The sequence below is a fragment of the Spinacia oleracea genome, chromosome 1 (genome assembly GCF_020520425.1).
Source record: "Spinacia oleracea cultivar Varoflay chromosome 1, BTI_SOV_V1, whole genome shotgun sequence".
Taxonomy (NCBI): domain Eukaryota; kingdom Viridiplantae; phylum Streptophyta; class Magnoliopsida; order Caryophyllales; family Amaranthaceae; genus Spinacia; species Spinacia oleracea.
Window position 1 is genome coordinate 114,699,169 of NC_079487.1, and position 59,114 is coordinate 114,758,282.

At 34.8% G+C, this 59,114-nt stretch overlaps 5 protein-coding genes and 2 pseudogenes across 11 annotated transcripts; 6 read left to right on the top strand and 1 right to left on the bottom strand.

Annotated features, from left to right (window-relative positions):
- Window positions 1–9,792: 9,792 nt before the first annotated feature.
- On the top strand, window positions 9,793–10,701 carry LOC110786804 (transcription factor SRM1-like). Its single transcript, XM_021991385.2, has one exon. The coding sequence runs from the start codon at window positions 9,793–9,795 to the stop codon at window positions 10,525–10,527; it is 735 nt and encodes a 244-aa protein (XP_021847077.2). The 3' UTR covers window positions 10,528–10,701.
- Window positions 10,702–11,945: 1,244 nt separating this feature from the next.
- On the bottom strand, window positions 11,946–18,519 carry LOC110786872 (uncharacterized). Of its 2 annotated transcripts, none has more exons than XM_021991452.2 (13): window positions 18,156–18,519; window positions 17,105–17,202; window positions 16,903–16,989; window positions 16,562–16,736; window positions 15,870–16,448; window positions 15,286–15,443; window positions 15,007–15,204; window positions 14,840–14,930; window positions 14,599–14,767; window positions 13,661–13,768; window positions 13,411–13,507; window positions 12,694–12,857; window positions 11,946–12,261 (listed from the first exon to the last, which is right to left on the bottom strand). In XM_021991452.2, exons 1-12 carry the CDS (start codon window positions 18,333–18,335, stop codon window positions 12,740–12,742), a joined length of 2,058 nt encoding a protein of 685 aa, XP_021847144.1. In that variant the 5' UTR covers window positions 18,336–18,519; the 3' UTR covers window positions 11,946–12,261; window positions 12,694–12,739. The 2 variants fall into 2 exon arrangements, with proteins under 2 accessions (XP_021847144.1, XP_021847143.1); XM_021991451.2 differs by having other exon boundaries at window positions 11,946–12,258; window positions 18,156–18,476.
- A 4,980-nt stretch (window positions 18,520–23,499) lies between these two features.
- LOC110786873 (RHOMBOID-like protein 9, chloroplastic) lies at window positions 23,500–26,448 on the top strand. The gene is made up of 7 exons (XM_021991453.2): window positions 23,500–23,653; window positions 24,034–24,516; window positions 24,589–24,769; window positions 24,868–25,033; window positions 25,131–25,301; window positions 25,392–25,546; window positions 26,071–26,448. Exons 2-7 carry the CDS (start codon window positions 24,066–24,068, stop codon window positions 26,339–26,341), a joined length of 1,395 nt encoding a protein of 464 aa, XP_021847145.1. The 5' UTR covers window positions 23,500–23,653; window positions 24,034–24,065; the 3' UTR covers window positions 26,342–26,448.
- Window positions 26,449–26,950: 502 nt separating this feature from the next.
- On the top strand, window positions 26,951–28,293 carry LOC110786821 (membrane protein PM19L-like; annotated as a pseudogene).
- Window positions 28,294–36,432: 8,139 nt separating this feature from the next.
- Window positions 36,433–39,635, top strand: LOC110786823 (protein PLANT CADMIUM RESISTANCE 7). Its single transcript, XM_021991399.2, has 4 exons — window positions 36,433–36,677; window positions 37,183–37,254; window positions 37,917–38,129; window positions 39,336–39,635. The coding sequence occupies exons 1-4, from the start codon at window positions 36,551–36,553 to the stop codon at window positions 39,416–39,418; spliced, it is 495 nt and encodes a 164-aa protein (XP_021847091.1). The 5' UTR covers window positions 36,433–36,550; the 3' UTR covers window positions 39,419–39,635.
- Window positions 39,636–46,704: 7,069 nt separating this feature from the next.
- Window positions 46,705–48,194, top strand: LOC130465624 (protein ARV 2-like; annotated as a pseudogene).
- A 549-nt stretch (window positions 48,195–48,743) lies between these two features.
- LOC130470483 (uncharacterized) lies at window positions 48,744–52,879 on the top strand. Of its 6 annotated transcripts, none has more exons than XM_056840693.1 (5): window positions 48,749–48,896; window positions 49,879–50,311; window positions 51,807–52,011; window positions 52,108–52,461; window positions 52,546–52,877. In XM_056840693.1, the coding sequence occupies exons 2-4, from the start codon at window positions 50,211–50,213 to the stop codon at window positions 52,186–52,188; spliced, it is 387 nt and encodes a 128-aa protein (XP_056696671.1). In that variant the 5' UTR covers window positions 48,749–48,896; window positions 49,879–50,210; the 3' UTR covers window positions 52,189–52,461; window positions 52,546–52,877. The 6 variants fall into 6 exon arrangements, 3 of the variants coding, with proteins under 3 accessions (XP_056696679.1, XP_056696671.1, XP_056696674.1); XM_056840696.1 differs by lacking the exon at window positions 48,749–48,896 and having other exon boundaries at window positions 49,879–49,934; window positions 50,089–50,311; XR_008930931.1 differs by lacking the exon at window positions 49,879–50,311 and having other exon boundaries at window positions 48,744–48,896; window positions 51,881–52,011; window positions 52,546–52,875.
- The last annotated feature ends 6,235 nt before the right edge of the window (window positions 52,880–59,114 follow it).

Below are 59,114 nucleotides of genomic sequence, written 5' to 3' on the forward strand. Positions count from 1 at the left end.
TTTATTTTTGATATTTTATTACAAGCATATATTGTTGTAATGGGCTAATGGCTACTTAAACTAAAGCCAACTTTGTAAAGTATATAGGTAAACAGAAATTTTGGCTAATTGGATGGTACATGCGTTTGCATCATGAACATTGCGCACCGGGAATAAAACGACATATATAAGAAATAAACAAAACACGCGTGTTTTTGTTAAATCTCGATAACAAAAAGTACAATATCCTTGAACAAAAGAACAATTCCCATGAACAAAAGAACATTGAAGGCTCTGTTCTTTTCAGCTTTGTTTTTCACGTTTTTATTTGATCCGTTGCTCTTTTCACTCTTTCTTGCGAGTATATATTCTTCTGAATTTTATGTTTTTGAATTCAAACTGTAAAGAGGAGAGAGGAACTGTGAACTAGGTTTTCTAAATTGATTTTTAGAGAAAAGATAAACGATGAATTAAAGATCAAATCAAGACAAGCAAACATCATGACTGAATTATCTAGTCCTTATGGTCGCACATCAACCTATATAAAGTTCACACAAGGCTCACATGCAAGGCATACGCATAAAATCAAATATTGGATCTCACCATGTGAATCACTCCTCTCGTTATGTGGCGGGCTAAGCAAACCAAATATGGCTCGTTCACTCACCTCCCAATTATGGACATGTATACTATCAAATAAGTAGTAACCCCTCCCAACTCACAACACTCGTATGTTTGAAGGATTTCCCTAAACACTCAACCTACGCCGGAGTCGACTCGAAATGCACACATACTCTTTAAGCTTTGATAAATGATTACTTTCAACCTATTTTGTATACACATTGCACGATAATAAAAAATAAAAAATGACTTTAAATAAACTTGTAATGTTGGTCGAGTATAAATAAGGGGTAAGGAACATTTTGGATATGTGAGAGCATAGCCAAACTTGGCTAGCAAATATAACAAAAAATGACATTAGCCAAGAATGGCAATCATCATCCCCCACATAATTACATAGTCAACAATTTCCAACTTTCAACCATAAGGGGAGAACTACCAAATAATATGAAATAAGAAATCACTTCTACCCTTTTCTTGCTTTTCTAATATGAAAATAATTAAATAACATATTTTTTAAAAAAATTTCTTTCTTTTTCTGGTTTTTTTTGTCCTCTTTGTTTTTTTTCTCCTTTTTTATATGAATAAAAACTAGGCATATACAAAATAAACTATAATACCCGCAATAACAAGCTTTGTTGCCAATTTAAAATTACACATCTTGTATAACCAACTTTCATAATTACAACCTTGAACAACTAATGGCCCAGAATGTCAAATATCCAACACAAAGTAACCACAACCAACAAGAGATAGCTCCTTAAAGATAACCTTGGGACAAGTAACCAACGGGGCTAATTGGGTTATTTTTGTGGAGTTAACAAGAAAAGTGGTCAAGGCTAAGCATGGGAATCTAAAGGCATGAACAAATGCATATATATATATTCGTCTGGAGGCTTCCTAAATAATAACCTTTTATCATGCGCAAAATACAAGTGTGTTAAGCATACTAATAGTAAAAAATCAAGGACTCGGATCGATTAAACACCAAGAAATAAGCATTCAAAAGAAATTTAGGTTCAAAACGTTACATCTAATCACAATCTAGCATCATGCATATGACAAGTGGGACAAAGTTGACATTCAACGAGGGTCAATGCAACCATAATTCATGTCAAAGATAGTCAATCCATAATGCTCGATCACCTGTCTTATCACCTTGAAACATCAAAATATTTGTAACCAAAGGGGCACAGGGAATTAACTGTCTCAATACCTATGTACACACAAAGAGTGAACATCCCCCCCCCCCCCCTCCCCAAGCTAAATCAGATAATATCCTCATTGGCTTAAAGGGGTATGGAACCATCTCTTCCTTGGTGGGCCGGGGAAAGCCACCATACTTAGCATCACTAGAAAGCCCCGACTAAAGAGGACCAGAAAGCGCTGAAGCCCGGTCGGGCACCTTGCCCGGTGCGACCAGGCGAGAATATTATTCGCCTCTTTTGCTCGTTTTCTTCGCTCTACGCACTTGATTTAGGAAAATGTGCACAATATTAAATATCCAAGTGGTAAAATTCAACTCTCCTCACCTCTCTAATGATATAAAATCAAATTATGATACATAAAATAGTACAAAACATTTAACTATTCTAAAAAGAAGAAAATGGATAGTGAAGTACTCCCCTCCCAAGCTAGAAAAATGAAATTTCCCTATTACACAACACAAGCTAATAAGCACATATAAAAATAAAGGGGAGGAGTATGATGATGAATCATCGTACGGGGGCACCAAAGATGGTGCCATCAATTACCGAACAAGTAGCTCCAGATAAGTTATGTAAAGGGAACATATGAGGGGGAAAACCGCGACCATCGTCGTGAATGTGGTGTCCTACATTGAAAAACTTTTTTGCTTTATGACTTGCAGCCTTGCAGGATTGCTTAATTTTGCCATTTTAGGAGTCCCCACCAAGGAGTCGATGCTATGGTCACCACCTGCAAAACAATTCAATCATTCTCTAGAGAGTCGCTAAAGATAGTGTGAGGTAGAATATCATTGACACAAACATCAGACATAACTATACTACAACAACACTCCTCGATAATTGAACCCTTAAAGGCATGGGTTAAGTTGAATGTAACCTTGTCATCCCCAACATTTAAGGCCAATTTCTCATTCTTAACATCGATGACCGCGCCTACAGTATGGAGGAAAGGTCTATCCAAAATAATGGGGATATGTCTGTCCTACTAATAGGCTAAAGTCGTATCACCTAATCAAAGATGAACCTAAATTCACTAACCAAATAGCAAGGGAAGTCAGGATCGAATCCACAGGGAAACAACATTCTTTCTACTAGTAATGAGGAAGTCTAGACTATTGATAACAAGTAAAAGGGTTAATTTTTGTAATTACACTACGACAACAATTAACAACGAGAATATAAATATTAAAGGAATCTAGGGTAACAATTCACCACAAATGCATACTAGGATATTGGACGACGGATAATAGTAATCAATTAACAACCATAACTAAGAAAACATGCATCTCTCGAATCTTATGGATTTTTTAGGAACAACATCTAGCAAGCTCTCGCAATTACTAGAAATAATCCTATCTAATAGCCACATATCATAAACATCATATTTAAACCTCTCGGCGCATAATCAAAGGTCAATCAAACTCAATCAAAATAGTCCGGGTGAACGGAATGGACGAACAATTAAAGCAGAATATAGAAATCACGATTATCAATCACCAATAAAACCAACACAATCCCAATCATATATTTATAGATCCCCTAAACCCTAGAAAACGGACTACTCACTCATAATAAAAACAATTAAAGTAATTAAAATTAGGGAAAACATGGAAAATATTATTATCAATAATATAAATTGAAAACATTATTAGTTCTCTCTCTTAGTGACACACTCTCACCAACCTTTAATGCTTTCTAGTTTAGTTTAATTGCTTTCTTGTCTTCCCTCAATTTTTTTTTTTTTTTTTTTGATTTCTTGTCTTTAAATTCTGAATTCTTGGAGCAAGATCTCCATTTTCGTTTCAAGTAATTGTTTTAGCTTTCATGCTTAGTTTCTTTACAACTTTTATGTCATTGCATTAGTTTTAATTTCTGGATTTTTAGTTCATGATTGTTGGTTGAAGTTATTTACCTAAAGTGGTATGTGCGTGAGATCATCCCCAGGTCCATACTTTAGGCTAAGTTTCTTTACCCAAAATAGTAAAATCATGTTTTCATATGTAGTTTGCTTAGATCTACTTGGTTTAAGTGTACCTATGTGCAGTGTGAGTACTTAGCTTGGGCCTAGGGGTTGGGTGACCCCTAGTAGAATTATGGCATGATTGGTGTTTCTCTCTACTTGTGTGTGCTAGTTTTGTGTTAGTTTGACTTTACTAGTTGTTGGGGGATTATATCCTTGCTTGAGATGGGTGTATGAGCATGTTAGGTGACTTAGGTTGACCCTTGCTTTCTAGATACCTTAGGTTGATCGTAGCTTGCATTGTAGACGCCTTAGGGTTAGACCTGGTTATTGGACAGGGTAGTCCAATGGATATAGGGTTAGGGTCAAGTTAATAGGGCTTTTATTGGGCAGGGCTCTTATTGGACAGGGCTTTTATTGGAAAGGGTCATTATAGGGTCAAACTTATACTACAATTATTTTGAAAATTAAAATAGTAATGATACAAAAAATTACGTGTATAGCTTCGTATTTACTTGTACTTGCACATGGCTCTTTTGTTTTTCATTTTTCATTGCTCGTTTATTGACCCGCCCACTAATGACCCGCTATTGACCCGCGACCCGCTTTTGACCCGCCCATTATCGACCCGCTAAAAACGACCCTTTCAATACCCGACCCTCTTTTGACCCGCACCGACCCTGACCCGCCCAGCCCGATAACCAGGTCTACTTAGGGTTATGCCTTACTTGTTTGTTACCTTGTTCCAAACCCCAAGGAAAAGAGCGATTTGTGTGCCATAGTTGTTCTCCTAGATAGGCATTGAGCACGTAGCCTTTGACACCGGAAACACTCCCTATTGACAAATGAAAGCGCCCGTTCTTCGTGTCATCCCTAGGAGTGTGGCTATAGTGTGTGTTGAGCCTCATTTCTGTTTACCTAGCTGTCACCTTGACCATCGAGAACCTAGGTAGGAAATCGTAAACACAACACTAGACTCTTGAACCACACCGTGACCTTCGGGTCGGGTGTGAATGGTTTGTAGTAGTATACAATGCTCCCTAAACTAATTTGTAATTAGCCAGATGACCATGCTTGAGTAGAGTAGAGAAACCTTGACTTCCCATAGCTATTCTAGCTAGGTGGAATCCCTCTTCCCTAGTCCTATCCCTTTATTATTTTTTACACCTCTCCAATTAGTGACAAGTTGTGCAAACAACTCAACAGTGATTATTGTGACCAAGTAAAGTGTCTAGTGAGTGAATGCCCTTGCTAGTGTAGAAAACGCTTGATCCCCGATAGTTCGACCCCTTACTTACCCCTTTTCTACTATACTTAGTGTAGTGTCATAGGATTGAGTCACGTGAAGAAACATATTATCACTCTGATTAGCTCCCATAACTAACGACTAGTGGGAGCGCATCACATACCTCCAAGCAAAAATAACAAACAGACAAGAAAAAGATCCGAAAACATCATTATAGGCTAGAAATCCATGCTTTATCGATCACTATTTTGACATTTCATTGGAACAAGTTGCTTAACTCTATACAAGACTTCACTTTTAAATCTTTGAACAATAAGATCCGGATGTTGTACCTGGCATCTCCAAACAACAAAGTTTCATTGCAATCAAATTTGGTAAATTGTAGTTGTAATAGTGGCAACACGCACTCCCCAAAGGTGGTGGAGTTAGGACTCAAGCTTGCAATGAGAATGGGAATAATGAAGTTGATGATACATATATTTGTAAATCACCATGGAGTTGCTCAAAGCTCTGAAGATGGAAACAATGCAAGTACCCCGCTTGAAATGGTTCGTAATCTTCACTAGAAGGTACGTAGCAGGGGTGGCTTTGCCACGCCTCATTAATAGTTAGTTTATTTAATTCGAAAATGATAAAGGTCGCAACATGCGATCTTTAAGCCGTGTCACAATGATGACATAGCATGATCATGTGCCATGATTTAAATTGGAATCTAAAATATTTAACTTATATGTTCTATTATACATGTTTAAAATAAAGGTAGGAAAATTTTAATATTCTAATTTGTTTCTTTCTTTATATCGATTACCTTATTTACATATTTTCATAGTAGAAATTTTGCATTGATAGTAAAAAATATTATGATGACTAATATCCTACGTGGCGCCTATATGTACCAATTAAAGTCTGACACGTAAGATTGCGACAACTAAATGTTGTCGTAACTTGCGAACTTTATCATCACCCTATTTAATTTTGTAAAAAAAAAAAAAAAAAAAAAAAAAAACCAATGCCTGTTTACCGGACGCATTATTCTTTTTATAGTACATGTTTTTCAATCGTTATTAAAATTAGTTCCATTGGATAATGTGATTGTTTTTGTATTAGGGCCTCGTTTTGTTTATGAGAACATGACCTCTAAAATATTCAAGACGATCCTGCTAATAATATTCTCTTGTCACAGCCCACGTGTATGACATAATCGAAGCTAGTAGGTTCCCCAACTACAGGGCTATGGCAAAAGGGTTTGATCATGTTACTAGTTATTGGTTAGAACTTTTATTTATTAGGTTCCATTTAGTTTGACGGTGAAAAATTTAGTGAAAATTATTAGTACTTCGTACATGCCATATTCACCATACCATTAATGGAAGTTATTGAAAAGAGAAAAATATTTTCCTGAAAAATACTTTACAACAAATTAAAAAAGTACTCATAACATGCCATATTAACCCACATATGACAAAACTATGTTTATCTACTCGCTCGGATTGTAAAAAAAAAACATCATTTTACTATTAGACATCTATAATTTTTTATTGGATAAATTATTTTATACCGCCTATAAAAGGCGAAAATTTATTTTTTACCACCTAAAAAACGAAAACTTGTATTTTACCATCTAAAAAAAATTAAAACTTATTTTTTACCACCTGAAAATGGAAAACTAGATTAAATTGTTATGTGGGTCCCGCTAATTCAATGTACCTCCAATTTTTTGCACTCACTCTGCGATTTTCTTTGACTCCTTCACCCTCATCTCTTTAATTGACAATTTTATGAATTAATGGGTGTAAAATTAATGTGAATTCATAGAAGAGAAGAAAGCAGAGGGAGAGAAGGGAGTTAAATACAAGAAATCATGGAAGAAGCTAGAGAAAATATCAGATTATTACCTTTATTGTGCCCCTCACATAAACAATTTCATCTATTTTTCATTTTCAGGTGGGAAAAAAACAAGTTTTGATTTTTTTTTTTTTTTTAAGGTGGAAAATACAAGTTTTAGTTTTTTAGTTGGCATAAAATCATTTTTCGATTATTTAGGTGGTAAAAAATATTTTTTCCTTTTTTATTTGTAAAAGTTGTAAAACGTTGGTTGTATAAAATATATATATCGTGACTAATTCAACAATATTTTACATAATAACATTTGATTCTTATATATTGGTAGAAAATTCAATTTAGACTTAGTATATACTCCATAAATAGTATCAAAGTCAACGCATTTAGAAAAATGGAGGAAGTATACATATTAGTACGTAGTACTAAGAAGTTAACACTGGGATTATAAAGTGGCGTGTTAGTAAATGATATAACTAAATTATAAAGTGATGCCTAATGGGGAATTTTCTATGTAAAATCAGAGTACCAAGAGTAACTTGAATCTTGTTAGCATACGTGCCTAAAAACAGTCTTGGTACAATCGGTTGTATGGTGAATATCTCGCCTGCTAAGACATACTCAATATATATTTTAAAAAAGAATAGAGTAAAGAAATATATCAAATTAGGAAAAAATAGATTTTCTCTTAATTAGGTTTCCAACTAGCATTATACTCTTCCTTAAGGGAAAAAAATGGGAATTCATATATCCACCCCATTCATAGAGAAGAATCTCAAAAAAGATTAAGGGAGATTTTAGTTGGAAGCTTTTTTATTTTATTTTAAAAAAAATGCACAAATGAATGGATAATTTATCTAATCAACACCTCACATTTCCAAAAATGTTTCTAATTGTACAATTATTTTCCTTCTTTTTCAAATTTATTCACAGTTTCCTTCCAAATTTTCTTGGTTTCATGATTTATTACCTTAATTAATAATCTCTATGTTTACTCACTTTGCACTATAAAAATATCACTGCTTTATTTTATCTAATCACCAAAAATTCTTATCACAAACAATCTTTTTTTCCAAGTTTTTCGCTGAGAAGAAAATTCATTATTTGTTTGGTTTAGCGAGAGGTTAGTACATCTTCCGAATTTCTTATTCCAAAATAATTATATGCACATTTTTAGATTCCTGATAGGTTTTAAATTATGATTTTAGCATATTCTGTCAGATATATAATGATAAATAGCGCTCTCAAAAAGGTCTCGTATACATACTAGGTGTACAATAAATTGATTGTAAATGGGTATCTTAACATCTGTTATCCATTTTTGTAACTTTTACTCCGTAATATGTTTTGATTAACTTTTATATTATATATTTTTTTTTGATGTATACATTTTAAAGGATTAATAGTTACATTTTTACATTATTACTGATGTTACGGGATAACATCTATTTTTTTTTTTTTTTTGACATAGGATGGATAACATCTATTAAAGTGAAAAAGTTAACACTCAAACATGAATAACTTTTACATTATACAATGGTAACTTTTAAATATTTTACTTAACTTTTACTCCAATGTAATATTTATCATACACCCCATTTATGATATCTAAACCCCCTAGAACTTCCCTATACACTCTCGGAATACCTCTCCTTCCCCCCCCCCCCCCCAACCCACCTCAACAACCCACCACAAATCCACTTCGCACACCCTAAACACCACCTACCCTCTTCAAAAAAACCCACTCACGAAACTGGTTTTTGGAGAAAAAGGAAAAGGGAAGGTGGTGGTAATTAACGGTTAGACCTCTAAGTTACCGTCCGAATAAGTTGGTGCCTGTGGGTGGGTGGTCGGTTTATCATATTTTCATTCCCTTTACGGAAAGGGAAGATGGTGGTTACGGTTAGACCTCTAGACCTCTTATTTTCATTCTCTTTACCCCTTGCAAATTAAACGACCCCTAAGGAGTGCTAAAATCACTAGGAAATACGGAGTAATTAATAGGTAATATATCCTATAACATTTTACACAACAAAAGGTCATGCACTCACTATTAAATTCATTGTACATCAAAATAACTTTTTACTTTGTACATTATTAGTGATTTTGAAGAAATATTTTTTATTTAAGAACAAAAAGTTAATAATTAGGATGAAGATTAAAAAAATGAAAAAAAAAAAACCAATAAAAATTAGAAATTGAATAGTGATAAGGCAGATTAAGCGGCCAATGGATAATTGTTATGTTCATCGTTTTTCCATTATGCGCGGTCAACTATGCACTACTTTGACCAATATTAGTTTTAATTTCGCATTAGTAAAATTATAAATAAAAAATTGATATTTAGAAAATTTACAATGAAAGTAATCCTACGAGATCTCACGCGTTAATAATTTTTCTATTAATTATGGTCAAAGTTTTTAATCTATATGAGTAGTAAACCTGAGAATATTATGAAACAGAGAAAGTAAAAATTTAACGAATCTCCTGTGAATCTATGATCATTCACGTATTGACTCCTTGTATAATCAATCGGCTATGATGTGTTATTGTTGCGCCCAGCTGTTAAATTTTCGTAGTACGAATTTAACGAAATTTCTATGGTTATTCACCTATTGACACCTTGTATAATCCGCGGATATATGTTTAATGTTTATGATGTGGGTATTGCTGCACTAACTCTACAGTCCTACGTCTAACATATTCAACATGTATTAGGAAACTATAATCTATATGCGGTAACTTTTGTGTAAGACCGTCTTATCGAAAATACCGTTTTGATTGGTTACCTAATTGGTTTCATTGCTTAACTAATTGGTTTCAGTGCTCAAGTAATTAGTTCTAGTAAGGCGGTCTTTTGTGTAAGACTGCCTTATATAAAAATTTGTAATCTATCCGTGTTCCCTTTGAATATTATTCTTCTGTTTTCAATTTTTTAGATGGCAAATTCGAGGTCTACATGGACATGGCAACAAAATAAGGCATTCGAGGTAGCTGTAGCAATTTACTCAGAGGATCATTCAGAAGAAAAGTGGGGAAAAATAGCATCTGAAATCCCAGGATACAAAACCATAGAAGAGATTAAGCACCACTATCAACTCTTAGTTGGTGATGTTGAAGCAATTGAATCAGGATTAGTCCCTTTACCCCCCTATACCGCGGCCACCACCGCCCCTCATTTTGCTGATCATAAATTCATGTGGGAATTTCGTAAAGGGCAGCCGTGGAGTGAGAATGAACACAAGCAATTCCTTTTGGGATTGCACAAGTATGGAAAAGGGGATTGGAAAAGCATATCCATGGAGTTTGTCAGAACAAGGTCTGCATCTCAAGTTGCAAGTCATGCACAAAAGTATTTTAAGAGGCAAACAGATAAGAAAAAGAAAAAGAAAGACAGGAAAAGGTGGAGTATTTTCGATATTACTGCTCCTGTGGATCAAGGAGGCAGTCAAAATCGCGGTAGCAGTAGCCTTAGTAGTAAGAATGATGATCATACTCGAAAGGGAAAGGAGACAGAACCTGCAGTCATCAATGAGGTAACTTTTGAGGAGAAGGATCCAATGATTGCACCAGCGGAGTATGTATTACCCCAGGACAGTTGGTCTTTTGAGGATGATCCGAGTATAGATTTTTACGCAATAGATGAGTGTTTGTCTCAACTTCCACCCTTGTGAAAGTGTTGAATTTGTGTTTAGTTCAGAATTTAAGTTAGTGCTAGAAATTAAAGTGATGTTTTTCTTTTATATTGTATGTATAGGTAGCACAGTATAGCTTCAACCTTTGAGCTTATCTGAACTTTCAAGGTTGTAAAACACATTCTTTTAGTAAAATTAGAAGAAATATCACAGAAGCAGATAGTTTTATGTTGTCAGACAAATTTCACTCTTCACACAAACTCACATTATATAAAATTGTTTTGTCTTGAATGGTGTACCTTTGTCTTCCCCAAAAAGCTTCCTGTGTCCAATATCAACCTCTCATAAAGAAAGTTGTAGAAACAATTGACTATTGGACTGCAAAATTGCTGGAAGAGAACAGCTTATAAAATCAGTTCTCTTCAGCATTCAATCATGCATATCGGTGTCAAGTTTTTCTCATTCCTAAGAAGGTTCTAAAACTGATCGAAGCTGGTTGTCCTAAAATGGGTGCATATGTATTATATCAAGGGTAAGGACCTCGCTACATCCTGGTTTGTACAGAAACTTTTTGGTGCTTTTGGTTATCTGAATCAGACTAACAGAGGGACTGAATTTATGTCAAAGCCTCATTTCTCAAGTAAGGTGGCTGAACTGGAGGGGTTTCATAGAGAGCCTGGCAACTAGAATGCTGACATTCAAAACTGCAGAGGATCTTCAGAGCGAGACTGCAGTCAAAGACCAATAGTATTCAGATTGTGAAATGTTTCTGTGAAGAAACTCCATGTAATTGGTGGTGGTTTACAGTACTTTTGCTGTCTAGGTTCTCTTTGTTTTTTGTTTGTCTCTCGCTGTTTAGCACTTTCACTATCTTGCTTTCGGTTTATAAACTCTATTTACCAAAAATAATACTCCGTTTGGCTTTAGTTTGGCCCATATGTACCTTCGGTTCTACTGTTTTGTAGATTAAACCTCTTCTTCATGTCTACACTTGTTTCTTCATGAGTTCATAGAATCAACAAGCTAAGAAAAATCCCAAGCAACAACCTATACCCACTTTCACAAGCCTACACGGTCAAATTTCAGGCAGGGACTGACTGGTGGATTTTCTGGTAGGGAAAACGGAAAAATAAATAAAACTATGAGGGCTCAAACTTACTTGTTGGAACACGTCTATTGATCTATCCCTTATCAGTTCTTCTAAACTACTGTAACAACTTATACAAAGCTAAAAATATGGTGCTTCTAGTTCTAGACATCCAGCCTCATTATCTGAACTGTAACTGTCCATATGCTGGCATTGCTGCAGCTTGGGAGACTAAAGTACAGGATAATGTCTTCTTTTCAAGTTCAAACATCAAGGGGTATCAAGTATAATGAACTCTGTATAAATTTGATTGAAAGAAACAGGATGGTGTATACTCAGGTATAAGTTTTAGTAGCAAGGAAAAGAAAAATTGATAACAAGGATATATTGGACTATTAGTATAGTGAAGTATCACTATTACTCTATTAGTATAGTGAAGCATCTGAAAGTTGATTCACATTACAATATTTAGAAGCAAATACATACATTAATTAGGAAATCTTCCTCCAACTCGGGTTCTTAGCCTCACAAAAGCCTACACTAAAAAAAGTGGCTGTGCTACATTGCTACTGTGCTACACGCATACAAGTCTAACAAATTCCTAAAACTGTACTACCTGCAAAATTCACCCGAAAAAATGAGTTCTTCCAAAATTCACCCCAGGATTATCTTTGATTAGCTACCTGCTGACAAGCAAACATACTGACTTTAGTTTGTAAACTATCATATATTCATACTCAAGACTACCCTGAGCATTTAGTCACCACAAATCCACAATATGGTATTGTAAAAGGAATTGAACGGAAAAATCTGTATTGGAAATTTGAAACCGGATCCTCTTCATTTAATGAGCGGTCTAGTTACTGGAAATTTTGGAACAAATTTTAAATCTTTTCTAAGTCTTTCTCTATCTTATTGTAATAAGGCGGTTTCATGTTTGAAATCCAGTTTAGCTACAGTTGAAGTTTGCAAACAAGATCAAGATTTTAGCCATTCAAACAGTAATACTGAATGAGCACATGTTAACAATTGGTATAAAAGCAGGTCTACTACATCTTTCCTGAAGCCATGGTTAGAAAAGAAAATAGGCTTTCAAGGCAGATAATGTAAGTACTTACGGAGAAACAGTGATGTAAGACTTAATAATGCACGAAAGAATGTGTCTTAGTTATCAATTGTAGCAGGTAGTGAGTCATCGTTGGAGCTTGAATCTGCTTCAAATTCGGAAGTGCTCTTCACCTTTGTTTGATCACCAAGCTTAATGCGCTTGTGTCTATTGAGTCTGCAATCAAATTGGTTAATTAAACATCATAAAACCAAGAAGTAGAAAATGGAATGAAAATTTCTTCGATCACTTGAAAGTTGAAACCGAGCATTATTCAAAACTCTATCTGCATATAAAAAGGAAAAAAACATTCTCGACGGATAAATTAGTTTAGAAAACATCGCCTGTAGACAACTATCCAGGTGTATGCAACATGAGCATATCATTCCATAAATAGAAAGAAAACTGTAAAATTTATATCCAACTTAGTGTTTAGAGAGGAGCAGCAATCTATTCATCTATTCTTACCATTTAATTGCTGGCTGCCATCTTTTGGACACAGACTTGCTTAAAGTTTAAAAGAAATACCCCAGTGTAGATGATGTTTTAGTTTAGAAAACAAAAATATTTATGTCCTCCGATTTTACACTTACTACCCTCCAAGGTGGCAAAAACAAATTAAAAACCATTTAAATCTACTTTGATTCAACTTGAAAGCTTACTATAGTCAAGCCTTAGACTGTCACTCTGGTGAACTTTTTCTTGAAATATTACGCAAGAAATGTTTTACCTTACAGAAGAAATGTACTTTTCAACCACTTGCATCTCTTCAGCACTATAACTAAACCATTTATCCTTGTAGTCAATTTGTTCTGGACTTCCCACCTCTGCATATCATGAAGGGTAAATCAGTCAGACCCACAATCAAATCACATTGATCAAGCAAGAAATCATGTATCATACATATGCAAACGGAAATAGAAAAATGCACCATATGAAAGTTTGAATTACCAAAACATGTTTAGAGATTTTTAACTTACCTTGAAGTAGTAAGTTTGAATCACCAAAACATGTTAATCTCCAATAAGCACGGCTACTGTCGTCCAAAAAGATTGCATCCGTCCTTACAGCATCTGATCTTCGTCTCTCTGCATCAAATTGTCAACAGCTAGCACATGAATCCCATAGTTTGGACATCAGAAAAGAAAGGCTATCAAGTATGTTACACAATACCCATTGGTGTATGGTAATCTTGTTTCAGAGCAGAGGTGAAGTGATGGATGATCAAGCTACTATGTTTTAGGCATTTATCATACTAAGGAAAAACAGTACACAAATGAGGTAACAAAGCATTTTCATAAAGATTATTAATAGGTGTCCGTTCTATTTTCTCACCCCTAATTCATCTCATTCTCTAAAGTTAATTCTCCTTTTCCTTGCCCCTTCTAGTTTTTATCCCTTCATTCTATTGATACAACCCATGTGCTGCACAAGTAATGAGATTAATTATACATTACTACAAAAATTTCCTGACCATCATTTTAGAAGACACTCACAGGATTTCCAGGTTTCACTTTCTAATGATTGTAGATTCCAGAAGTCAGCTATAGCAGATGCTATACGTACCAGTCTTTATCTTTGTTTTACTTTTCCATCATAATCACCAAGTAATTTAAACACAAATAACTTAATGAAGCACCTTGTAAAAAGTGGAAGCAGAGAACACATACTGAAACTTCAGCGGCAAAATATCAGAACTCAAAGTAATGTGTTCAAGCAACAACATTTGTTTACTAATAATGAATTTATTAGGAATTCTTAGATATATTTCCGTCACAGTAGGATTTATTTATATATGGAGTGCAAAGCTCAAAGCCATCTGTAATATTGAATGAAATTCAGTCCAACCTTAAAAACATGGGACATTCATTTAAGTAAATATTCACATGCAGAAAAGCAGCTAAAAGTAAATACATACTCTTAGGCATCGAGTCCATAGCTTCCATCAATGCTGCACGTGCAAGCTCTGTTTCCTTTTTTATTTTAGACATAATAGAATCATGTTCAGAAATAGTAAGAGGTGCACCATTCTTTGCTATAATTGCTTTAGCAACTTTCTCTTGAAGCTTGCGCTTTGCCTGCTTTTCCTGCAAACATACAGAAATTTAGTATGACATCAAGCTTAGTAGATATAATCATAAAGCTGCTTAATGCAATACCTTCTCCTTGGCCGCATTCAAACTTTCTTTTGCTTCTTTCTCTTTTTCAACAGACTTCGAGTTTTGTTCATCTATCCAAGTCCTCATTTGTCTAGAAAGGTGGAGGTATATTAGCTAGCATTCTTCTCTTTGGAAATATGAAATGATAAATCATACACCCCACTTACTTGGTAGAAAGAGATTCATCACAAAGAAACGTCAGAAGTTTGAGTTTTTGCGAGGATTCCAACATCTCAAACCCATGACATCCTTTGTTCAAGCAATCCTCGGGGAAGTCCTCCAATTCAAGCTCAGAGTTAGAGAGGCATCTTTTTAGGGAATGTATCCAAGACTCCTTTCCATTAGACGGGCTTAAACAAGTAGATCTGAAGAGAATACAGACAATATATCACAATAATGATTGACTTAATTTAAAAAGCACCAGTTTCAGAAAGAGAAGTTCTTACTCTTCCTCTTCATCTTCGTCTTCATCTGTGTCCTTCAGGATAAAAGACAATAGCTGGATAAGAAACTGGACAGTAGACGAAACTTTTCCCCGCCTATTCCGTCCACACACTATATCTCTCAGTACAGCTTCAGGCTGTCCTTTCACAATGTTTAGTACCTAGGCAATAAGATAAATAAACCTTAACATTCAGAAATTATCAGTATACTTGAAAAGCTCAAAATCACCATGAATATAATTTTGTCCAGGCATTCAATCAAAGACAGGACAAATACACGAAAATTGAACACTAAGGAGAAGAAACTGAGACAAGATACCAAAATAAGTGCAAGTACGACCAAAGGTGAAGTTGGTGTACAGAAAACTAATGGCTTAACAGAGACACAGATCACAAATGCAGCTATCCGGCAGGAAAAACATCATAGTCAAGTCTAAAACCTTGGTATTTCTGATCTAAGATGACTAAAAAACTCACCCATGTGTCAACAATAGGTCAGGGAATAAGGTTTTGCAGTACACCTTATAGTGTGCGCCAAGAAAAACAGTTATGTTTGAACACACAAGAAAGATCTTTCCATATATTACCTCACGAAAAGCAGAGCAGAATTCCAGAAATTGCAAAGCATGTCCAATATCATCAGGAAGCAAGTCAATCCCAGCCACGTTGGTCAACAAACTGCCCGGAGGCAGGACTACATCCACAACAACATGATCGATATTTATATCTTTCTGATGTTTGCCAGACTTCACTTTTGGCTCTGCTTGAACTTTTTCCTTCTTCACTTTCTTAGTTACTTTCCCACAATTGATATCACTCATCTTCTCATCATTTTTTGTAACTTCCTGAGGGGCATTGAATTTTCTAGGACTTCTTCTCACGTTATCCTTGTCATCAACCACCTCTTCCTTTTTGGTGATTTCCTGGGGGATGATGAGTTTTCTTGGACTTCTTCTTAGGCCAATCACCACTGTATGTTTTATGGGGCTACACACAACACCATTATCTTTATCATCTTCTACCCTCTCCTTGAGCCTTTTTACCCCCTCCTGCTTAACTTTTTTCGCCTGTTTATCATTAGGACATGAGATTGGAGACTGAGAGTTCATTGGTCCATCAGAAGAGTTCTCCTTCCCTCGTTTTTTAGAAGTACCCACCTTAGGCTCCTGCAAACAAATATTTTGTTCACGACAAAATAAGCAAACAATCCTCAAATTAGTGTCCACAGCACGAGTTTACTTTCAGTAAGAAAAATATAAATTTCAGTAAATTCCATTACCTCCACTTCAATCAAAGCTGTTGATTTCTTTGGGGAAGCAGCCACCTTACATTTGACAATCAGCTCCTGACACGCATCCATACCCTTGACATTTAATAACTCCGAAACAGAGGAAAACCCAGTTGCCTTTGCTGCGTGAACGAGAATGCCAGTAGGCTTGTGGCCCTTTTTCTTCCTGGCATGGAAATGGCAACATTATAATTTCACATGAACATCTTCAAATTATTCCGCTACCTTGAGCAGAAGTTCTCTTAGCTCCTAGAAGCTTAGAACAATGTTGATACAAGTGTAATACAATGACCAGAATATACCCTTAGAATCAAACTCAGTGAGAAACATACCTGCAAAAGCTGCAGTTACAAATGTCTCTGCACTTGGGGCATTTCCAATCATCAATAATTGCCATATCTTCCGCTTTCTCTCCATATCTAAAAAGACAAAGAAATATATTTATGAAATTAACATGAAATAACCAATATGGTTACATTAGTTCCTCGTCTACTATACTTAAAGCCCTTCATCTGGACATCTCCAAAGCCATACCTATTTATGAGGCACTTGTGGCAGAATTTAATAGTACATTGCTTATCTCCCTTCATGTTCTTGCATCCAGCAGTGAAGTCCATTGTTTTTTGGCGGCACTTTTAAAAAAAATGACATTCATTAGATCACAATTACAGCAACAAGAAAGGCAAATAAGCAAATTACTCCATAACTCCAACTATATAGGTGAAATTATATCATACGAAATTCCATTAAAACCCACCAAATTTCCACGAAAAATCCTATTCATTTACCAATATGGCTATACGCCTATACGGAAGCACGGAACATTCAAATGCACCAACTGAAAACAAAAAACGTACTTAAAGGTACTATAAGTCTACAAGAAACCAAATTTCTTTTACGTTTAAGAAATTATATCATTTTTGTAACATAACACACCATAGTTCGCTTCAAAATTCGTCATAGACAAATATTATAATCTCCTCGTAACAGAATGTTGTCATCTACACACGTATTACTTATTAACCCCCAAATATTGAAAGCCATCGGATCATATACTATACTATACCAATTCCCAAATTGTTTGCTCACGCCATTTTCCAAAGTGCTAGGATTAACATCCAATCAAATTTACTTGTTTTAACATCAGTACATCACCAACCCATACAACGTAGTTGTTTTAAGGTCACCCGAAATTGTAACATCAATTGTTTTTACCTAAACAACTTTTTCCCGAGGAATAGTAGCCTATAAGTTCCCCTTTTTCTCACATAGTCACATCACAAAAATAACAAGAATGAAAAGAACGAGATAAATCTAGGGTTTAATTTCAATTTAATAACCCCTAATCGCAAAAATGCAGTCATTTTAGTAAAAGCAACAGTAAGGCGCAACTTCAAGTTTCCAAACCCTAAAAACAATCATATCTATCTATAGCAAAAAATCAACAAAAGTAAACCGGTATAAAATCAAATCTAGGGTTTTACTTTCAATTAATCCAAAACCCAAGAACCAAAACAAAAAAACCCCAGAATCAGAAAAATAGATTAGGCCACAAATTATTCAAACCAGAAAGGGGAATTTATACCTGATGGCAAGTCTTGCCATTTTGAGAATCGTAGATTCTACCACCAACAACACGAACACCGGGATCTTTACTACGCTTAGGTTGCTTTAGATCTTCATCTTTCTGGGTCACCATTTCTCCATTGATATCTTCCTTATTCTTCTTCTCAGCTGCAGGAACTGGACTTGAAGGAACGGCCATTGAATCTCTCTACAAATTGCTTGTTACTGTGAGAAAGAGAATTGAGGAGAGAGAGGAAATGGGGTTTTGGGAGAAATGAAGAGTTGAGATTTAATAAATGGATGACAAATTGATGTAATGGCGGGACATTTTTCAAAGTTTTTTTGGGGGAGATTTTGGAGGGGGGTATGGGCGCCAATTTGATTTCTTACTTTACTTTTAATAACTTTTTTCCTTTTGGGTAAATTATCTCCGAATAAATTGGACTATTATAAAATGTGAGATACGGTACCACTCATTCATACTACTACTCTACTCCCTCCGTCCCGGAATACTCGACCCGGTTTGACCGGCACAGAGTTTAAGGGACTTGAATTGACTTATTTAGTTTAATAGGTAGTAGTTGATAGTGGGGTATTATTTTAATATAGTTAGTGGGAGGTGGGTTAAGAGGTGGGGTTGGGGGAGAGTAGGGGTTGAATTTTTAATTATTTTTTGTATGGAGTAGGAGGTAGGTGGGTTAATAGGGGTGGAGTGAGAAATAATATAATATTGTTAGAACATTTCCATTTTTAGAAACAGGTCAAGTATTAAGGGACGGCCCGATAAGGAAAACAGGTCAAGTATTCCGGGACGGAGGGAGTACTACGGAGTGGGATCCTACTACTCCCTCCGTCCCGGAATATTTGACTTATTTTTCTTATCGGGTCGTCCCTTAATACTTGACCTGTTTCTAAAAATGAAAATATTCTAACAATATTATATTATTTCTCAATCCATCCCTATTAACCCACCTACCCCCTACTTCATACAAAAAATAATTAAAAATTCAACACATACTCTCCCCCAATCCCACCTCTTAACCCACCTCCCACTAACTTCATTAAAATAATACCCACTATCAACTACTACCTATTAAATTAAATAAGGCAATTCAAGTTTCTTAAACTCTGTGCCGATCAAACCGGGTCGAGTATTCCGGGACGGAGGGAGTACATGTTTATTTAGTGTACAAGGTATTTTGTATACCATGATTTTCTATTGGTTAAAATGACATACTCCGTATTTATTATCTTTTTTTCTCATTTTTTAGTGGGTTTGATGATGTGTCAACAAATTAATGGCGGTGTACAAGAGAATCTTGTACACTAGGTGTACATGTAGCCTTTTCCTATGGAGTACGGAGTACTCCACTAGTGATAGTACTCCTTACGTATTTATTTAAGGGATACACTTGCTTTTTCCGGCCGTATTTATTTAAGAGATACACTTGCCATTTTTAGTAACTTATGAACCCAACCATCTAATTAAATAATCTATCTAATACTTCGTATATTTTATGTCCCACCACCCTATTAAATAAATAATTTAAGAACTACACTCCATCCCCCACCCCCTAAAATGACATGGTCCCCACTTGTTTTACTTATTAAAATATATACCCAACCCCACTTGTTTTATTACTTTATTTCATTCAATTCTTTTTTTTAATACCCATATCCGGCCAAATATATCTATTAAATAAATACGGAGGGAGTATCATACTCCGTAGTATGTCTAACCGTCTAGGGGTTGTGGTCTTGTGGATGGGGGACTGATTTGACTACGGAGTAATTAATCTGTTGGATTCAAGAATTGGATTTGACGGTTCACAAAATGGACTAATTTTAAAGGTCGGCGGGCTTGATCTTGTCCATGGGAGGATATGTTGCTACTCCTTACATGTTTTGTCTTGCCTTGTAAGTTCACCATGAGCCCATGAGGTCTATGATGGGAAATAATTCTGAACTTTAATTGAATTTTAATTACAAAACAGCTTCTCATTCAAAATCTTATTTAGCACATTAATTAATAATACTTATGCAACATCGAGAGTTCATATGATTATCTTCTAATGGTAGAGAATTCCTCTATTTATAATCTATATCTGTAATTCCTTTAAAAAAAAATCCATTTGTAAATATAGAAGTTGTACAAAGAAGTACAAAGAATAATACGAAAAATAATTAGTAGATACGTATCTCAGAGTAGCATATCGAAAGTTCAAACACACAATTAAGGCGATAAAACATTAAGTAAATAAATAGATGTATGGTCTAACGGGGTGTGGTGTAGACGAGTTGAGTCGACCATTGTCTTGTTCATGTGCATGTTGCTCATTTAGTTTAGACGAGTTCGAGCACGAGCTTCTAACCGAGCTTAAAATTTGCTCAAGCTCAATTCGGTTAGGAGATTTTGTGTTCGTGGACGACTCATTTATTAATCAACCGAGTTATAAAGAAGTTTTTTTCTTGAACGAGCATTTTATAAACGACTTTTGCGCTCGGCAAACATGATCTAGAGTTCTACAATATGGGCTCCTCTATTTGGAGAATTTAATGTTTTTCTAATTCTATCAAGCCTTTTAAATAAAATAAAAGGCTATATGAAAATTTGGTAGTTTATACCTTTATCATACTAGTCTTATATGCACGAGATGTCCAAGGATATATATAAGTAAGCAGAATATATAGTGTTATATAGAAAACATTATTGGCAAGGTTTCTTTAGAGAAAAGGTATACATCGAAATAATTAGGGATGGATTTTTATTATGTTTATATGTTTGAATTTTGTTTAAATATTAAATTAAAATATATTTATTTATGACAATATCAAAATTTGGCACAATAAAGTACTCCCTTCGTATTTATTTAAGGGATACACTTGGCCGGATACGGGTATTAAGAAAAATAATTGAATGAAATAAAATAATAAAGCAAGTGGGGTTGGGTAGATATTTTAGTAAGAAAACAAGTCGGGACCATGTCATTTTGGGGGTAGAAGGTGATGTGGGTTTCTGAAATTATTTGTTTAATAGGATGGTGGGTCATAAGGTAAATTAGATGTATTATTTAATTAAATAGTGTGGTTGAAAAGTTACTAAAAATGGCAAGTGTATCTCTTAAATAAATACGGCCGGAAAAGTTAAGTGTATCCATTAAATAAATACAGAGGGAGTACTCCACTTATAAAAGGAAAATAACTTACGTGAACTGGAAATGATTAATTTTTTTAAAATATAATTATTTAGTAGAAAATTGTCGTTTGATTCCGCACTAACTCTACTCTTCCAATTTTGGTTAATATTGATTTTATAATGGATTACAGGTTAATATTTGATTACAAACTTTTAGGAAAGACGGTCTAACGGTTATACCACTTTTATACATGCACTTTAACTAATTAGTTAACCGGTGAAACTAATTAGTTAAATTTGAAATTCAATTAGTTAAGCAACGGAACCAGTTAGTTATGCAACCGAACCTATTAGTTAAACAATAAAACTGATTAGTTAATCAATGAGATCAATTAGTTAAGATTTTATGAGTTTTAGTTATTAATAAGTTTGTTCGAAAATAATAACTATTCGACTCATAAATTTAACTATTTGTCTTTATACCTTAACTATTTTGTTATTCAATTAGTTATGATTTTATTACTTTTAGTTATGTTTTACACTAATTTAGTTAGTACCAAAAAAGTGGTCTAACCGTTAGACGGTCTTACACAAAAGCTTTTGATATTTGATAGTACGCATGTGTTTCTTTTCTGTTATAAATGAAGGACCTTTTAGGCTTGAATGTTGATTTGTATGACAATTTGATGTTTGAATAATGAGAAGAAATAATTAAAGAAATTAAAACACACACAACGATTTAAGGTGGTTCACTCTTCAATGAGCTACATCCACCATGGGGGAGGGTTTGGAGCTTGTATTACTCTTCAATGGAGAAAGGATTACAAAGAGGAATTCTCAAAGGTGAAGAAGAGAGAATTCTTAGATCTAGGGTTTCAGCCTCACTTGTGTTTCTCTCTTAATTCTGAAAATCTCATTACATTTGGTATTTATAGTGTTAGACATCAAACCAATCTAAGGGACAAGGAAAGGCCACGTCGATTGTACCGTGCGGAGAAGAAAACAGATTACCCGCAGAGTTCGGTCGAACCTTCAAAGGGTTCGGCCGAACCAAGGTCAGGTTCGGCCGAACTTACCAAAAAGTTCGGATGAACCTCCAAAAACATAGTTCCTGATTCTCTTCAGGTTCGGCCGAACATTCTAAGAGTTCGGCCGTACTTCCAGCAAGTTCGGCCGAACTTACCCAAAGTTCGGGCGAACCTCCAAAACCACAGCTACTGACTTCAGGTTTGGCCGAACCACCTAATAGTTCCGCCGAACTTCCAGCAGGTTCGGCCGGACCTCCAGCAGGTTCGGCCGAACTTCCCCTGTTGCATGACAACTTCTCGTAAAACAGTCATAACTCCCTCATTTCTCATCCAAAATGAGCTTATGACAAGGCGTTGGAAAGCTATTGAGCCAAGCTTTCACCTCCAACTTGAATCAACTCAATCTAATGAGTAGATTATGAGATATGTCCATTTGAAGTCAGACCTTCCACTATAACACCTTAACATCCTTCAAGGAAGATTCGAGGCACACATAACATTTTCTAATCATAATTAAAATAGTTAGCTACTCCGTATCGTGTAAGATTTAACATGTTTTTACAACTTTAAATTTTTTTGTATTATACTGTAATAAGGAGTTCATTTTTTCGTATGTTACCCTATTCGAAATTGAATGAGATAATTTGTGTTAATGCCGTATTGATTTACCTTTTTTATATTTTTTGGACTTATTGTTGGTTGTCATTAAATTGACTCATTTTTCTATTAAATTGCGTGGATATAAGCCAATTGAAAATGTTTTGATTTACTTTCTATTTAATTAATTTTGCATGCGTGTATATAAGACTAGTACAAACATATTCTATAAAAAATGACAACAATTGTAATTTATGATTCTCAAAAGGTTTTTTCTTAGTGGAGGAAATGCTTGAGCAAATAGTAAAAAATAATTGCGTTTTTGAGTTTCTCTAATGGACATTTGAGTCTCAAAACAAGTTTCTAATAAATAAAAGAGATTATGACTCACCAATGGAGAAAAAAAGGCGTTTATAAAAGGCTTTTAAGCCTCGATTAGAGGTTCACCAATGACCATGCACGTATCGGTTTTTTTTTTTTTTTTTTTTTTTTTCAATCCTAAAAAACAGTAGCAACTAGCAAGTGATCAAAAAATGTCTGGCCATTAACACTCGAGCAATATTAGATTCTAGCACACGTGGCAGTAATCAATAGGCCAAGATGGATAAGGGTAGATTATAGCTGTTTCAATTTTAGTCATTTAGTTTGATATCGACAATCCATACATTATTAATGAAAGACGTCTGTAGTTTGTACTTCCTCTGCCTCTAAACTCCAGATCTTCAGTCCCACCTGCTTGTACCATGATTTTACAAGGTACTTCTGTTTTTATGTAATTATCTTCCTAGGAAATTGTCTATGCTTCTATTATTCTAAGACATCGTACCTCCTTTTTTAATTTTTATGATAGAATCAAAATTGTAGTGATAATATTATTAGAGAGCATAATCACTTATATAGTGAATTTTGTCTTTTCATGTTTAATGTTAAACTCAAAATATGTTTACAATCTTCATGAAATAAAGCAACAATTGCCATAGAAGTGATAATTACACTATATATACCATGATAAGATAAATTTAGACCAGATCGCCTTATTTCAAGCAACTCGAATTTGAGATAATGAGTAGTTAAAACCATACCTTGATGATTAACTAACCTTAAATAATGGATATTCTATGTCTTTTGATAATTAGGTAAGTATTGATAGTGGTTTCGAGCTTTAAATATGGCGACTCCATTACCTATATCCATGAGTTTCAGTTCTGAGTTCCATGTTCTCCAAGAAGGTTTCAAGTGTTCATCTTCAACTCCCAGCACCAACATTATTAGCAGGAAAAATATTAGCCTTTTTTCATCTAAAGACCATACACTGAGGACAAAGATGAATAGAAGATTGAGTTTTTCGAAAGAAAAAGATCATGGAAAGTGGTGTAATCAGTGTTTACAAACTAGTAGAACAGAAATTTCATGTCCTACCTTTTATGCTTCAGAGTCTGATTTCACAGAAAAGCATAAAAGTTCATTAGAAATATACTTGGAAAAACTTCAGAATCAAGCGAAACAAGTTTCACAGGATTATGTCAGTGATGCTTCTGATGTGGATGATCAAACTAATCAACTGTTAGCAAGAACGGAGCTGGGATTACTCGAGAAATATCTCGACTCACTCAAAGAAGGTAACTAGAATTAATCAATGTTGTTATTCTATTTCTAGCAGTATGAAATCTTACTGTCTTATCTTGTTGCAGATACCAAGTCTGAAGAATGTTTACCATATTTTTCTGACAGAAATGCATCAGGAAACTCTGAAGATTCTGTTAGCATCAAAGGCATGGCAATACAAGAATTCGAGAGAAGAACTGTTTATGATAAGAAGGCTGCATCAACTCCTATGTATGACGAGAAAGAGAGTGGGAATCTATACCTGATGTAAGCTAGCTATATTTATCTGTTTATTCAGTAAATTTCTGTTCAATATTTTGTTCTTGCTGATTTAACAATTCTGATTTACATTCTCTTACAAGCAGAAGTACATTGCTGTCGATAAATATAGCTGTGTTTCTGTTCGAGATAGCTAGTCCAGTAAAAAGTTCAGACTATAACCTTTATACACTTCCCCTGATGTATGGTGCCAAGGTTAATGATTTGATCATGGTTGGCCAATGGTGGAGGCTTGTCACACCAATGTTTCTGGTACAAGATTAGTGATTTGGTTCGTAATTCCTTTGTGTTGATGTTTGAGTACATAATGGAATTTAAAAAGTCGTGTATTAACCGAACCATTATGCAGCATTCAGGACCTCTGCACATTGCACTTGGCTCATGGGTGCTTGTTTCTTTCGGACCTCAAGTTTGCAAAGGATATGGTTCTTTTACATTCCTCTTGATATTCATTCTAGGGGGTATTTCAGGAAATTTCTCAAGCTTTCTTCATACATCAGAAGCTACTGTGGGTGGATCAGTAAGATTTTTGTCATCCTTTGTTTCGTTACTTTATCAGACATGACTGCTGCTGTCGACTAACCAAGTCTTTTACACCATTAATTTTCAGGGACCAGTTTTTGCTGTCATCGGAGCTTGGCTCGTTTATCAAATTCAAAACAAAGAATTAGTCTCAAAGGAACTTTCTGATAGTATGTTTCAGAAGGCAGTGATCGCTACAGCTCTTAGCTTTTTTCTTGGGAACTTTGGGCCTGTGGACAACTGGTAAGTTGGTTTGTTATTCAATTCTGTTGTTTATATCAGTAAGCATAAAAACTGTCAACTGGTAAGGCTTCATTCTTTGCACCTTCCAACTTAAAATCATATGGCAATAAGGAGAGTTCCCCTCGACCATATTAAAGTGATTAACTCTTTCAAACTCCCCCCACATGTGAGGTTCCATTTTAGTTCGGTCACGTATGATATTTCATGAGCCATAGCGCGTTTCTTGACATTCCCCCTCACACGTGTCATTTTTCAACTTGGCCCAGAGTATTAATGGTCCAGGGTATTATACCACGTTAAATACGGGTCTAGGCTGCGCCTATCTTCAAGAGAGAGAGAGTCCACTTAACAAGTCAAACAGAAATTCCACCTTAAAATCATATGGCAATAAAGAGAGTAGCTCATTGGCCTTATTAAGTGATTAACTTTTACATCTTGTATTGTGGGACACTCACATGTGTTGTTTAAGAAGACTATACTTCAACATTATCTGAACTTAATTTTGATATTGTTAAACGTGGCAGGACAAGTCTCGGTGCAGCAGTATCAGGAATCATATACGGATTTTTAACATCTCCTGTGGCGCAAGTAGATGATGCACCTGCATCTTCCTTGCAAGAAAGAAATAGTGGGATGAAAGAAGAAATCAAACTAAATAGCACACAAACTGCTAATCCTTGTAAATCGCTTCTGATTTTTACAATTTTTGTTTCTGCTTTGAGCTCCTTGATTTTATTTAATGAGTTTTCACTTGATAACCTGGAATTTGAAGAACTTGTCCAGATTATTGAGTAGTTTTTGTCTTTTTTGTGTAAGGTTACACCTATAAATGTTAGTATGTTACCTAATACTTATGCAGTTCGATCTGTAACATAAATGAAATGTGTTCGCGTGCTACCTCATTCAAGCCATTTTAACATCATATTTCTTCAAGCCATTTCTGGTGTAACGATATCAAAAGGTGCTAAACCTTTCCGTTGATGAGAACGTTTGGAGACAATGTCGTTTTATTTTTTAACCCGTAAGACATACTTGTAACGGTGGATAATCGGTTTTTTAAATGAGTTGATGACCCTTCCAACAAGGTTCGAGGTAAGGTTACAAATCTGCCCCACCCCTTGGGCCTTCCAGAACTTCAAACAACGTGTAGGCTTCTTAGCATAAAACTAGAACTACAAGGGCAATCCTCCTAATGAACTTGACCGTAAGGACCGTAACCAAATGCCGTAGGCGCATATAAGCAATATAGGAGTAAAACGAAAAGTGTAAAGATCATTTTGAAACGGAAACAGTGCCTTATATCACGTGTATATCACTATACCACCATAAACATGTCCCATCGTAACCATAAGAGATTAGAGATACCTTTTATATCACGTGTATATCACTATATCTATATCAGAAGTGTCACTCTAAGGTCTCTAAATATTTCTAGGACATGCTAATGCTAATGCTAATGCTAATGCTAATAGGAATTTGAGAATTTCATTTCATTTCATTCTTTTTTTCTTTATGTAAACCAAAGAAAGATGATTCAAGAACTTTCCACATATAATTGCCACCTCTTCCCTTTTTTAAAGCATAAACATAAATAATTAAATACAAATCAAAATTCATACTTCGTATTAAAAACTACTTAAAATCAGGACAAAATCCACCGTCTGTTTCTCTTTCCTCTGTTTGTTTGTGATTAGTAGTGATCTTGAAGAAGCTAAAGAAAAAGGAAAGGAAAGGAAAGGAATGGCGCAAGGAAAGCTAGGAAGGGGATTGATGTGGCCAATATTGGTGGTAGATTTGGTAGTCTATCTTATTATTATTGGTCTTGCTTCTTGGTCTCTTAATAACTATATCGATGGTCACCAAAATCACCCTTGTAAGTTTCACCTCTTTCTTGATCCTTATTCTCTTTACCTAAACACAACAAATCGCACTATCATCGACAACTAAATTCGAACTTGTAATAATATAAAGAGGTATAGGAGATCGATGCTTACTGTCTGCGATTGAATCTCGTCTATATAATCTATTATGTTTATGTGGCTCACTCTACACAAAATTAATAAATATGTTTGAATTAATATAATTGCACTATGGTTTGGATAAGTTGTTGGTTGGGTGGAAAGGCTTATTACTCAAAAATGGTTGTTTGATGACAGTATTAGGAGGAAATGCGGCAACAAACTACATGCTACTATTTGCACTTTTAGGCGGAGCTACCGGGATCGCGGCGGTGGGAGCGGGGTTTGCACACTTCCTAGCATGGTCGGTGGCAAGCATGGCGGCAGCCACCTCGGTAGCGGCTATATCATGGGCTTGGCATTTGGACTAGCTTGGAAGGAGGTTAGGCTAGGTGGGTATAGAGGAAAACGGTTGCAAACACTTGAAGTTGTCATAATAACATCAACGTTAATCCACTTGTTGTACATAATGCTCCTTTATGCTGGACATTTTAACGAGAAATATGGGCTGTGCTATGGTGGTTCAAGACCAGAAGCCCAAACTTATCAAGCCCAAACTCATCAAGCCCAAAATACAACAGGCGGCGAATCTACAACTTTTGCTTGATTGCGTCATTTTATTGGACCATAATATAATAAGTTGTTATGAAATATTATGTGGATGCCCATTATACCCCTAGTATATTTCTGGAATATTCTAGATCTAGGGTTTATTATTCTCCAAACAAACCCTATTATATTGTATGTATATATACCCTATTATTCATGGAATAAAACAGATCGTTGTTCTCTCCCAATTTCCCTATCTCTTTCTCTCTATTTCACAACACGTTATCAGCACCAAACCCTACCCGACTGAGCAAACAATGAAACGAGAATAAAAACTACCGTCATTGAGGTAAGTACAATTACTCGTTATATTACTTAAATCTGATACTCATATTATAATTATGTTACCGACCGAACTATATAATAGATCGACACATACCTTATTGCTATTGAAGCTTGAGATTAATTGGTTAATTTTGCCCCGCAATTGTTTATTATTCGTTGTTTTAATTTGTGATCTGATTTCCACAAATTAGTTAAGTTTTCTACATGCGTGTCGCATATGATTGAAAGTTGAGAGATACTAGCGTATTACAATCATCGTTTAGCACAACTAGTGAAAGTCGCATATTTATCAATTAAAATTTGCATAAGATGAGTCACGATTTGATTTAGATTTTGCAAATTTAGGTGCTTTGTAGTTTGATACGTAGTATTTGCCAAAATCGTCGGTTATTAGTAATTTTTCTATATGTCGATCCTTTTGTGTGTGTTCGGGTAGATATTGCGTGTCAGATTTTTTATTCGACGGAATTTAGCACCATTGGTTTCCCTCCGTAATTATTATGTTCGTCACGATTCAATTCCATAATCAGTTATTGTTTATGTTTTATTATCCTCTTAGTCAACTAAATTAGATTATTCATACTAAATACCCAAGGGTAAGTGTGGGTTTTGCGGAAATGATAAATCCAAGGAATAATTCACTTCTTCCAAGGAAATCATCTTTGAAAAAATGAGGATTTTCTTGGAAGGAGTAAAAATTTCCTTGGATTTATCACTTCCCAGGTATTTAATATTCATACTCCTTGTGCGCTAGTATAAGCATGGGGAAATGATAAATCCAAGGAATAATTTCACTTATTCCAAGGAAATCAGCTTTAAAAAATTGTGGATTTCCTTGGCAGAAGTAAAATTTTCCTTGGATTTATCACTTCCCATAAGCATGTTAGGTTTAGTTTTTTTTTTTTATATATTTTTTTTTCGGTTAATATGGCAAAGTCAAATAGAAAGATGATGAGAAGAGTATTGGCAACATGATCTACATTATTGGAAATTCTATTACGATGTTTAATTTTCATGTTTTAGCCTAAACGTCCAGTCACGTATTGATTAAATACTACTCCTATGATGATTTTCTTATCTAATTTGCAATCAGTTACTTGCTTATAATATGTAAAAAGTCTTTAAACTACAATATTGGGTTACGACTCAATTTGAATAGGTGTATTACGTAAGTCCTAATTCCATTGTATAGCGAAAGATGTCGAACCTTACAAAACATGAATTTGCGGCTCTTGATATAATTGGAAAGTATTATTTGTCTTAGGTGAAATTCACCTAGATGTAAAGGAACTTGTTGATACAATCAAAGAAATAAATAAGTCAACAAGTCAAAACAAGGCAAAGGCCGGCTATGATAATTTTTCGCCATCACCTCCATTAGGGTCTTAAGATTGAGTATTTGGCCGTAAAAGATCCACATGTTTTGGAGTAATCTAAAGGAAATATATGACCACTAGAAAACTGTTATATTACCCAAAACTCGTTATGATTGGTTACATTTAAGACTACAAGACTTTAAGTTTGTGAGTGAATAGAACTCAGCTATGTTCAGAATTACTTCAATTGAAACTATGTGGAGAGAAAATCACTAATGCAGAAATACTAAAAAAAAAAAAAAACATACTCTACCTTTCACGCAAATAATGTCGTCCTGCAGACACAATACCGTGAAAAGGGATTTAAGAAATATTCTGATCTTATATCTTGTCCCTTGTGGGAGCAAAATAACGAGCTATTGATGAAAAATCATGAATCACGCCCAACTGGTTGTACTGTATTCCCTGAAGCGAATGCGACATCCCATTATGGAAAAGAAAAATATCATGCCAACAGTAGTGGTCGAGGACGTAGGCGTTGATATGAATATGGTCGAGGTCTAGGTCGAGGTGGTCCTCTCAATAACTCATATTCCTACCAGAAGTGGGATAAAGTTGATAACAAACAAAAGAAATATAAAATGAGAATGTGACCAATGTATGTTACCGCTGTGGAGAAAAAGGGCATTTGTCTATGGAAACAAGGGAATAATTTATAATAATTTACTATATAATGTTGAAAACATAAATTAGTGGGTCTTGCTCTTCTTTGAAGATAATTATAATCAAAGCTATTATAGATTGAAGTGCAAATATATAGATTTGACTTTTGTTTATAAGTTGAAATAGGTTCACGACTTAAGTTTGGACATTTGACCATTAAAGGCCTGTAAATTCTTTTGAGGATGTACAAGAAAATATGACCTAGAAAACTATAATAGTTTCTAAATCTTGTTGTCAAGATACCCTACATTTCTTTCATGAGACTAGTGTGGTCCTGCAGACACGATAATTTTGAGAAAGATAGTTCATATATTGTCTTTTGGTGGATGAGACAAATAACGAAATCCTGAAGAAAAGTATTATGATCACGTTCAACTAGGTAAATCATTCCCAGAAGTGAATGAGAAATTGTATGACTATAAATAATGAAGATGATGTCAATAGTCATGATCGAGAATGTGAAAGTAAAATATTGTAGAACCATGGGTGAATGAATTAGTATGAATGAAATTTCAAAATACACATATACACACCGGAAGTGAGATTGTAATGATGGAAAGCATGTACAAGTTAATGATGAGAAAACTCAAATTTTATATTTTTTGGTTGGTTGCGGAGAAAAGATAAATAAATATTGGACCCATTACACCAAAACATCTTGTTGATCTTTATTAGCACTCATCAACGGAGAATAAATTGTAGATAAACATGGTGTATGAAGGTATTGGAAGAATATCTTTAGTAGACATTGTAGCGTGGTCTCCGAACTAAATTTATACAGAAATACATGCAAGGATTAGGGGGAGATAGCTTTCAACATAATAAAATTAGTAGTATATGATCAAGATTATAATTCAATTATCTTGAATTTGGTACAAATATGAAATATGTGTTCATATTTTATTGACTCGCTTTATGAGAATGAGTACAAGACTACATTCTGGAGAAGATATGTACCAAAATTGCAATGGATACTCCTGAAGAGTACCATCTATCTTCCATAAGTTTTTTTGAGATTGTCTTGCCGTTAAAATTGAGACACCAGTTTGTGTCGTTATATCACATCACAATATGTTCAAATTATAGTATTTTATAACTATAGTGATCACTTTGAGAAGATAACCAGCAGTTATCGAATGAAATATTTTATATGATATTATATACGCATGATGTGATAATCCAGGCCATCCGCGTTTAAGAAAACCCGTTATGAGAATTTGAAAATTCTTATCAAATAAAATTCGGATTTTTCATGATATGCCCCTGAGGTTTGTGTTAATGCACCAAATACCCCTAAACTTTCCAAAATGCACCAAATACCCCTAAGGTTTAATATAAATATACAAAATGCCCAAAATGACTATTTTCCGTTAACTCCGTTAACTTATCCGTTAACTTTAACTTTAATTTAATTTAATTTTTCTCTTTTCCTTTTAATTTCTTCTTTTTTCATTTGTTTTTCTCTCTCCCCCCTTCCTTCTTCCCTGTTAAAAATGGCAGCCAATTTTTCTGGGTTGGAAGCACCATGACAGCTTTTCTCTTCCTCACCACCACCACACACCGCCATGCTAACCCCTTCTCTTCCTCACCACCACCACCCCACACCGCCACCGCCACCGCCACCGCCAGACAAACACATACATCGATTTTCCTCTCTCAAAATCCAGATCCCAAAAAATTGATCCCCAAATCAGTAATGGGGGATTTTAATCAACCATTGTTGCTAGTTGCCTTGACCGTAACGTAGGGGGAAGTGAGGGGAAGGGAAACGACGCCGGCGAGGAAGGCGAAGTGGAGTTTGGTGGCGGCGGCAGTGGGGAATGAGGAAGGTGGGGGAAGTGAGGGGGAGGGAAACGCGGGTTTGGTGGTGGCGACAGCAGTGGGTAAGGTGGGGGAGGGGAGGGAAACGCCGCCGGTGAGGAAGGGGGAGTGGGGTTTGATGGTGGTGGCATGGCGGTGGTGGGGTTTGGTGGTGGCGGCATGGCTGCATTCTCTCTCCTCTAATTCGTTGATTATGTGAGGATGGAGGTGGTTGCAAGGATGGAGCTATGGTTGGTGTTGATAATGGAGAGAGAGGAATTAGGGGTTTGACTTGAGGAGACAGAACAAAGGCAACAACAAGGTTGGAATGGAGAATCCAAATTTTTTTGGGGTAATTGATTTTTTTCAGACAATAGTTAATTAATTTAATTAAAGATTAATTAATTTAATTAAGGATTAGTTAATGTAATTAAGGTTAATTAATATAATTAAAGGTTAATTAATGTAATTAAGGGTTAATTAATATAATTAAGGGTTAATGTTAGGATAAATAAAGAAAACAGTTTATTAAGGGCAAAAATGTAAACATACGCTAACGGGGACTTAACGTCCGTTAGCCTTGTGGGCATTTTGTGTATTTATACTAAATCTCGGGGGTATTTGGTGCATTTTGGAAAGTTTAAGGGTATTTGGTGCATTAACACAAACCTCAGGGCATTTCATGAAAAATCCGAATAAAATTTTATGTGCTGACACTCCCTCATATGTTGTATATATTCAAAGGCAGGACAAAATGATGAGGTTGAGTTGTATTTCAATCAAATAGTTATAATGAATCGATTGAGAAAATACATACAAGAGATATTAATGATTTTGAAAAATTGTATAATGATAGGTGATTTAAAGTTCACCATGATAGTAAGTGAACCGAAGTTCACCAGAATGGTAGTAGGTGACTTGAAGATTACCAATAAGTTTACAAGTGTTTTGTGATTGATTTAAGTATCATAAATAAGCATCATAAATCTCTTGATTGGGGCAATCATACGTCAGCACGAAAAGAGAAAATATGAAGAAAACAACTGCATATTATATCTACTCCCCATAATCAATGTTGATCTCCAGAAGAGAACAAAAGTATATAATGTTTATCAAAATACACGTTGAAAAGTGTATTATTTAGTTGGTGAATTTTTTTTTTATGCCCCATAACATATTGAAAATATTTTCCCAACTTAGGGGAGACGAGCAAGAATAAGTTGGCAAAATTGAAAGATAATAAATCGATCCCCATATGAGTAAGTGTACATGCCAACTTTATGTCCTCGAAGTATGTTTGGACATAAATATCTATGACTTAATAATGTTAAGTTTTACAATGTCTAGAGACATAAAGGTATATGATAGTCATAGTGCTCGATGTTAAATATATTAAGTGTTGAGAATTATATATCTTGTCAATATTTATTTAAATATATACACCTGAAGTGTAGATTACATATACGGTTCCAAAATAGTGCAAAATAAATTTATTTATATAAAAAGGGCAAGATAGTGCAGTTGATGATATTTTTGAAAATAAAGAAAACACTATTAATTATATAGTGTATGAAATACCCTTGAAGTGGTATAGATATCTGAAAAATAATAGATGGCCCGTGAGGAAAAATGAATGGTACCTATTGAATAAGTATTCAGATATCATTGATGAATAGCATGCAAAATATATGTTGAAGAAATACCGGTAGATGATGGAACCGAAATATAATGCATATGCGAGAAATAATGGTTTTTGAATAGGGGATCGTAAATCTATGTCTGTTTCGATGTAGACATAACTATAATGATCAAATGAGCTCATGGACCTGAAGTCCAACAAGTTATGGATTTGAAATATCTACACTGTACAGTGTTTTGCATTTGAGTCTTACATTCATATACATGTGTAGTTAATAGTTAAATGCATCATTCATCATACATTTAGTTTGTTTTATATTTTATCATGGTATGATATAGAATTAGCTAGTTATAATTTCATATAACATGTTTCAAAACTATTATGATGTCGTATATGAAATATGAATCCAAATAATGGTAAGACGGATTTACAACTTTATGGAAATTTATAAGATGAGATTTCTGCTTCATTGGGCTAGTAGTTGCAAAAGAAATATAATATTGATTTAATAGTATGTTATGAATCATATAAATAAGAAAAGTTTCTGAAGAACTTATTCATGATGTTCTTAAACATCTAGCCTTTTGAGTTTTGCATACAAACATCCAACATTGATGAGATATTATCAAAACTCTAAAAGAGTGTTTTTGGAATGTCGTCTCAACCAGTAGTTTGAGTACTTGAGAGTTTTGAAATATACATATTAATTTATTCATGAAATAATTCTTGTACAAATATGAATCATCTTAAAATATAAGATAAAGGTATGTAATGTCCTTCCAATGGATATTATGTTATGGTCCGAAGAACCATAAATAACATTATTAGCTATATTTATACCTCCAAGTTGGACGATGATATTATTATTTATCATGTATTTTCATGACCAAAGAAATTTTGATCATTATTGATTGAAAACTACCATTTATGACCTCCAGAAGAAGGTATATATGTCCAATATGTATGAATAAGTTTTGTATAAGAAAATGTATCTATCTAAGGTGAAGCTAAAATATTATGTTATCGAGAAACTCGAAAACAAACGTATCGAATGAGAAAGAGAAAAACAAATGATCTTACAGGTATTATTTTCAAAGCATTGGTGATAAAGATATTCACTTCATTTGTTCAAGTGGAGAATTGAAGATTCAAGTTAAACTTTGGAGAATCAATTTTCAAGGAACTTCATGCTGCAACATTTGAGAAGCTACTCAACAATATTGGATGGATTGCACAAAAGATCTCAATTGATGTATTCACCAGGGGGAGAAATACGCGTTGCACTCTTTTTCCCTTAACCAAGGTTTTGTCCCACTGGGTTTTCCTGGTAAGGTTTTTAATGAGGCAACATCTCAAGCGTATTATGAAGAATGATGTACTCTTTTTCCTTCACTAGGTTTTTATCCCACGGAGTTTTCCTAGTAAGGTTTTAACGAGGCATAATCTTCAATAATGGACATCCAAGGGGGAGTGTTATGAAATATTATGTGGATGCCCATTATACCCCTAGTATATTTCTGGAATATTCTAGATCTAGGGTTTATTATTCTCCAAACAAACCCTATTATATTGTATGTATATATACCCTATTATTCATGGAATAAAACAGATCGTTGTTCTCTCCCAATTTCTCTATCTCTTTCTCTCTATTTCACAACATAAGTGTAATTTTCTTACTTGTTACTCGTATCCGTAGTATAACTGTATTACCCTTTCCTTTCTAGGGCATGCTATGAACTTATGTTTTGGGAGAAAGACGTCATAAAATTATGTCGCTAACAAGTACAACTCTAGCTTTTAGGCTAGAAGCTAGAGCCAATTTCATATTTCTTCCGTTTTTATTTTCACGCATGGTAATACACTAATTTGGTCATTAGTATATTTTAAATTTTCTTTAGGAAAATCATCAGAAATGACCTTTTAAAACCGAAATATTGTGACAAATGATCTTTTAAAAAAAAATGTAACATAGGGCCCAATTCATTTTTTTTGTTGTGATTGAGGACCAAAGGTTATTTTCCGGTGATCAACATCAATTTTCCGGCGTAACCGGCACGTAGTGTACACGTGTTCATCACTATCATGCCTCCTACGGTTCATTCTCCTTCTTTAATTCCTCCTTTTGTCAATGACATATCATGGCAACAATAAGATCATGACATAAATAGATCGAGAAAAACACCATAACAATTAATAGAGTGTTATTTCGTGCATCGTTCCATTAACGAATTGAAGTATTATTTCGTACCCTTTACATAAGCGATCTGTTTATTTATTAATTAACTACTCAACTACCAGAGGATTAAGATGTTATTCCAATGGTATTGACTTTGAAGTTACTTTTTTTTTTTTTTTGACAAAGACTTTGAAATTACTTGCTCTTCAAAATTGGAAGTCAATACTATGACCAGCAATGTTACGTAATTAATTAGTCATGCAAGTTGAAGTAATCATGGTGCATTTTCAATGATTAATTAATTAATCTTCCACGATTAAGCCCCGCATAATTGTGGCTTCCTACTAAATAAGACATAATCAATTTTTTTTTTTTAAATAATATTTGGTAGGGAATAAGGGAAAGTCTTCGATGAAACTTGATTCATTATATAAAACGGTCTTCATTTAATTTGATCGATCACCACCAACCCCTATTTGCTAATTCTGTGAATTAAACATGGAGAAACCGATTCCGATACGTTTACCGACTATTGAACCGGCATATGCTCCGTTGATAGGGTCGCCGGCATCTCAAGGTCAATGGTCTACCGGTCTTCTTGACTGCACCTCAGATGTCCCTCAAAGTAAGTTAATTTGCTTCTATATATATATACCTTCTCCTTACAACTCCATATAACATGATTACATGAAGTGAATTACCAATTCAATATTTTGGGTATAAACTCGTCTAAATTATATAGGTATTACCGTGTCATAACTCATGAAATCAAAATAGGTTAAATTCTTAGAGAAAATGTTCATAATTAAATTTAAGAAACTTTATTTCATTGTGCACGTACTATTATATTGCTATGTTTTCTAATAAACGTTATGTTCTCTTCAAGATCTTCACTAGTAGCAATTCAAATACACAATGAAGAGATATCTTCCATAAAGATGTTCATACTTATTTTCATACATCAAATTCAATACGTATTAAGGCAAGTCAAATCTCATACGAGGTTGTCTAATATACTATGTGTACGTATAGTAACTCAAATGTAACTTTATAACTTTAGAAGTTACCTTCATACTGGTAAAATTTTACCTTGCGTAATATACTAACTTTTGTTATGTGTTCTTGTACAGGCTGTCTAACATGCTGGTGTCCATGCATTACTTTCGGGCAAAATGTTGAGATAATTGATAAAGGATTATCATGTAAGTCATTAGTCGCTTATTATTTTATACACTCGAAAACATGATAAATTAAAGGATATTTTGGTATTTACTACCTTTAAAATACACCACTTTTGTATTTACTACCTTATGAAATTTTTATTTTAAATTACTACCTTAAACTTCCAATTTTTTTTTATTTACTACCACTTTATACAGTTTTCTCATTTTAAAATTAAGATATCTCTTTCGTTTCTTAATCGTTTAAAGTGATTCAAAGTTCATTATTTTCCTTTTTCTATAGGGATTTCATTGAGAACGTCATTTCAAAAAAATTCGTTTGATAATTCATAAATATTTTAAAATTTTACAAATAATATTTAATTTGTTTAAACTTTTACGAAATGTTAAAAAGTCGGATCCCTACGGAATCCTTACACATAAATGAGAAGAATGAGCTTTGAATCACTTAAAATGATTAAGAAACGAAAGAGATATCTCAATTTTAAAATGAGAAAACTGTAAAATGGTAGTGAATACAAAAAAAATGGAACTTTAAGGTGGTAATTTAAAATAAATTTTTTCATAAGGTAGTAAATACAAAAATGGTGTATTTTTAAGGTAGTAAATACCAAAAAATCATAAATTAAACAATCGTAGAAATAAATTTAATGTGTTTAACCATATTTATAAACAAATGGCAGCATGTGGGGTGAGTGGAGCTTTGTACGGCATTATTGGATTTATATCGGGCTTCCATTCAATTTATGCATTCGCCTATAGAACCAAGCTCAAACGACAATTTGGGATTACAGCAAGTCCAATTGAAGATTTGTGTACGCATATTTGGTGCCACCCTTGTGCCTTATGTCAAGAGCATCGTGAGCTTGAACACCGTGGTTACGACGTTCCACTTGGTACGTTTCCGATTTCTAATACTGCCTCTGTTCTTTTTTGAATGACACAATTATTTAGGCACATTTGCCAATGCATGATTTCAAACGTTAATATCTCCAATTATGGATAAGAAAAAATTATAAAAAATTGATATTTAAAAAATATTTATTGAGATGAATCTAATAAGACCATACACGACTATGTTTTTTCTTAAGTATAAATCACAAAATGAAGTCAAATGAGCTTGTGTGAATAGTGTCATAAATCTAATTGTGTCATGTAAATAAGAACGGAGGAAGTACATACCAAGTGTTCTCATTAATGATTACTACCTCCGTTACAAAAAGATCTTTACACTTACTATATGTACGGACTCCGGTGCAATGTTTGACCGTTAATATATCCAATTCTGTATGGTAAAAAATTATAAAAATTTGATATTTATGATAGAGTATAAAACTAATATTGGGGCTTCAACCATCAGCTTAAGCTTTTGGTTGAGTTGATCCCTTGACATGCAAAGGTCACGGGTTCGAATCTCATCCACCCCTCCTTTCAAAGTGGATTATTTCACGCTAGGTATGAGGAGGCCTATGCTGCATCCACACTTCAAGCCCAAAGGGCTTTCATGTGAGGGGGCGTGATAGAGTATAAAACTAATCTTGGGGCTTCAACCATCAGCTTAAGCTTTTGGTTGAGTTGGTCCCTTGACAATTTATATAATAATACATTTTCACACAAATCTAACACGATATGTAATGATAATTTTTGATAAACATAATAGTGAGAATTTAGGGTTAAAGTTTTGATTTTTGACACATTTTTCAAAGCGTAAAGAAATTTATGAAACGGAGGTAGTATGTTCCTAATACTATATGTTACGGAGTATTGTTTAATTAAAAAATTCCCGTTTGAAGAGGAAAACTTTAACCATGACATTGATATTCGTCGATAAATATATGTATGACAGACAATGTAGTCAAGTTCAATATTATGTGATTTACAAATTATTAATTTTGGTAACACGTTTAAAAAGATATTCATACTCGAATATTAACATTAAAACTATGTAAAAAGTAAAAGAAAAGATAATTTTTAGGGACGGAATGAGTCTTTTTAGAAAATTTGTCATACTAGGATTTTTGTAAGTTAACTTAAAATTATTATATTAATTCATACTTGTATTATTAATTTATAACTTTTTTTTTTGCTACCATGATTAATAGGGTGGTACGGTAACTTGGAGAAGCAGAACGGGGGAATGAGAATGGTTAATCCTCCTATGGTGCATGATGGGATGACTCGTTAGTCAAAGGTGATGATGCATCTGCTATTGTGATCCAATCCAGCTTTAAGTACATTGTGGTTTTAGCTGATTTTAATTTATGTACCAAATTATATTTCCAGTAAGTTCCTATGTTTATTATGCTGTAAGGGTTTAAGTTTTTGAACCCTAATTTCTACGTAATGTAATTATGTACTTGTATTTTGATTATAAATTTATGATATATGGATATTTTGTGACAGTCGTGAGCTAAAATAAGACTTTCAATATAATTAAACTTTTAGTTTTTGGGAAGACTTTCCCTCCAACTATATCACAATTCACAAACGGCATCCCAATCGAACAACATATATTTAAGAGGGCCGAAATGTAAATCTGAGATTCTTTTACAATTAGTGAGTTTGAGCATATCAACTATTAAATGAAAAATCAGTGGTTGATATATTACCTTTCCAAAATTCCCCCTATTTTTTCTCATCAACATGAACCATTGATTTTAAAATGTATGGTTTAGATAAAACTCTACCTTGTAGAGTTTTATTAAAACTCTAGAGGATTCGGACTCCTTTTTTAAACCCTTGCAGACTTGTAATAAATATTTTGCTTGAGATAAGATGACTAGTTTTAAGTATGTGCACTGTATGAGCTTGTAGTAAATATTTTACTTGAAGTCTTGAAGATAACAAATATTTTACTTGATTTCATACAATTAGTTGTTTGATTTTTTTTGAATCATAAATAAGTTTTTGCTTTAATGTAACGCCATTTCAATTGGTCATAAATAGTTTAGTAACTCTTAATTAATTATCAACTTCTTGAAACCAAGTCCTATAAAAAATAAAATTTGAACAAGAAATTGAATTTTTTTGTACATTTTTTAGTAAGAGGAGAGTTGATTGAAAAAAAAGAAGAACCGACCCAGCAATCCAGCATAATACCGAGACCTTCCTATTCGATCATTTGGTGTGAAAACCATTCAAAGCATATCGATCAAGCATTAAGTTTCATTAACGAAATATATTCATCAATGATAACTTACCCGTCAAAAAAAAAAAAATAAAAAAAATCAATGATAACTTGGCTTTGAGCACTCAATGTTAGTGGATGTTTAAGAACAGTTTATTCATGTCATGTCCAATATATGGCTGGGCCGTTGGGCCACGAACTACACTTTCTTTTTTTCCCTGAATGGGATTGTTGAACTTGCATAATAGGTCCGTTAAATCGGGTCATCGGATCGGTTTTAGATCGGTTGTAAAGGTTCATGTCATGTCGAAATCAATTAATATCGAGCCCATGTTTTTATTCGGGTCGATTCAGATCAATAAATATAACATTGTTTTGGGTGAAATCGGGTCGTAAATTGTTTAGGATTGAACGATTTTGGTTTGGGTAACATCGGTGCTGGTCAATCTCGGTTGGAATTGGTTCGGGTTTAAAACAATTTTGTGTTGGTTTCATTTGGTTCGGATTGACTTTGGTTCGGGCGTATGTCGGATTCTGGCACAATTTTGACCGGTTACTTCGGGTGCGGGTATGTCCGGATTGACTAAATATCGGATTCGGTTCAAGTTCAGATCAGACGTACCTCGAATTTGAATCAATTACGGATCGAGTTTACGGATCAAGTTTAGATCGAGTTAAGCTTGTATTCTTTTGTTCTATGAATCGAGTGACTATCGAGTTCGCGAAGAAATTCAGATAAATTTATTATTCTAAGATTTCATGCCAAATAAAGATTTTTTGGACTTCAATACTCTGTCTCCAAATTATTTAATATAAAAATAACATGAAATACATTTTCATATATCGAGTTAGGTTTTCATAACTAATAGTTAAATTCGGTTAACCTAATAGAGTCATATTAATAACGAGTAAATTATAAATTGAATAGGATTCGGGTTTAGTCCGGTACGTTTAATTTCATCCCGGGTAGCTTTAATTTGTTTATCAGGTTAACTCGAGTCGGGTTATTTTCGGATATCAGATTAAATCGGTCGGAATGACAATAACTCAATTGAACTCGAATTCGGGTCAACATATATGGATTGGGTTAATTAAAACGGAAATCAGGTTTTATTGGTGGGGTAGATTGCGGGTGTTATTGGGTACAATCGGTGTTTGGATTGCTATCGGATTTGATGCGAGATTGGTTCGGTTAAAACTTATAGGATGAAAATCAGGTTAGGGGTCTCATTGGGTTGCTAGTAGACCTGTCAAACGGGTCGGTTGGGTCGGGTTGTAAAAAATTATTTTCGGGTTCGGGTTAGATCGGGTCGGTCACTTTCGGGTTCGGGTTTACAAATGCTTGTTCAAGACCCAGAACTTTCGGGTTCGGGTCGACCCAACGGGTTGAGAGATTTTAAAATGCGCATTATATTTTCATTAATTTAGGTGATAAATATACAAAATATGGGCACAAATTAACAAATTTTGCTACACAAGTTTATATTTAGTCAAATTCAACCATAAAATGACGTATAATTCAAATCAAAATCATATTACACACAATAATAGTAAAAACAGCGTGTTTATTATGCTTAAATTTTCTCATAATCACATTTATTACTATAAATACAACGATTTTCAATCGGTCGGGTCCAAAACGGGTTCGGTCGGGTTTTGACCCATTACTTTTCGGGTTGCTCGGGTTCGGATAAAATCGGGTTACGGGTCACAAAATCTTGTTCAGGACCCAGTATTTTCGGGTCGGGTCGATTTTTGACAGGTCTAGTTGCTAGCGGTTCGGGTTCGGGTCTTGAATTCACCAGTTAAATCAAAATTCGGGTCAATTATTGATCGGTTCGAGCCTGTTTTGAGATCACTATTTCTCAAATATATATATTCGTCATATGTCGGTTTGTTTCTGTCAGTTTCTCAGATCGGGTAACTTTTTTACAAACCTTCAAGCTCTTTCCATGTCGCTTTTAGTTTCCAATTTTCAATTTTCAATTTTTTAGAAATTACAAAAAAAAAAAAAAATAGAAATCACACAAAATAGTAATTAAGTTTTGTATGTGTTAATCAGGTTGATTTGAAAACTGACAACAACGTACAGTACGTTATTTTTAGTTTTCAAATCAACATGATTACTATATGTTCAGCGCGTCTCCTGTGAGACCAGTCACACCATCAACTTGATGGTGTGACGAGCGCGAAACCAATAGCGTACCTCCCCTAAAACTATATAAAAAAAGTAACTGATCTAAACTATAGAAGTAACATACCTAAACTAAAAAAGTACCTCCTCTAAAATTATATATAAAAAAAAAGTAACATGTCTAAACTATAGAAGTAACATACCTAAACTAAAAATGTACCTCCTCTAAAACTATTCCGTATAAAAAAAAGTAACATGTCTAAACTATAGAAGTAACATACCTAAACTAAAAAAGTACCTCATCTAAAATTATAAAAAAAAGTAACATGTCTAAACTATAGAAGTAACATACCTAAACTAAAAAAAATACCTCCTCTAAAATTATTAAAAAAACTATAGAAGTAACATACCTAAACTAAGAAGGTATCTCCCCTAAAACTACTCCGTATAAAAAAAGTAACATGTATAAACTATAGAAGTAACATACCTAAACTAAAAAAAGTACTTCCTCTAAAATTTTATATATAAAAAAAAGTAACATGTCTAAACTATAGAAGTAACATACCTAAACTAATAAGGTATCTCCTCTAAAACTATCCCGTATAAAAAAAGTAACATGTATAAACTATAGAAGTAACATACTTAAACTAAAAAAAGCACCTCTAAAATTATAAAAAAAAGTAACATGTCTAAACTATAGAAGTAACATACCTAAATTCGCAAGTGTGAACTGGTCTCACCATCAATTGATGGTGAGGACAGTCTCATATAAGAATTTGGGCTATATGTTTGAGTGTTTTTTAGTTTATGATTCAATCTAAATCATATCCCAAACCTTTAAAATGCATGAACTCAAAACACTATGCTTAACAATAGTGTATTGAGTCACATTTGGGTGAAATTCACTATTCATAAGGAAAGTTTTTATTTTCCTTCCCTTTGAAGGCTCTATTAGCCTTGCTCAATCAACCAAGGTTCGATTCTTGGTTCTTGCATATTTCCAATTTTTTTTGCTATCCCTTTTCTCCTTTCCTTTCTTTCTTCTGATCCACCTCCTGGATCATTTTCAATTTCTAACCTAAGCTCCACTCTCCTCTCACCTCCGCCCCCTCTCCTCAAATCAAACTCCACAACGAGCCACCAAATTCCGATCTTCCCACCACCATTCATGTGCCGTTCGTTACAGACTCAACCAGGTGGTGGCGGTGCTGTGTTCGAGCTGAATCTTTTCTTCGACGGCGGATTTTTTTCCGGTCGAAACACCAGGACGCAACTCTTCCTTCTCTCTCCAACTCCTTCACACACAGCAAGACTTGTTCATCGAAAAACCCTAATTCCTCCGAGTTCATCTCCATCAACATCAATGCGATCCTGAATTTTCAGCAAATTCTCTCTCCTCCTCTGCCATGGCTGCCTTATGCAGGCTCATTCCCTTCCACCTCCGTGTTTTCTCTCGGACTTACAGTACTTTTACCTTTGAAGGTTTTTTTTTCAGTTTCTCCTGAAATTCAACTTTTCTTGTATCGAATTTGGTTATGATGTGAGTATTTTGATTTTTTGATGAAATGAGTTCAATTTTCAGGAATTGGAGGGAGTTTGCGGCATTTCAGTGACCAGAAAGTGCTGAAGATCGAGGACGAGGTGATCGAGGATGAGGTCAAGAAAATTCGGCGTGAATTAGATGCTGCCAAGGAGAGTTTCCTTAGAATTCCACATGCGCTTAAGTCTATGCCTAAGATGAATCCTGAGGGTATGGTACTACCTCCATTTCAGATTAATTGATCACGTAACTAACTTTTCAGAATTTTAGTTTGTATCGTTTGCGACTGAAAATATATGCATTTTGTTCATTTGAGGGGGGAGTATGTGCTTAACATAGTTGGGGTGATTATAGTGCTTAGCTTCCCCACCTATCCCCATGTTAGGATAAAGTTTGTCATACGTGCAAGGAAATTAAGAAAATTTGGGAAATGCATCCTACATGTGTGGGCAGAATATCAGTTAGAGACTGCCTTGGGCAAGAAGTTGGTGAAATCCATTGAATATGAGAGCAAGTTGGTTGGACTTAGGAATTATAAATTAGGGAGGCAGTTATATCTTGTAAGAGAATGGCTTGTTGATTATTCTATTTTTTCATTTTCTCTCTCTCTCTCTCTACCTAAGTCGCATCATTCAAAGGGGACAAACTATGGGCTTTACTGTTTGATCATTACTTAGTTATTGCATGATGAATACTTGTACTAGGAAGTAGGAATGTAAAATTATTGATCCTTAGAAGGATATATAGTGTTATCCCTCTCATTCTGAACATTTATGCAACTCATGCGAGGGATTCTCATGAATCTGGTGGTGAATTTTCAGCTGGATATGGTAGGTTTTAATGTCTCTGTGTTGCTAGAGTTTATGAGTTACTGAAGCCTACGCTCCCTTTAAATTAAAATTTGTCATCAAGCTGTGCAGGAAAAGTTGTCAATATCAGGCGTTGTGCATTCTTTGAGTTATGGTGGACTGATGCTATGAGTCCATTGGAGTTCTATTTCGATCTATATCTATTGCTTGCACTATCTCGCCCATGATTCTCGGCTACTGAACTTATAATCTGTTACTCCGTATAATCTTGTTATGGAATTTGATTTCATTTCTTTGTGATCTGAACAATCAAATTAGCTTCTGTAGAAAAATTATGTAATGTTTGTATACTGTAACTTGTTTGCTTATCCTTATTTTTTTTTCCAGTGTGAAAGACGTGCATGCTTTGAGTTATGCTGAACTGATCGTGGGGATGTTCGCTTTCGACCTGTGCCTTTGTCTCGACTACCAAACTTAGTCTGTTATAAGGTGTAAAGATAATGGTGGTTAGTTTGGTACAAAGTTTGAGGTAAACTCTGTAACTCTGTTTCACTTGTTCTGGTAAAAGGGTTGAAAGAAAGTTGTGGGTTATTTTGGTGTGGTACTTTACTTTAGAACTGTCATTGTGGGTTTTTATATAGACAGATTCTATATTGATGGAGAAGACAGAGGTGTTGGTAGGATATTACAATTTCCTGTAAGGTGAGAGTGATGATAAATTGTTGATAAGGAATGCTTGGTTGCTGTAGTTTCAACTTGATATTGTGTTTGTTGATTCAGTCAATATATTAGCTGCCAGGTTCAGGAATTCAATTACCTTGTTTCTGGTGGCCTTGTTTTTTTTGTGTGGTTTTTGTGATTCCAAAAATGACACCTTTTTCTTGTTATGGCACGAGTATGGATAAGTCGACTCGGTACTAATTATTGGTGTACCTTTGTTTCAAAACCGCTGATGGTCGTGGGGAGGGAGGATAAGCCGAACACTTGGTTTGTGGATTGGTAATTTCGTGCACACATGTGACAATCTAAGTTGATACATGTCCCTCAGTGCGTGATTGGTTCGTCAAAACACTGTGCTAGGTGCCTCACCCCTCAAGGGTACTGTGTAGACTCTTAGGCCCTGTTTTGTTTTCCCTGGACTGAATGTTACTAAACTGCAACAAAAAAAAGGGCCTTATTGCTGTAATGTTTTGCACTGATGCATACAGACTGTGGTTAGGTGCAAGCAGGCAACTTTGATCTGATGCCTTGTTACTCGACGAGGCAACTTTGATCTGATGCCTTGTACTGGCAACATTTTTTTTCACTTTCTCTCTTTTTGTCTCCTTTTCTCTTTCTTCCGTCGATTTATTCCTCATATTGACCTGGTTGCTTCTCTTCTTCTTTATCTCCCCGTTTTCAATTTCTGTTCTCTCATATTGACCTGGTTTATGTTCTTGCCCCTTCATGCTTGCTCCCCATTTTAACCTCTCTTTTCTCCCCTTCCTGCTTAATCTGATAAAAAATGGAAGAGACGGAAGACAAGGATGTTTTACAGACACATCTCGCCTAGAACCAGATCTCCAAGGTAAGGGCTTACCTACTTTTCTCGATCTCCTATTATATCGGTTCTCATTTTTTTAACTACTAGGGTTATAAAGATTTATGAAGTTTAGGTTTTTTTGGTTTACATGGATGATAATTTTATTTTTGAATTCGTTCTTTTTCCCGTCAATTTTCAGATCCAATTCTCGATTCTTGAAGTCTACTGTGTTTGATTTTGTTTTGGATTTTATGAAATTTAAACAATTAGAAATCATTGTACGGAGAATGCTATGATTGAGTTTAGGAAGATTGAAGGAGAATGCTGCTACAATTAAGAATGAGTGCTAATGTGGCCTTATCTGCCCAATGGAAATCAAATGTTTCTGGCGATGAACACACCTGGGTCACTTTAAGAGCAAGGTCAATTTTCTCACTTGCCTGTGGATGAATATTCGGCTATTATTGATTAATTTTTCGATATCATAATTGAATATGTTGTGGATCGAGTATTGATTTGGGGAACTTGGTGTAGTATGCATACATGATTGTATGCTTTTAATTGATATTTTTTATTCCCTTAATGTTTGAAGGACTTGAAGAATTAGTCCATCATATCGGAATGAGACATATATAATCATGATAGGAGCTATTATACAAGCTTTTTGTCTCTTTTTATGCTGATGAACTAGGGGTTAAAAAAATTCAAGAAGGAAACTAACATTTTCAAATTTCATGGTTCTCTTTGTGGCTTATCAATCCTTGTTCAGACAGTTTTTTTGTTTTCCTACCTAGGTTAAAGTATTAAAGAACATTTTAGATCATGTCACTTCATAGAGAATGTTTCTGGTGTCCCGGAAATCTTCTTTCACAGTCTCACGAAAGAGCAGTACACTCCAGGCTTCCTTTTCCTGCCGAGTTATGATTTCAGTGATGTATTTTTCTGAAAGTTATGTGTGTTTAGTTGTCTATTGACTTTACAATGATCTAAACTTGAAGCTTCCCTAGATCTAGATATCTAAATAAGCTCGTCTTTAGTTTGGAACGTAAATGACTAGACTATATATATAAGAGAAGCTTGCATATGTAATTAAGATGTGATATTTGCTGATGAGTACATAGAATGCGAGCTCTTGATTCTCGTCATTGATTTGGTCCTTCACAAGCCTCAAGCTTACAGGCACTTGCTCTTCAACGTGCTCCACCGCAATAATTCAGATTTTGACACCTAATTGTTCAAAGCATCCTTATTTTTTTTTGGCAATTCAAAGCATCCTTCTTTTTCCTCTTTGTTGATGCTTACAAGTTATGGATTTTGAATGAGACCTCAAAAGTGTTGTCGGTTTTGACATTGGGATTGAAATCTTTGGGATGTTCCCTTATAGGGAATTTGGTGTTCTTTTTGTGTTTTCAAGGAGATTTTATACTTTTATAGAGGGTTTTTCTGGGTTCAAAGATGTGTTGCTCACCGTGGTTGTTTCAAGTTACTTGAAGATTTATATGCTGTCCATGTTGATCTGGGAATTCCCTGCTTCAATGGTTCATATCATTGATTTGTTTGTTATGTCATCTAATCTGGTAGCTCTACGGGTGATCTCTGAATCCTCTTTTACTAAATGTGTCGGGTTGTGCCTGGGTGCCCATGCCATGAAGTTCTTTGTAAACTGGATGCTAAAATAGTGACGATGTTGCTGTTGAATTCTGGGTCATTCAATCATTCATTTACAGGATTCCATACTTCTATTCTCGGTTATCAGATATAGTGAGTTGGATGCTTTAAGATCTATTCGCGGTTATTGAACATGTTTAGAGAGAACACTCATTTTTTATTTTGACTGAACTATGGGCATTACTGTTTGATCATTACTTAGTTATTGCATGATGAATACTTGTACTAGGAAGTAGGAATGTAAAATTATTGATCCTTAGAAGGATATATAGTGTTATCCCTCTCATTCTGAACATTTATGCAACTCATGCGAGGGATTCTCATGAATCTGGTGGTGAATTTTCAGCTGGATATGGCAGGTTTTAATGTCTCTGTGTTGCTAGAGTTTATGAGTTACTGAAGCCTACGCTCCCTTTAAATTAAAATTTGTCATCAAGCTGTGCAGGAAAAGTTGTCAATATCAGGCGTTGTGCATTCTTTGAGTTATGGTGGACTGATGCTATGAGTCCATTGGAGTTCTATTTCGATCTATATCTATTGCTTGCACTATCTCGCCCATGATTCTCGGCTACTGAACTTATAATCTGTTACTCCGTATAATCTTGTTATGGAATTTGATTTCATTTCTTTGTGATCTGAACAATCAAATTAGCTTCTGTAGAAAAATTATGTAATGTTTGTATACTGTAACTTGTTTGCTTATCCTTATTTTTTTTTCCAGTGTGAAAGACGTGCATGCTTTGAGTTATGCTGAACTGATCGTGGGGATGTTCGCTTTCGACCTGTGCCTTTGTCTCGACTACCAAACTTAGTCTGTTATAAGGTGTAAAGATAATGGTGGTTAGTTTGGTACAAAGTTTGAGGTAAACTCTGTAACTCTGTTTCACTTGTTCTGGTAAAAGGGTTGAAAGAAAGTTGTGGGTTATTTTGGTGTGGTACTTTACTTTAGAACTGTCATTGTGGGTTTTTATATAGACAGATTCTATATTGATGGAGAAGACAGAGGTGTTGGTAGGATATTACAATTTCCTGTAAGGTGAGAGTGATGATAAATTGTTGATAAGGAATGCTTGGTTGCTGTAGTTTCAACTTGATATTGTGTTTGTTGATTCAGTCAATATATTAGCTGCCAGGTTCAGGAATTCAATTACCTTGTTTCTGGTGGCCTTGTTTTTTTTGTGTGGTTTTTGTGATTCCAAAAATGACACCTTTTTCTTGTTATGGCACGAGTATGGATAAGTCGACTCGGTACTAATTATTGGTGTACCTTTGTTTCAAAACCGCTGATGGTCGTGGGGAGGGAGGATAAGCCGAACACTTGGTTTGTGGATTGGTAATTTCGTGCACACATGTGACAATCTAAGTTGATACATGTCCCTCAGTGCGTGATTGGTTCGTCGAAACACTGTGCTAGGTGCCTCACCCCTCAAGGGTACTGTGTAGACTCTTAGGCCCTGTTTTGTTTTCCCTGGACTGAATGTTACTAAACTGCAACAAAAAAAAGGGCCTTATTGCTGTAATGTTTTGCACTGATGCATACAGACTGTGGTTAGGTGCAAGCAGGCAACTTTGATCTGATGCCTTGTTACTCGACGAGGCAACTTTGATCTGATGCCTTGTACTGGCAACATTTTTTTTCACTTTCTCTCTTTTTGTCTCCTTTTCTCTTTCTTCCGTCGATTTATTCCTCATATTGACCTGGTTGCTTCTCTTCTTCTTTATCTCCCCGTTTTCAATTTCTGTTCTCTCATATTGACCTGGTTTATGTTCTTGCCCCTTCATGCTTGCTCCCCATTTTAACCTCTCTTTTCTCCCCTTCCTGCTTAATCTGATAAAAAATGGAAGAGACGGAAGACAAGGATGTTTTACAGACACATCTCGCCTAGAACCAGATCTCCAAGGTAAGGGCTTACCTACTTTTCTCGATCTCCTATTATATCGGTTCTCATTTTTTTAACTACTAGGGTTATAAAGATTTATGAAGTTTAGGTTTTTTTGGTTTACATGGATGATAATTTTATTTTTGAATTCGTTCTTTTTCCCGTCAATTTTCAGATCCAATTCTCGATTCTTGAAGTCTACTGTGTTTGATTTTGTTTTGGATTTTATGAAATTTAAACAATTAGAAATCATTGTACGGAGAATGCTATGATTGAGTTTAGGAAGATTGAAGGAGAATGCTGCTACAATTAAGAATGAGTGCTAATGTGGCCTTATCTGCCCAATGGAAATCAAATGTTTCTGGCGATGAACACACCTGGGTCACTTTAAGAGCAAGGTCAATTTTCTCACTTGCCTGTGGATGAATATTCGGCTATTATTGATTAATTTTTCGATATCATAATTGAATATGTTGTGGATCGAGTATTGATTTGGGGAACTTGGTGTAGTATGCATACATGATTGTATGCTTTTAATTGATATTTTTTATTCCCTTAATGTTTGAAGGACTTGAAGAATTAGTCCATCATATCGGAATGAGACATATATAATCATGATAGGAGCTATTATACAAGCTTTTTGTCTCTTTTTATGCTGATGAACTAGGGGTTAAAAAAATTCAAGAAGGAAACTAACATTTTCAAATTTCATGGTTCTCTTTGTGGCTTATCAATCCTTGTTCAGACAGTTTTTTTGTTTTCCTACCTAGGTTAAAGTATTAAAGAACATTTTAGATCATGTCACTTCATAGAGAATGTTTCTGGTGTCCCGGAAATCTTCTTTCACAGTCTCACGAAAGAGCAGTACACTCCAGGCTTCCTTTTCCTGCCGAGTTATGATTTCAGTGATGTATTTTTCTGAAAGTTATGTGTGTTTAGTTGTCTATTGACTTTACAATGATCTAAACTTGAAGCTTCCCTAGATCTAGATATCTAAATAAGCTCGTCTTTAGTTTGGAACGTAAATGACTAGACTATATATATAAGAGAAGCTTGCATATGTAATTAAGATGTGATATTTGCTGATGAGTACATAGAATGCGAGCTCTTGATTCTCGTCATTGATTTGGTCCTTCACAAGCCTCAAGCTTACAGGCACTTTCTCTTCAACGTGCTCCACCGCAATAATTCAGATTTTGACACCTAATTGTTCAAAGCATCCTTATTTTTTTTTGGCAATTCAAAGCATCCTTCTTTTTCCTCTTTGTTGATGCTTACAAGTTATGGATTTTGAATGAGACCTCAAAAGTGTTGTCGGTTTTGACATTGGGATTGAAATCTTTGGGATGTTCCCTTATAGGGAATTTGGTGTTCTTTTTGTGTTTTCAAGGAGATTTTATACTTTTATAGAGGGTTTTTCTGGGTTCAAAGATGTGTTGCTCACCGTGGTTGTTTCAAGTTACTTGAAGATTTATATGCTGTCCATGTTGATCTGGGAATTCCCTGCTTCAATGGTTCATATCATTGATTTGTTTGTTATGTCATCTAATCTGGTAGCTCTACGGGTGATCTCTGAATCCTCTTTTACTAAATGTGTCGGGTTGTGCCTGGGTGCCCATGCCATGAAGTTCTTTGTAAACTGGATGCTAAAATAGTGACGATGTTGCTGTTGAATTCTGGGTCATTCAATCATTCATTTACAGGATTCCATACTTCTATTCTCGGTTATCAGATATAGTGAGTTGGATGCTTTAAGATCTATTCGCGGTTATTGAACATGTTTAGAGAGAACACTCATTTTTTATTTTGACTGAATGAATTATCTGGTTCCCTTGATCTAGAATAAAATGTGTTTATTATGTTGCACTTTGAGCACAATTTTTTTAGTAGCAGGTTGGTAACATCTAACATGGATTCCCAGAAGAATCCAGCTGAAACTAAATCATCTGCTACTGCACCAACTCCAGCAATTGCTTCATGTCGGAGGAAGAAGAAAGATGATGCGACTTTCCTAGAGGATTTAAAGGGCCATATTGATGAGTTTATCGATGCTTCCATGGATGAACATAAGTTATGCTTCACAAAAACCATTCAAAAGGTATGTTTTTTTTATTTCTATTAACCGCATTTAGTGATATGATGTTTTAAATATTTTGTACTTAATTAATGCTCAAAACTCTTGTGTGAAGGGCAGATGTTTTCAATATCGAAGGTAGTGGCACAACGGAATTCTGAGCAGCAGGAAGTAGAGAGTGTTCTTTTTACCCCTGTTTAGCGTTAGTTTTGACTTTTGAACACCGTTATAAGTTAATAACGTATATTTATGATATTCTATCATCTAGGATAACTACGTAATAAACTTGTGACTTATATTCACTTACAGAAATGTTTACTTCTTTGCAAATATGCTTCCTTTGTATCCTGTGCTTTAAAAATCTGTCTAATTCTGAGGATATTCTAATTTGTTGTTGGTATCTTTTGTTTGAGGAACTCTTGGCAACATCTACTAAGGTTGTTATCACTTGGGCACAAAGTGTGGCTTCAGAAGGTACGCTATGAAATCCGAAAGAGCCTTATTTTATCTGCATTTGAATGTTATAACTTATGAAGTTCAATTTGGAAATGGACTCAGACCACCCGCGAACCACAGGAATCAACTGTAGACCGTCGCATTTGAGGAACAACTTGAAATAGTACACTACTTATAGCACTATGACAGGAGTTGTCATGATGTAGGATAAGAGCTCCAAGGATATGGTCCCCCAAAGTAATAGGATTGTTACATTGTAGTCAGCTCATGAGATAGCAGCTGATTGTAAATGGTTATATGAGGGTGTTACGGATGCAACAAAAAAGATGGTTTAATGTTGCGCTTAAATAGTTATTTATGTAGATGGATTCAACCATAAACATTTCCCGTAGTTATTGATGAATCATGTAATTCTTGTTTAATTAGTATAGTTTTTTGGCTAAGTTCCTTCCTTGGTTATTTTTCCCTAATCATTTTGATTATTTGCTAATTTAATTTTACCAATTAATTTCAATATCTTGGGGGACCGCGCGCGTTAGCTCGCGGTCCAACAACTAGTAACTTAAAAAATTGTAAAAGTAAAAACTGACATTAATAGCAAACAAAAATCCCTAGTTATTTATTTTTTTTTTAAAAAAATTAATTTTTTTTTAGGGTGCAAAAGCCAAAAACCCCTAGTTTTATATAAGAGGTTACGCAACATAATAACAGGTCAACATGATCGATGATGAAAATGACCCCATAATATTATATTCAAGCTAATTAATTAATTAATTATTAATTAATGTTATGACTTATCTACTCCAAGAAAACTCCGAAAACAATTTAAGACGGCCTAGAAAAAATACACACAATAATTAAGCTAGCTAGAGGAGGAAGGTGATCTTCAAAATGGTAAGGTTTCTTTTGTGCATGGTCACCTTATTCCGTACCGGCTTGCTGGTTTTAGATTTCTTGGAAGCATTGGGAGTGTGTTAGTACGTGCCGCTCTGGTTAATTGATGGCATTCGGGTGGTGGCTGGTGGTGTCGGCGGTAGAGATCGACGCCGGAGGAAGCTGTGGAAGTAGTCTAGTACTCTCGGTGTTCCATATGTACTACTATAACTTGTAAGAGATTTGTCATATAAACCTTAATTAATTATGTAAATCCATGGTTTAATTAATTTATGTATCTATTATGTAAAGTATTTTATTAAAATGATATATTTATCTATTTTCTTTTCACTTGTCAATTACTAGTACTACATTATTCATTGAAGGCATATTTTTTTTTTTCCAGAAAAAAACATACATACGGTAATTATGTTGATAATGACTATAAAAAGGTGATAATTTTTTAGAAAATAAACATTCTAGTTAAAATGAAAAGTTCGTAGTTAGTTACTTAGTTAGTGACTAATAACGACAACTAATTTAATAAAAAACATAAGCAATTAAGAAGAGTATATATTTGATCATATCAACTATCTCATACGTAGTAGGAAATATTCAATAGCCGGCTGCCTACATCACTCAGATCACGAGTATTAATTATATAAGTCGTTTAATAAGTCAACATTGAATTATATCCCTACAAACTACTTAAATTTACTAAATATACCTTGAAGTTGGCATATGATTAAAAAAACACAAGGAAGGAAAGAAAGAGGAGAGTGATCACTGATCAGATCAATCAAATGGTGAGGTATCTAAGTTCAATGCATGGTGAGCGTATTCCATACTGGAATAATAATGGTGGTTTTGTGGGTGTTTTGGTGTTGATTGCTTTGATGGTTTTGTCCATCTCAATCATATCCATGCTTTTATTTGTTTGTGCTGATCATTTTGGTAATCCTAGAAGACGCCGGCGTTGGGGTCGTGGTGGTGGTGTTGGCGGTGGAGATGGAGATGGAGGAGGAGGGTGTGGCGGCGGTGGCGGCGGCGGCGGTGGTGACTAGATGATCAGGGGTCCATGTTAACCATGAATTTGTTGTGAATAAATTAAGAATGGATGTTGTGTGATCTCTTAGTTTCCTCCTTGACTTGAACTCAACTTTTTTGGTGTTGTATGTTGCAATGTTGTATACTTCTACTTTTGTAATTGTTGCCGGTGCTTTTTGTATCTATTTTTCTGGAAACCATTTTTTTTGGTACGATGAAACTAAATTTCATTTGTGTCTTAATTGCCTCTTATTTTGAAAATGCACATTAGGATTGAGTTGTCTTACATAATTAATCTGTACATTTGTTACAGTGAGATAAATTTCAGTAAAACTTAGAAGTCTAAACTCCAGACATTTAGATATTGAACACGTATGTCTCTCTTTATTTCAATATACTACGTATGAAAGAGTATGTGAACACCTAAATGCGTTAAGATTATTTCATAATTATAGAGACAATCAATGGCGATTATGACGTGTTCATCTAATTTTTCTATAAGGTACTTTTTGAAAAAATTACATACATTGAATTGAATGGTATCATTATATGCAACCGTGATAAAAAAAATTGTACAACGAACTTAATTGGTGTACGAGGTTTGCATAGAAATTTCCGGCCCAACTTGGTCCAAGATGGCCTATAACCGGACTTCATTTGTGTTTGCTTCGCTTTGTGTACAATTGTATCATCACTTGCGTGAGTATATAAAGAATAAGAAAGATGCAAAAGGTTGTGTGATCTGTAAGTATGTGCAACAGGTTGATCATACTAACAAGTAACAATTAACAATTGTAAACATTTGACTATGTCTGTGTACGAGATCATGACTATGAGTGGTTACCACTTACCAACATCAACATCAACATCAACATCAATAGCTAATAACTGTTGAAAATTCACCATTTATACTCCGTATATGTTGAATTGTCAACATTAATATTAAATTAGCCAATCCTTACAAATAAGTGTTTTTGCCTTTATATAAGCAGATATAGGCCATCTTGGACCAAGTTGAGCCGGAAATTTCTATCCAAACCCGGTAAAAATTAAACCAAGTTGTTCAATTTTTTGGACACGGTTGCATATATCGGTAACATTCAAATATTTTTTTACGGGGAAGGAGAATATCATTAATAATGAGTCATATGGCATCTACAATGATAAAAAAGATCTGTATACCACATATTCAAAGAAAATACACCACTTTTACAATCAAAACAATTACACTATTTTACATCCTAAATCACAACTCGTACTCCACCGCTTCTACCTTGACGCGAGCAGTTTTGATGTTTTCGTATATTTTCAAGTAGAGCCCTTCCAATCTGCGCACAAATTATTTTGATCGACGAGTTGATAATAAACTCTAAACCTGTATAAATCTAAATCTCTTTCCAATTATTGAAACCCTAAAAATAAAATTCCCATACATGGATGAGAATCAATCAAGAACCTAGAAATACTGTTGGTTATACTGCACCAGTGGCTGAAACTTCATCAGCAAGTCAACCACACAATAACAAAGGTGGAGCTGGCCTCACTTGATTATTCCCCCTATAACAGATTCTGTTATTGTGTCAGCTTATGGCAGCTAGTTTGTTAGCTTATGCCACCTAGGATGATTATGATTGGTTGTTAGTTTTTATCCTGCATGCTGATTGGTTATGACAACGTAGCATCAAGGTAGTTTATATAGCTAGCCTTTACCTCTTTGTACGAGTAGTTGAGCATATTCCTAAGCTGTATCAGCATACTCACTCTCTCTCTAAATATAAGCTTTTATACAGCTTCTTCAATGGCTGTTTGAACACCAAAATCTCTGTGTTTTAGTTACTTGATTTCTGCTTGATTTCAACATGGTATCAGAGCAGGCGTTAAAGATCCAGAACCAGTAATTCTAGTTGATTCCAGAATTCCAGTATTTTTTTCTTCAAAATCCGAAGTTTCAATATGCAATTTGGAGGTCTGTTGTTTCCTCTTTTCTGAAATTCTTTGTTTGAAATTCCTGTAGTAGATTCTTTGTTACTTCACCATCTGTGCTTCTGCTGAGTAGTTTTTGAGATCATAATCTATTGTTTTTACTTCCTAAATCACAAAATCAATTTAGATCCTCTTTTACAATGGCACAACAAACACCACTTCATCCTAATCAAGATCTTTCTAGCCCTTTCTACTTACATCCTACAGACAATACTGCAAATCAATTGATTTCTGTGAAATTTAAAGGAGAAGGATAGTCATATGGTGACTGGAGAAGAAGTATGATGATCTCCATGTCATCTAAGAATAAGCTAGGGTTTGTAAATGGAACTATAAACAAACCAGAAATGACTGATGCTACATATCCAGCTTGGATGAGATGTAATGACATGATGATATCCTGGTTATTGTTTAACCTAGAATCAAACATTGCAAAAAGTGTAATGTATTTTAACACAGCCAGAGAAATATGGTTGGATCTTGAAGATAGATTTGGATATGTTTATGGACCTCAATTGTTTGCATTAGAACAACAAGCTTCAGAAGTTACTCAGGGAACACAAAGCATATCAGATTTCTTTACTGAAATCAAGTCAGTCTGGGATAAATTGAGTGCTGCAAATCCATTGCCTAGTTGCACTTGTAATATGTGCACATGCAATTTGACACAGAAGATTGCTAAAATGAAACAGGATCACAGACTTATGCAATTTCTCATGAAATTGAGTGAGCATTTAGCCACTGCAAGAGGTAATCTCCTCATGATGCAACCACTTCCAACTATATCACATGCCTATAGAATGCTAGCTCAAGAAGAAACGCAAAGAGAACTCAGTATGCCTTCAATTCAGCATCATGAGAGTCATGCTTTTGCAGCAGACAGAAGGAGATACAATGATTTCAATAACAGAGGAAATTACAGAGGTCCACAACAGACATATGGCAGAAATAACTACTCATACAACAACAACAGAACACCAGCTTACAGAAGGCCTACTTCAAGCTATTATTGTGATCACTGTAAAGTGAATGGGCATAGTACTGAGAGATGTTTTAAGCTGCATGGTTTTCCACCAGGATTTCAGGGATTCAAAAATGATAAAAAGGTGGCAGCAGCAGCATACACAGAAGAAGGTTATGGTGATGATATGATGTCAAAATATCAACAACAACAGTATGATAGAGACCAGTCACAACACAATTCACCTGGATTTCTCACACCTAAACAATGTACACAGCTGTTGAGTCTCTTGAACAAACAACAGAATGAGAAAGTGACTACTGCAGAACCTAATCTGGAGGAAGGAGAAAGTTCTGGTCATGCATACATGGCAGGTACAACTTATTGCTTTCTTACTTGTTCTCATTCTAGCTGGTTATTAGACAGTGGAGCTTCAGACCACATGTGCACAAGTCTAAGCATGTTTGATAGCTATGAACGAGTAGCAGTTGATGAGTTTATCACTATACCTGATGGTAAAAGAGTAGCTGTACATCATAAAGGGATAGTCACACTAAATGAGAACATTCAGTTAAAAGGTGTATTGCATGTACCTGAGTTCCACTACAATTTGCTGTCTGTAAACAAACTATGTTCAGATCTTCAATGCATTGTCTCATTTACTGCTGATAAATGTTACATCCAGGGCCATTTAATGAAAAGGCCACAGGTTCTTGGTAGTGTGAAATCTGGACTTTACAGTGTTCATTCAAGTCAAGATGCAGTCATCAATTCTCCAGAACCAACATGTCTTACAGCAGCAACTTCAAGTCAAACTGAAGCAGAAGTTTGGCATCTGAGGCTAGGACATGTGCCTTTTCAGAAGATGAAGCATGTCATTGGTAGTCTAGGAACTCTCAATAATAATAGTAGCATATGTCAAATCTGTCCAGCAGCTAAGCAATCTAGATGTTCTTTTCCTACTAGTAGTATCAAAACTACTAAGATGTTTGAGATGATTCATTTGGACACATGGGGTCCATATAGGAACAAGACACATACTGGCTGTATAATGTTTCTTACTATAGTAGATGATTTTACAAGAACAACATGGACTCATCTTTTGAAATCTAAAACAGATGCAGTTCCTGCGATTGATTCATTTCTCAAAATGGTAGAGACACAATTTGATACCAAAGTTCTTTGCATTAGATCTGATAATGCCTTGGAACTGTGTGAGGGTGAAATGAAAAGAATAATGCTTAATAGAGGTATTCTACACCAAACCAGTTGCAGTAGAACACCACAACAGAATGGTGTAGTTGAGAGGAAACACAGACACTTGCTTGAAACTGCTAGAGCATTGCATTTCCAGTCCAAATTGCCTATACAATATTGGGGAGAATGTATACTTTGTGCAACTTACTTGATAAACAGAATGCCACTGAAGAGTATAGGAAACTTGACACCATATGAAAAGCTTCATAAGCATAAACCTCTCTATGATCATCTAAGAGCCTTTGGGTGTTTATGTTATGTATCTACCTCTAAGGTAGACAGGGAAAAGTTTGACAAGAAGGCTACATCATGTGTGTTCATTGGCTACTCTCCTTCACAAAAGGGCTATAAGGTTCTAGATCATGTTACCAAAAAGATAATAGTTTCCAGAGATGTGATATTTCATGAATCACATTTTCCTTTTCATCACACTCCAACTACAGATTCTTCTTCTACTTCTTTTCCACCTTCAATTTATCTCCCTAAACACACTCCTCTTCCTCCTGATCCAGATCTCATTCTTCCCTTCTCCACTCCTACTGATATTCCT

Coding starts and splice junctions, on each gene's coding strand:
- LOC110786872 (XM_021991452.2), bottom strand. CDS start 18,335: ATGGCCGTTCCTTCAAGTCCAGTTCCTGCAGCTGAGAAGAAGAATAAG. Junction 15,444..15,869: donor TCTGCTCTGCTTTTCGTGAG/GTAATATATGGA, acceptor CTTATTGCCTAG/GTACTAAACATTGTGAAAGG. Junction 15,205..15,285: donor GACGAAGATGAAGAGGAAGA/GTAAGAACTTCT, acceptor TATTCTCTTCAG/ATCTACTTGTTTAAGCCCGT.
- LOC110786804 (XM_021991385.2), top strand. CDS start 9,793: ATGGCAAATTCGAGGTCTACATGGACATGGCAACAAAATAAGGCATTC.
- LOC130470483 (XM_056840693.1), top strand. CDS start 50,211: ATGCTGCTACAATTAAGAATGAGTGCTAATGTGGCCTTATCTGCCCAA. Junction 50,312..51,806: donor TGGGTCACTTTAAGAGCAAG/GTCAATTTTCTC, acceptor TTTTAGTAGCAG/GTTGGTAACATCTAACATGG. Junction 52,012..52,107: donor TCACAAAAACCATTCAAAAG/GTATGTTTTTTT, acceptor TGTGAAGGGCAG/ATGTTTTCAATATCGAAGGT.
- LOC110786823 (XM_021991399.2), top strand. CDS start 36,551: ATGGAGAAACCGATTCCGATACGTTTACCGACTATTGAACCGGCATAT. Junction 37,255..37,916: donor AATTGATAAAGGATTATCAT/GTAAGTCATTAG, acceptor AACAAATGGCAG/CATGTGGGGTGAGTGGAGCT. Junction 38,130..39,335: donor TGGTTACGACGTTCCACTTG/GTACGTTTCCGA, acceptor CATGATTAATAG/GGTGGTACGGTAACTTGGAG.
- LOC110786873 (XM_021991453.2), top strand. CDS start 24,066: ATGGCGACTCCATTACCTATATCCATGAGTTTCAGTTCTGAGTTCCAT. Junction 25,034..25,130: donor TTGTCACACCAATGTTTCTG/GTACAAGATTAG, acceptor ACCATTATGCAG/CATTCAGGACCTCTGCACAT. Junction 25,302..25,391: donor AAGCTACTGTGGGTGGATCA/GTAAGATTTTTG, acceptor ATTAATTTTCAG/GGACCAGTTTTTGCTGTCAT.